This window comes from Simochromis diagramma, unplaced genomic scaffold (genome assembly GCF_900408965.1).
Source record: "Simochromis diagramma unplaced genomic scaffold, fSimDia1.1 OVJJ01000463.1, whole genome shotgun sequence".
Taxonomy (NCBI): domain Eukaryota; kingdom Metazoa; phylum Chordata; class Actinopteri; order Cichliformes; family Cichlidae; genus Simochromis; species Simochromis diagramma.
This window is the reverse complement of record NW_024386941.1, coordinates 6,520,626-6,590,102: the sequence shown is the minus strand read 5'-3', so window position 1 is coordinate 6,590,102 and position 69,477 is coordinate 6,520,626. Positions and strand designations below refer to the sequence as shown.

The 69,477-nt window shown below is 39.3% G+C and overlaps 7 protein-coding genes, 3 long non-coding RNA genes and 1 pseudogene across 11 annotated transcripts in view; 4 read left to right on the top strand and 7 right to left on the bottom strand.

Annotated features, from left to right (window-relative positions):
* LOC120737242 (E3 SUMO-protein ligase ZBED1-like) overlaps positions 1 to 1,904 on the bottom strand; it is a 2,915-nt gene extending 1,011 nt beyond the window's left edge. Inside the window, exons 1-2 of the mRNA XM_040037831.1 lie at positions 350 to 1,904; positions 1 to 245 (exon numbers count right to left, since the gene is read on the bottom strand). The exon at positions 1 to 245 is cut by the window's left edge and continues 1,011 nt beyond it. Coding sequence (XP_039893765.1) covers positions 1 to 245; positions 350 to 1,816 — 1,712 coding nt within the window. The 5' untranslated portion in view covers positions 1,817 to 1,904. The remainder of the gene's footprint in view (positions 246 to 349) is intronic.
* Positions 1,905 to 3,536: 1,632 nt separating this feature from the next.
* Positions 3,537 to 5,285, bottom strand: LOC120737245 (E3 SUMO-protein ligase ZBED1-like). Its single transcript, XM_040037834.1, has 2 exons — positions 3,730 to 5,285; positions 3,537 to 3,625 (listed from the first exon to the last, which is right to left on the bottom strand). The coding sequence occupies exon 1, from the start codon at positions 4,788 to 4,790 to the stop codon at positions 3,825 to 3,827; it is 966 nt and encodes a 321-aa protein (XP_039893768.1). The 5' UTR covers positions 4,791 to 5,285; the 3' UTR covers positions 3,537 to 3,625; positions 3,730 to 3,824.
* Positions 5,286 to 6,034: 749 nt separating this feature from the next.
* LOC120737111 lies at positions 6,035 to 11,423 on the bottom strand (annotated as a pseudogene).
* A 3,883-nt stretch (positions 11,424 to 15,306) lies between these two features.
* On the top strand, positions 15,307 to 16,250 carry LOC120737113. 2 transcript variants are annotated; one of them, XR_005696672.1, is made up of 4 exons: positions 15,307 to 15,334; positions 15,644 to 15,729; positions 15,877 to 15,909; positions 16,005 to 16,249. It is a non-coding gene; the product is annotated as an uncharacterized LOC120737113 (long non-coding RNA). The 2 variants fall into 2 exon arrangements; XR_005696671.1 differs by lacking the exon at positions 15,307 to 15,334 and having other exon boundaries at positions 15,450 to 15,729; positions 16,005 to 16,250.
* Positions 16,251 to 24,539: 8,289 nt separating this feature from the next.
* On the bottom strand, positions 24,540 to 29,832 carry LOC120737110 (dehydrogenase/reductase SDR family member 11-like). Its single transcript, XM_040037610.1, has 7 exons — positions 29,676 to 29,832; positions 28,447 to 28,656; positions 26,926 to 27,020; positions 25,192 to 25,321; positions 24,984 to 25,076; positions 24,820 to 24,885; positions 24,540 to 24,703 (listed from the first exon to the last, which is right to left on the bottom strand). The coding sequence occupies exons 1-7, from the start codon at positions 29,805 to 29,807 to the stop codon at positions 24,674 to 24,676; spliced, it is 756 nt and encodes a 251-aa protein (XP_039893544.1). The 5' UTR covers positions 29,808 to 29,832; the 3' UTR covers positions 24,540 to 24,673.
* A 32-nt stretch (positions 29,833 to 29,864) lies between these two features.
* LOC120737114 lies at positions 29,865 to 39,909 on the top strand. The gene is made up of 3 exons (XR_005696673.1): positions 29,865 to 29,973; positions 30,382 to 30,440; positions 38,823 to 39,909. It is a non-coding gene; the product is annotated as an uncharacterized LOC120737114 (long non-coding RNA).
* Positions 37,938 to 46,151, bottom strand: LOC120737109 (dehydrogenase/reductase SDR family member 11-like). Its single transcript, XM_040037609.1, has 7 exons — positions 45,779 to 46,151; positions 43,339 to 43,548; positions 39,490 to 39,584; positions 38,596 to 38,725; positions 38,384 to 38,476; positions 38,222 to 38,287; positions 37,938 to 38,107 (listed from the first exon to the last, which is right to left on the bottom strand). The coding sequence occupies exons 1-7, from the start codon at positions 45,908 to 45,910 to the stop codon at positions 38,078 to 38,080; spliced, it is 756 nt and encodes a 251-aa protein (XP_039893543.1). The 5' UTR covers positions 45,911 to 46,151; the 3' UTR covers positions 37,938 to 38,077.
* On the top strand, positions 40,473 to 42,215 carry LOC120737115. Its single transcript, XR_005696674.1, has 2 exons — positions 40,473 to 41,116; positions 41,422 to 42,215. It is a non-coding gene; the product is annotated as an uncharacterized LOC120737115 (long non-coding RNA).
* Positions 46,152 to 47,699: 1,548 nt separating the features above from the next.
* Positions 47,700 to 50,923, bottom strand: LOC120737108 (dehydrogenase/reductase SDR family member 11-like). The gene is made up of 7 exons (XM_040037608.1): positions 50,667 to 50,923; positions 49,973 to 50,182; positions 49,615 to 49,709; positions 48,396 to 48,525; positions 48,161 to 48,253; positions 48,010 to 48,075; positions 47,700 to 47,886 (listed from the first exon to the last, which is right to left on the bottom strand). Exons 1-7 carry the CDS (start codon positions 50,796 to 50,798, stop codon positions 47,857 to 47,859), a joined length of 756 nt encoding a protein of 251 aa, XP_039893542.1. The 5' UTR covers positions 50,799 to 50,923; the 3' UTR covers positions 47,700 to 47,856.
* A 3,565-nt stretch (positions 50,924 to 54,488) lies between these two features.
* LOC120737021 (dehydrogenase/reductase SDR family member 11-like) lies at positions 54,489 to 60,999 on the bottom strand. The gene is made up of 6 exons (XM_040037444.1): positions 60,755 to 60,999; positions 60,113 to 60,170; positions 55,136 to 55,261; positions 54,928 to 55,020; positions 54,773 to 54,838; positions 54,489 to 54,657 (listed from the first exon to the last, which is right to left on the bottom strand). The coding sequence occupies exons 1-6, from the start codon at positions 60,997 to 60,999 to the stop codon at positions 54,628 to 54,630; spliced, it is 618 nt and encodes a 205-aa protein (XP_039893378.1). The 3' UTR covers positions 54,489 to 54,627.
* A 3,490-nt stretch (positions 61,000 to 64,489) lies between these two features.
* Positions 64,490 to 69,091, top strand: ca4b (carbonic anhydrase IV b). The gene is made up of 8 exons (XM_040037443.1): positions 64,490 to 64,523; positions 65,252 to 65,296; positions 65,408 to 65,572; positions 65,872 to 66,017; positions 66,142 to 66,234; positions 66,714 to 66,780; positions 67,017 to 67,180; positions 68,202 to 69,091. The coding sequence occupies exons 1-8, from the start codon at positions 64,490 to 64,492 to the stop codon at positions 68,373 to 68,375; spliced, it is 888 nt and encodes a 295-aa protein (XP_039893377.1). The 3' UTR covers positions 68,376 to 69,091.
* Positions 69,092 to 69,477: the final 386 nt, after the last annotated feature.

The following is a 69,477-nucleotide window of genomic DNA, read 5'->3' as shown; positions in this document are numbered from 1 at the left end:
TCCTTCCACCATCTCAGTGGGTTATCATCTGTGGGAATGCAGTCTGCTAACCTGTACAAGTTAATTTCCTCCTCTGCCACTTCGGCTGCAGACCTGGTCCTTGGCTCCTGTGACATGAACAGTTCTCCAAACAACTCCTTCATGGCTGACTTTTTCTCTGGTGGAGATGCTGATGGTGAATCTGAAGAGTTTGCTGCTTGAGTCTCTGCGGAGGTCGCAGTTTCTGTGGTGCCTGCGGCTTGGTCCTGAGTAAATATAAACAACCAAATTGTTAATTGTATTTGTTTAAATAATATTTATAAATCAAGCAGTAGCTAAATAAAATTTCAAAAATAAAAAGAATACCTACTTGTTCAATGCTCAAGACAAGTTCTGTGGTGAGTGCTCCATAGACTCTCAGCTGAGTGACATTATCCAAGTGTCGCAGGGACTTGAATCGAGGATCTAAAGCTGTGCACTTGTGTAGGTAATTCTGAAGGGCAGGATCAGCGTATCTCTTCTCCAGGTCCTCCCTGATGTTTTTTTTTACATCTCTCACTGCTGGGCTGTCATCACCAGACTGCGCCATAGAGTTCAGGATGTTCATTTTAAGTGGCAGGATCATGGATGCTGTTGGAGATGACGCTTCACACATCATGACTGTCACAGTTTTTAGGGTTTTCATGACTGTAACAAGATTTTCAGCCAGTGCATGTTCTTCCTGAGTTAGATTCTGAATGTTCTTCATACTCTTCTTCACAGTATTGTCGGCCATAGCAGCATACACTGCAGCTTGCTGTTCAAGGTATCTTTCCATCATATCATGAGAGGAGTTCCACCTAGTTGGAACATCTTGAATCAGTTTTTTTCCACTAAGCTGCAGCAGTTGCTGTTTTTTCATAAACACATTGCATCCTGTTGTGCTTCTGTGAAAGAAGGAGACAATTCTTCTCATCTTTGCTAGGAGATGGGAAACCTTCTGCACTGCCATTCCTTTCTGAGCAGCTATATTAATTGTATGTGCAAAACATCCGATTTGTGGCCCCAGCCCAGCAGCTGTGACAGCATTAACTATGTTCTTAGCATTGTCAGTAGTTACAGATATTGTCACATTTGGTCGCACTAACTTCCAGTCTTCCACAGCTTCAGAGAGACCTTTGGCTAAGTCGTCAGTGGCGTGACTTTCGACCAGGCGTGTCTGCAAAACACAGTTTTTCATCTGCCATTCCGGATCAATGTAATGTGCGGTGACAGTGAGGTAGCTCTGCGTAGCTCTTGACGTCCAGCCGTCTGAGGTCAGAGCAACAGCGGGTGCTGCTGACACTGCCGTCTCTAATTTAGCTTTTGTCTCCTTGTACAAAGCAGGAACTGCGATATCGGTGAAATGGGTTCGTGAAGGAATACTGTAACGGGGCTCAAGTACTCTCAGCATTTCCCGAAACCCGGTGTTTTCTACAACAGAAAAGGGTCGCATGTCGACAGCAATAAAAGTAGCAATTGCCCTGTCGATTTCTTTTGCCCTCTTAGAATCATGCGCTAACGGCTGTCTAAATGACTCCGACAAAGTTTGTAGCATGTGCGTTTGTTGTTGTTTTTGGCTGCCTTCACTCGTCTTTGCACTAGGGTGATGTCGGCGTAAATGTGCATTCATATTTGTTGTGTTCCCACCGATGTAATTAACCATGGCGTGGCACATCCGACATACTGTTGTAGTTTTGTCCACAACGCGCTTACCATCAGGGTGATACTTCACACGAAAGCCAAAAAAGTTCCAAACGCCAGATTTCAATGACGGTGGAGGAGGTTCGACTTCAGGAGGCACTGAGGCAGTTGCCATGTTGCAATGAGCTTAGCTTCTGTCTCGCTAGCTTGATTGAATGCATGTGGGTGGAGCTCAGTGGATCTGTGCTCGACAGTGCAGCCTAGGCGGAGTAGTCGAACGCAGATTCACTGAGCGCTCAACACAGACAGCATCGTCAGAAGAAAAGTTGATAAAATAAATTAAAAAATGTATATTGTTCGATACATATGCGTACCGAACCGAAAGCACTGTATCGAACGGTTCAATTTCGATACGAATATCGTTGCACCCCTAGTATATATATATATATATATATATATATACGTATATACACACATATATATATGTATGTATATATACGTATATATATATATACATATATACATACATAAATATATGTATATATATACGTATATATATACATATATATATACATACATATATACATGTATATATATACGTATATATACATGTATATATATTAGGGGTGCAACGATACACAAAATTCACGGTTCGGTTCGGTTCGATACTTTGGTGTCACGGTTCGATATTTTTTCGATACAAAAAAATGTTCATGCCTTTTTTAATTTGTAATTTATTAAGATTATAAATATTTATTTTAACTCAAGAATACAGTTTTTAAATGAAATGTTGCTGAAACAACAAAATAATAAAAGAATAAAAGAGTTTGGAAACGAGTTTATTTCAGAGAAAATGTCCTTTTCCAAAATAAAAGCTATGCTATACCCTTCTTCTGGGGTAAATGCTCAGGAGCATATTGAACATATCAGGTCCCCATAAAATGAACCACTCTCTGATGGACCTCACCTCACACTCATCTTCTGGAGTGCTAGCACTTAGCTGCATATACAACAAAAACAACTTAAATAAAAATGTATTGCACAGAAAGGCCTTCCTAAATATATTTTTAAACATTTGAAATGTTCTAAAAACAAGGTATCAACCACATACAGTTCTGCATTGTTTGGGAATCCCTGACGGTATTTTCTATTCTTGGCAGAATATAAAACAAACACACCCAATCCCTGGCATGAAAATTTTTTTTTAGAACCATGTTCTATAGTGTACAGAAAACACATGAAAACTTAAATCTGGTAAAGCTATACTTCACATATTTTCTGTTGTGCAGACTTGGCACCATGTAAAACAAACAAACAAAAAAAAACCCCACCATGTAAAGAATAAAAAATAAATACAAATAAAAGCTATTCTATACCCTTCTTCTGGGGTATATTCTCAGCAGCATATATAACAAATCAGGTACCCATAAAATGAATCACTCTTTAATGGACCTCCCCTAACACTCATCTTCTGGAGTGCTAGCATTTAGCTGCATATACAGCATAAACAACTTAAATAAACGGTCCTGTTAAATACAAACCAAAACATAGTTTACTCAATTTCCATGTTCTTCTTCAGAAAAATTAGGATGTCCACATGTTCTGCTGACAGTACAGATCTGCTTGCTGTGACAATGTCACCTGCTGTGGAAAACACCCTCTCACTTGGGACAGAGGTTCCAGGTACAACCAAGTAACACTGTGCCAACTTGGAAAGATGAGGGTACAAGCTGTGATGTTCCTTCCACCATCTCAGTGGGTTATCATCTGTGGGAATGCAGTCTGCTAACCTGTACAAGTTAATTTCCTCCTCTGCCACTTCGGCTGCAGACCTGGTCCTTGGCTCCTGTGACATGAACAGTTCTCCAAACAACTCCTTCATGGCTGACTTTTTCTCTGGTGGAGATGCTGATGGTGAATCTGAAGAGTTTGCTGCTTGAGTCTCTGCGGAGGTCGCAGTTTCTGTGGTGCCTGCGGCTTGGTCCTGAGTAAATATAAACAACCAAATTGTTAATTGTATTTGTTTAAATAATATTTATAAATCAAGCAGTAGCTAAATAAAATTTCAAAAATAAAAAGAATACCTACTTGTTCAATGCTCAAGACAAGTTCTGTGGTGAGTGCTCCATAGACTCTCAGCTGAGTGACATTATCCAAGTGTCGCAGGGACTTGAATCGAGGATCTAAAGCTGTGCACTTGTGTAGGTAATTCTGAAGGGCAGGATCAGCGTATCTCTTCTCCAGGTCCTCCCTGATGTTTTTTTTACATCTCTCACTGCTGGGCTGTCATCACCAGACTGCGCCATAGAGTTCAGGATGTTCATTTTAAGTGGCAGGATCATGGATGCTGTTGGAGATGACGCTTCACACATCATGACTGTCACAGTTTTTAGGGTTTTCATGACTGTAACAAGATTTTCAGCCAGTGCATGTTCTTCCTGAGTTAGATTCTGAATGTTCTTCATACTCTTCTTCACAGTATTGTCGGCCATAGCAGCATACACTGCAGCTTGCTGTTCAAGGTATCTTTCCATCATATCATGAGAGGAGTTCCACCTAGTTGGAACATCTTGAATCAGTTTTTTTCCACTAAGCTGCAGCAGTTGCTGTTTTTTCATAAACACATTGCATCCTGTTGTGCTTCTGTGAAAGAAGGAGACAATTCTTCTCATCTTTGCTAGGAGATGGGAAACCTTCTGCACTGCCATTCCTTTCTGAGCAGCTATATTAATTGTATGTGCAAAACATCCGATTTGTGGCCCCAGCCCAGCAGCTGTGACAGCATTAACTATGTTCTTAGCATTGTCAGTAGTTACAGATATTGTCACATTTGGTCGCACTAACTTCCAGTCTTCCACAGCTTCAGAGAGACCTTTGGCTAAGTCGTCAGTGGCGTGACTTTCGACCAGGCGTGTCTGCAAAACACAGTTTTTCATCTGCCATTCCGGATCAATGTAATGTGCGGTGACAGTGAGGTAGCTCTGCGTAGCTCTTGACGTCCAGCCGTCTGAGGTCAGAGCAACAGCGGGTGCTGCTGACACTGCCGTCTCTAATTTAGCTTTTGTCTCCTTGTACAAAGCAGGAACTGCGATATCGGTGAAATGGGTTCGTGAAGGAATACTGTAACGGGGCTCAAGTACTCTCAGCATTTCCCGAAACCCGGTTGTTTTCTACAACAGAAAAGGGTCGCATGTCGACAGCAATAAAAGTAGCAATTGCCCTGTCGATTTCTTTTGCCCTCTTAGAATCATGCGCTAACGGCTGTCTAAATGACTCCGACAAAGTTTGTAGCATGTGCGTTTTGTTGTTGTTTTTGGCTGCCTTCACTCGTCTTTGCACTAGGGTGATGTCGGCGTAAATGTGCATTCATATTTGTTGTGTTCCCACCGATGTAATTAACCATGGCGTGGCACATCCGACATACTGTTGTAGTTTTGTCCACAACGCGCTTACCATCAGGGTGATACTTCACACGAAAGCCAAAAAAGTTCCAAACGCCAGATTTCAATGACGGTGGAGGAGGTTCGACTTCAGGAGGCACTGAGGCAGTTGCCATGTTGCAATGAGCTTAGCTTCTGTCTCGCTAGCTTGATTGAATGCATGTGGGTGGAGCTCAGTGGATCTGTGCTCGACAGTGCAGCCTAGGCGGAGTAGTCGAACGCAGATTCACTGAGCGCTCAACACAGACAGCATCGTCAGAAGAAAAGTTGATAAAATAAATTAAAAAATGTATATTGTTCGATACATATGCGTACCGAACCGAAAGCACTGTATCGAACGGTTCAATTTCGATACGAATATCGTTGCACCCCTATATATACGTATACTATAACATACATATATACATATGTGTACTGGATATTCTCCACAGCACATAAATATCCTTTAGTGCAACAAGAACACTGCAATGAAACAAATTTTCCTGAAAGTTTTATTAATTTTAGCGAAAATTATCAGTAAAATGTTATAGAGTGTTTTCATAAGTACATAAAGTCAGTAAAATTTTCCAGTACATATGGTCACATCCTGCAAACTTCTCACTGAAATGGAAAAAATGTTTCACAGACTGTTTTGAAAGGAGGCTACAAATGAAAGATGCAATAGTTTCTCCTCAGGGATGAGAACATACACTCTGTGTATGTCTAACTGACATCCTCATCGAAGGTTCTAACCAGATGAAATGAACACCTGCTCAACAGTAAAAATACTCTTAGAGCTTAAATACTATCCAGCAACTGAGATCTGTTACAATAAGAAGGAAGATGTCATTAATCAAAGTGTTTTCATGGGCATTCCTTGCTGGCCAGTAGGACGCTTGTAAAAAGGTTACCACAGGGGCCTTTGATAAGAAGACAATTAGACAGAAAACAGCTGGATGAATTTCCTTTATTTATCCTTCTGTGAATTGATTACAATCTGACAGTGTTGAGAAGTAAGGAGAGCCAGTCACACTACTTTGATGTAAAGATTGGGATGGGTCTCACGGCCAAGTTGCATGACACCTGCTACAGACCTTCAAGAAAAATCTCCCCAATCTGAAAGAAAAGATAGATGAATGTTATCTTATGACTAAACTGCTGATATTTAAAATGCAAAAGACAAACATTAAAAGGTCACAAAAACGATGAAAATATGAGACAATCTCAAACCTGAACATGAGGAGGGGCACTGAGCACGTATGTGATGGCACTGACGAGGTCTTTTGCTTCCAGAGACTATAAAGAAGTTAAAAGTGCTTAATGACATTTTAGCTGAATAATCACATCAACAATTCTGTAGGAATTGTAGGAAATGAAGGAAGAATAATTTTACCTTATATTTAGTGTATACAGCAGCTGCTTTATCAGAATTATCTCTGTAGAGGTGTGAAACAAATTCTGTCTCCACAAAGCCAGGAGAAATGCTCTGCAAAATGACATAATGAGGATTCTTCAAGAAGTACTCTGTGTGCATCTCATAACAGCTGACATTAGTGTTAAAGGTACTTTGGAGCTGGTTACAGTGTCTTTCAAAGGCTTACTGTGGCCCGGATATGAGTGTTTTCTGCACGCAGCTCCTGCCTCAGGCCCTCAGTCAGCGCAGTTACAGCATACTTGGTGCAGGTGTAGAAATGTACAGTCAGCATTAGGAAACACTTGATGACCGCACACACTGCAACAGAAGGCTATTTACAAGCTGCTAATCAAATCAGCATTTACCAACATATTCTGATTTGATCTCAGGCCTTAGTGTTACAACAACAATGGCAACAGTTACTATATAGTTTAACATCCCTCTCTTTTTGTCTGCTTATCTAATTTGGGGTTCTGGAGCCTCGGGTACAGCCTGGACAGGTTCCAAGTCTGTCACAGGGCTAACACAGAGACACAGACACGATTCAACTAAACTAACCCAACTAACTGCATGTCTTTGGACTATGTGGGAAAGTGAGAACTCCTGCAGACACAGGGGAGAACATGCAAACTACACAGAGAAAGACACTGGCCAGATGCTGGATTTGAACCCAGAAGTTGTGAGATAACAGTGTTAACCAATGCATCACCGTGCTGTTGTGCTGTAACTTAACAGTTTCTATATAATTTATAATCACTTAGTTATAATACTACTACTAATAATAATACATTTTATTTGAAAGCACCTTTCAGAACACTCAAGGACACTGTACATGGTAGAATAAGAAAAGCAACATAAAAGCAAGAAGTTTACACAATCATAACAGCATAAGACATAAAACAAATTTAAAATAGCAGAGTGGAGAGGTTATGTGGGAAAAGCTATTTTGAACAAGTGAGTTTTGAGGTGGGACTTAAAAAGAGAGAAGGAAGAGATATTTCCTAAATCAGGAGGTAGGGAGAGAGAAAGGGAAGAAGAAGATCTCAGACATCTCAGACATCGAGATGGGGCGGTGATCTGAACCAGATAAGAGAGATATGGAGAAGAGAGATAATTAATAGCCTTAAATGTGTACAAGAGTATTTTGAAATTGATATGATATTTGACCGGGAGCCAATGAAGCTGCTGCAGGACAGGAGTGATGTGGTGGATAGATGGGGGTCCTGGTGATAATACGAGCAGCAGAGTTCTGGACGCGTTGGAGCTTGTGGATGGATTTTTGAGTAAGACCAAAAAGAAGTGAATTACAATAATCAATCCGGGAAGTAACAAGGCTATGGACAAGAATGGCAGCGGCATGTGGGGTGAGAAAAGGACGGAGACGATTAATGTTGCGCAATTGAAAATATGCAAACCGAGTGACATTGTTAATGTGTGAATTGAAAGAGAGAGTACTGTCGAGGATGACACCCAAGCTTTTCACAGAGGAAGAAACGAAGACCGGCGAGTTATTGATAGTAACAGAGAAACTGTTGGTTCTGGATAATGTTGATTTAGTGCCTACCAAGAGAAGCTCGGAATTATTACTTATTTATGTATTAATTTGATTTGGTTGGCCTGCATTTTTTCTTTGATGATTTTCACAGTAAACTCAAAATCTTTTAGTTCTGAACTGATAGCTGTCCAATGAAAGTGATATTAAGATGTCCCTTATGGTTTTAGGATACTGTTATTGACATTTTTAATTGGCTTTATTGGCTATAGTGAGGTTCTTAAATGGGGAGATCAAATGTGTGCTGTGAAAAAAGTCCATTGTGCAGAGTTGCCAAAAGAATGACTGAATCATAAGATATTTGTATTATGATTAAATCAATAAACTTAACAAGCATACCCATCACTGTCCATCAGTAAAATAAAACTACACCTGTTTATGTTTATGATGTGCCCATCGTCCACATTTCTCTCTTTCATTGACTGATAAGCTTCACGTGCACAGATACACAGTGCAAGAACGTTCACCTGTAAGAAACCAGCAGTGAAATAAACAGTAAAGAACATTTTTGGAATCATCCATCCATCCATTCACTTCCGCTTATCTTCTTTCAGGGTCACAGGGGGCGCTGGAGCCTATCCCAGCTGTCTTAGGGCAAGAGGCAGGGTACACCCTGGACAGGTCGCCAGTCTGTCGCAGGGCTACACACAGACAGAGACAATCATTCACACTACACATTCGCTCCGCATTTACACCTATGGGCAGTTTTAGTATTTCCAATTAACTAGGGATGCACCGATACTGGTATCGGGTATTGGCCTCGATACCACATTTTCTAAAGTACTTTTACTCGTTAAAAGTCCCCCGATACCGAGGGACCGATACCACGGTCTGAGACCTGTCTATGTTTGAGCGGCATGGTAAGGGGTTAATCACAGGCGTCGAGTGCCCGCCCCCAGGCCCCGGCTGCAGCTCAGAGCGGGGGAGAAAGCGAGGCGAGACATATCAGCTGTGTGGAAGTATTTCAAAGTGAATGAAGACTCGAAAACAAAGGCGGACTTCCAAATTGTGCTCAGCGAAATTGTCCAGAGGAGGCTCTAAAGGTAGCGCATTTAACACAAGCAATTTAATCAAGCACCTAAAATCCCCAACACAACAAACGAGTACAAAGAGTTTACCCACGCTTATTAGCACAGTGGAGCATAGCTGATGCTATAGCAGTGGGACGGAAAATAGTTGGGCATTTTAAACATTCCGCCTAGCCTACTCCCGCCTCGAGGACATTCAGGGACCGCTCAACCAGCCAATAAAGAGACTGCAGCAGGACGTACAGACGCGTACAGACGCGCTGGAACAGCATGCTCCAGTCCCTCATTGAGCAAAAGCGAGTTGCTGGGGCGTGTATGTATCCGAGCACGAACTCCCTGACTATCTCACCGCTCACCAATGGGCTCTTATGGAGACGACTGTTGCCATCCTCGCCCCCTTTGAGGAACTAACTAAAAAAGTGAGCAGCTACGACGCACTAGCCTCTGATGTCATCCCAGCTGTGACTGTGCTAGTGAGACTTCTAAACAGAGAAACAGACGAACAAATTTAAAATTAAATTTTGGTTTTTTATAATTATTTATTCTGTATTATGTTGCACACAAGATGCTTTTCATTTTAAATAAATGTTCTTAATTCCAAACTAGTCCCTTGTTTGTTTGTTTTTTGTTAAATTATAGGACTAAAGCTGTTACCTGCAAATTTAAATCATGTTTTTATTAAGTACTCGGTATCGGTATCATCAAGTACTGAAATGCAAGTACTCGTACTCGTACTCGTTTCCAAAAAAGTGGTATCGGTGCATCCCTACAATTAACCATTCCTTTAAATACTTTAATATGTAGTACACAACAACATATTACTGCATACCAACCATGACAATTTTTTTTCTAAAATAACGCTTACATCCCACATGTTTTTCCAGCCACTGGTTTTGCCATTTAGCAGCGCCTCTGGATGAGCCAAGCCAGCGTTGTTGATGCACACGTCCACGCCTTTGTGCTGCTCCTTGATCGTGGCGAACATGGACAGAATCTCCTGCTCTTTGCTCAAGTCACACTTGAAAGGCACCAAAACACCAGGGTGGCTGGCGCTCTGACACTCTGCTGCCAGTTTCTGAAAACAAAAAGCAAAAGATGATACCTTCATAGTCACCATTGCATTCAGATTCTTGTGGTAAAAATACTCTGGTAAAAGTTGAATTATCGAATTAAACTCCTTTACTAAGATAAAAGAGAAAATTCCAGGCCTTCTGAAATGAATTCAAAGCATAAAAGTAAGAAGATAGGGACATTTCATATTTTGCAAAGGAAACATAACCTTGTACAACTTCAACATAATAGCAAAATTAGACATGGGAATGAAAATATGAATATATGAGTATAGTCAGGGGCTAAAATGGGATTTGCAGATGTGAGAACCCTAAGATAACTGTAGTGGTTATAGGAGTGTGAGGAAATGAAATCAAGAGTCACAATAGGCTCTATTGAGACGATCCAGCAGATTTTTTTCTCTACAGGCTGTGATCAGCTGACCTGTGCTGTGGCTGTTGACCCGAGGTTTACTGCTCTTTGTGGATTTAACACAATTCATCAGTATGTAAGTAAGTAAGTAAAGTAAGTAAGTAAAGTTTATTTATTAAGCGCTTTTCATAGACAGGTAGTCACATAGCGCTGCACACAGATACGATAAATAGCAAAATGCACAATATACAAAATCTACAGTTTAAATGTAAATTAAAAATATAAAAATGTAAAAAGCATTGGTCAACAGAAAGCTTGTTTAAACAGTACAGTTTTTAACTGTTTTTTTTTTTTTTTTTATGTATGTAAGATATCATGTCTGACTTCTGTCTCCTATACTGCCAACATACTGTTTATAATTTTGTTTATTATACTGCATAGTACACAACTTGTATCTGGTATTGTGCAGCTCATTTTAAACCCATGCATATTGACCAATATGTACAGCATAAATGATTTATTGTAAAACAAAAAGTCTGTCGCTTGACAGCCATTATATGATGTCCACTTGACAGAGCTACATAACTGCATATTTGCATAACATTAAAAAGTCCTTTGCATTAGAGTTTTACATTAAGTGTTTCTCTTCTGAAATCGAGTTTGTTATTTCAGAGCAAACCTGTATTTTCCCCACGTCCCTGGCGCAGCCCACCACTTTCATACCGAGCCGGACCAGCTCCACGGCTACAGCCGCCCCGATCCCGACCGAGGCTCCGGTCACCAGAGCCACTCTGCCCCGCCAGCGCTCCATCACAGACAGTCGTAACCAGCTCACGCACCAAAAGTATGAAGAGAGGGACGTGCCAAGATAGATATCCCTGACAGAATTAGTTTCCTCTGCGTCGTGAGCGCGCACCAGGTAGGGAGAACGGATCCAGTTGACTCCGCCTCCATTCCAAACCAAATTACTTGAAAATAGTAAGTAGTTACTATTACTTCTCCAAGAAGGTTATCCAGTTACTTTACTGATTACGTATTTTTAAAAGTAATTATTTCATTTTAAAAACATGATACACAACCTGAATACGTTATAAAGCAATAGACCTTTCAGCCCAATTAGATTTTTTTCTGCATAATCCATCTAAAATTGGATCACTTGAAAAATCCTCTTTAAAAATTGGTTTTATTATTTTATCTTTTAACTTTATGCACATTGAATCAAGCAAAAAGTGACATAATATGGAACAACCTATGACTTGAAGAAATTTGTGTAACATTTAAACCTATTTTGTGCACATTCAGGCATGTAAAAGAAACAATTTTTTGGTGTTATATTGTTTGTCTGTGATTTGGACAACCAAGCCTGTGCTCTCACGCAGGGGAAACAAATTCTGCCGGGGACAACTACCTTGACATGACTGCCACAATAAAACTGAAGTGAGTGAGCTAATTAATTGTAACATTCTGTGTAATATTAAGTATTTGTGACCATTCGGCCTCTGTCAAGGATTTCCTCGCTAAGATTAGAGACAATATGGGAAGAATCAATAATTCCCCAGTCATGCTCTATACAGCAGCAAGAGACATTAACTTTCAGGGGGAAAATGCTTTTTTAGGATGAGTCCTTCCATTTGGACAATGGAAAACTTGTGAAGGTCATCAGCATTTCATAGCTCAACAACCAAGAAGGAAAGAAGGCGTGATTTGGTAATACTTTATACCAGAATTGTGACTCGCAAATTAAGAACTTCTGAGGAAGTTGAATTTTTTAATCATGAAAGGTTTTGTTTTTTTGGGGTTTTTTTGTAAAATAAAAAACTACACCAAACATTGTTATTATATTGGATACAGAAACCCTGTTTTAACAATTAAAACTTTAACGGCCATTTTTGTGCACCAACTGATAGAAATGAACTTTTACACAGAGTCAGGTTTACAGAGTTATAATGGATGATGAATTGCAACTCACCGGTTTTATAGTAACATATAAACATAAAACTGGCTGCCATCCCAGTTTCTTGGTTCTCATCTCAGCATGACACAGCAGAAAAAACTTCATTATTATTAATTTTATTATTATTATTATTGTTATTATTATTTGTGGCAGTAGTATTAGTATTAGAAGCAATATCTAGAAAAGAACACTGTCCCTACTGTGAAACATGGAGGAGGCTCTGTTATGTCTGGGGCTGCTTTGCTGCATCCGGCACACAGTGTATTGAATCTGTGCAGGGTACAATGAAATCTCAAGACTATCATGGCATTCTAGAGAGAAATGTGCTGGCCAGTTTCAGGTCATGGGTCTTGCAACAGGACAATGACCCAAAACACACAGCTAAAACACCCAAGAATGGCTAAAAGAAGGACATTGGACTATTCTAAAGTGGCCTTCTATGAGCCCTATATATATATAAACATATGTGTGTGTGTGTGTGTGTATATATATATATATAAAAAACACCCAGCACGGTTTATCCTTCAAGCTCGGGTCCTCTACCAGAGGCCTGGGAGCTTGAGGACGATCTGATTTCCTCGTGTCAGCGTTGTTCCCACATCATCATAATTAATGTTGTTCCAGGTTCAACATTGCAAGTGACCAATCACCTTCTTGTGACGTCATTCCTTTGCGACTTCGAAATAACCGCCTTCGGAGTATTTCGAAATACAAGTGAAGAAGCGAGAAACTGCCGCCTGTCCGCCGAATTTGAAGTCAATTCGCCTGTCCGCCGAATTTGAAGTCAATTTAGGATACTTTTCTTTAATAAATGGTAAGCATTATACATATGTTCCTCACTTTGGCTTGCTGTTTGTTTGCTAGTGATAGGCTACTTGACGACAGCATTAGCAACCAGTTGTTACGGTAAGCATTATACACATGTTTCCTCACTTGGCTTGCTGTTTGTTTGCTAGCGATAGGCTACTTGACGACAGCATTAGCTAACCAGTGTTCTCTAGACCAGCGTTTCCCCAACTTTTTGGGTGTTTCGTGGCCGGGGGTTGGGTCAGGCAAAAATTGCAGTAGCTTCCCTGATCATTTTACAAACATAAGTGAAGTCAAGTCAAGTCAACTTATTTGTGCAATTCTGCCACATGTACAGGACATACAGAGAATAGAAATTTCGTTACTCTCAAACCCTAGTGATTAAAAAATGCAAATAAAAAGTAAAAGTAAAAATTTAAATAAATACAATACAATTTTACGTATATAAAAAAAAAAAGCTATGCATATACAATATACAATATTCAAGTAAGGAGGCATAGTAGTGCAAATAGGCAAATAGTGCAAATGGAGATTTAGTAGTATGCGGTAAGAGATAGTGTAACAACAAAGTCTTATGAGGTAATGGCAGTCCAATGCTCCACAAAGTGACTGGTAACTGGTGCAGGCCAGTGAGTGAGTCAGAGAGTGTGTGTGTGTGTGACAGAGTTCAGTGAGACTGTGGAGGGGAGAGGGGGCAGAATCGGGAGGGAGTTAAGCTTCCTGGCAGCCTGATGGATGAAGCTGTCCTTCAGTCTGCTGGTTCTGGCCTGGAGACTCCGCAGTCTCCTCCCTGACGGCAGCAGCTTGAAGAAGCTTTGCATTGGGTGCGTGGGATCAGCCGCTATGCAAGGGCTTTTTTAGTAGACGGTGCTGTAAATGTCCTGGAGGGAGGGGAGAGAGACACCAATGATCCTCTCTGCAGCCCTCACTATGCGTTGGAGGGTTCTATGAAGGACGCATTGCAGGCTCCAAACCACAGTGATGCAGCTCGACAGGATGCCTCGATGGTGCCTCTGTAGAAAGTGTACATGATGGGGGCTGGTGCTCCTGCTCTTCTTAGTTGCGGAGAAAGAAAGAGACGCTGCTGTGATTTCTTGGCCAGTGCTGTGGTGTGGTACGTCCAGGAGAGATCCTCTGTGATGTGCACACCCAAGAACTTGGTGCTGCTCACTCTCTCCACAGACGCTCCGTCAATGGTCAGAGAGCATGTGGGTGTGCACTCTCCTGAAGTCCCACACAATCTCCTCGTCTTCTCCACATTCAGAGAGAGATTGTTGTCAGCACACCACGTGGCCAGACGTCTCACCTCACTTCTGTAGTCGGTCTCATCCCTGTTGCTAATGAGACCCCCACCGTTGTGTCGTCCGCAAACTTGATGAAGAGGTTGGAGCTATATGATGGAGTGCAGTCATGGGTCAGCAGAGTGAAGAGGAGGGGGCTCAGCACACATCCCTGCGGGGCCCCCGTGTTTAAAAATGATGGTGCTGGATGTATTCTGCCGACCCGTACTGCTGAGGTCTTCCGGTGAGGAAATCCAACAGCCAGTTGCACAGACACAGCCCGGGGGTTGGGTCAGGCAAAATTGCAGTAGCTTCCCTGATCATTTTACAAACATAAGTGAAGAGAATCTGGACTAAAAGGCCTAGACTTATGGTGTGTGCTGAATCTATGAAATTCAAATTTTTATTTGTCACAACACAGTCATCACAGTACGATATGTAGTGAAATCAAACTATCACCTGGAAACATAATTAACTGGTCCATAGCTGTGAAACTGGACAGGAGTTCTTGATTCTATGGAGATTAACAGTAATCCAGAAATTTACAAATTTGTCCAGGGACATCGTGTGTAAATGTTGTCCCAGGGACATCGTGTAAATGTTGTCCCTGGGACATCGTGTAAATGTTGTCCCAGGGACAAAGTGTAAATGTTGTCCCAGGGACATCGTGTAGATGTTGTCCCTGGGACATCGTGTGATAGCTTGTTAATAATGGAATGAAAATTATTGATTGTTTAACTTGTGAAAAGAAGTGTAACAAATCCACATGTTATGTTCTTACACCCTTACAGAAACTGTGACTCCTTCACAATGTCAGGTAAATGTCAACTCATGTTGAATAATCAACCAATCAAGCCTTTTATTATCACACATGCAATGTTACACGTACAACTGCAATGAAATTTCACCCCCTTCTGACCATACAATATTGCTTAAACATCACATTGGGAAGACAGGTCGGAAACAGTTAGGAAGGTCAGAAAACAATTTAATTAATAGATGAGGGGAGAGGAGGAGAAAAAAGAACTACAACCAGACAAAGCTCCTAGAAGACTGAAATGGATGATGGTTGCAGCATGCAAAAAGAAAATGATATCTGTTGACTACAGCATATGCTTTCTCACAGATTACCTTGTGGAAGTAGCTGGACCAAACTCTATTGGTATTTCAAGTTTGAAATCCCTGTTTGACCAGACAAACATTTCAGATGAGGTACCTCTTGACATAAAAATCCTTTATGTTGTCATAAAACTAATGTTAAATTCTGCTTTAAATACACTTTATTGTACAATTTACTTAATGAATCGTATTCTTTAGTTCTGTTTTTATTTATATGTATTTATTTATTTGTTTTATAAGGTAATAGATGGCCTAATCTATTTGCAGTGTGAGGTATGTTGAAAAGCTTGTTTGATCATAATGACATAGCATGTTTACGTTTTTTGTAAGTATTTGAAAACATAGGTGTATTTATGTTATTTTTATAGAATTTCCCTCACATTTATCCAATACCAAGCCAAATCACTGGAAAATTTTGGATGGGTCCACAAGAGCACAAAGTGCATACTTTTGAAGGTATGACTTGGACTGTGGTAACTATGTTCTTATCACAAAGGGTTTATAAGTTGCCACTATAAACAAACAGCATTTTCCAAAATTGAAGCCTTGTCAGAAGAACCTGAAAAATACCTTTCTGAAACCTTTTCTGTGTAAAGAGTTGCTCAAAAGCAATGCCACAGATTAAAACATTTCTGTCTTGGCCAACTGATAAAGAACACCAAAAATTGAGTGGTGCATGTTGAGTCTGTGGTCTTGATTTGTTTTGTACACACTATAGAAATTAATTAATGTAAACAAAAAATGACACGTTCTATATGTTTGTGTATCTGCAGAATTAATACAAGTCTCACCTGACAAGCTTTCGCAGTTTTGCAGTGTCATTCTTGACAGAAAACATACTTGTCACATTCTTTTATTTCCAGAAAAACATCTTTCAGAAGTTTTTTTTATATACACACACACATATGGTGTGTGTGTATATACACACACATATATATATACATATAAAACCCCCAGCACGCCCCTGCGGGCGGTTATCCTTCAAGCTCGGGTCCTCTACCAGAGGCCTGGGAGCTTGAGGGTCCTGCGCATTCTTAGCTGTTCCCAGGACTGCACGCTTCTGGACAGAGATCTCCGATGTTATTCCCGGGATCTGCTGGAGCCACTCGCCTAGCTTGGGAGTCACCGCACCTAGTGCTCCGATTACCACGGGGACCACCGTTACCTTCACCCTCCACATCCTCTCGAGCTCTTCTCTGAGCCCTTGGTATTTCTCCAGCTTCTCGTGTTCCTTCTTCCTGATATTGCTGTCATTCGGAACCGCTACATCGATCACTACGGCCGTCTTCTTCTGTTTGTCTACCACCACTATGTCCGGTTGGTTAGCCACCACCATTTTGTCCGTCTGTATCTGGAAGTCCCACAGGATCTAGCTCGGTCATTCTCCACCACCCTTGGGGGCATCTCCCATTTGACCTCGGGACTTCCAGGTTATACTCGGCACAGATGTTCCTGTACACTATGCCGGCCACTTGGTTGTGGCGTTCCATGTTGCCTTGTTTCATTGCAGTGTTCTTGTTGCACTAAAGGATATTTATGTGCTGTGGAGAAATCCAGTACAACATATGTATATATGTATGTATATATACGTATATATATACATACATATATACATATGTTGTACTGGATATTCTCCACAGCACATAAATATCCTTTAGTGCAACAAGAACACTGCAATGAAACAAATTTTCCTGAAGTTTTATTAATTAGCGAAAATTATCAGTAAAATGTTATAGAGTGTTTTCATAAGTACATAAAGTCAGTAAAATTTTCCAGTACATTATGGTCACATCCTGCAACTTCTCACTGAAATGGAAAAAATGTTTCACAGACTGTTTTGAAAGGAGGCTACAAATGAAAGATGCAATAGTTTCTCCTCAGGGATGAGAACATACACTCTGTGTATGTCTAAACATCCTCATCGAAGGTTCTAACCAGATGAAAGAACACCTGCTCAACAGTAAAATACTCTTAGAGCTTAAATACTATCCAGCAACTGAGATCTGTTACAATAAGAAGGAAGCTGTCATTAATCAAAGTGTTTTCATGGGCATTCCTTGCTGGCCAGTAGGACGCTTGTAAAAAGGTACCACAGGGGCCTTTGATAAGAAGACAATTAGACAGAAAACAGCTGGATGAATTTCCTTTATTTTATCCTCTGTGAATTGATTACAATCTGCAGTGTTGAGAAGTAAGGAGAGCCAGTCATACTACTTTGATGTAAAGATTGGGATGGGTCTCACGGCCAAGTTGCATGACACCTGCTACAGACCTTCAAGAAAAATCTCCCCAATCTGAAAGAAAAGATAGATGAATGTTATCTTAGACTAAACTGCTGATATTTAAAATGCAAAAGACAAACATTCAAAAGGTCACAAAAACGATGAAAATATGAGACAATCTCAAACCTGAACATGAGGAGGGGCACTGAGCATGTGTGATGGCACTGACGAGGTCTTTTGCTTCCAGACTATCAAGAAGTTAAAAGTGCTTAATGACATTTTAGCTGAATAATCACATCAACAATTCTGTAGGAATTGTAGGAAATGAAGGAAGAATAATTTTACCTTATATTTAGTGTATACAGCAGCTGCTTTATCAGAATTATCTCTGTAGAGGCGTGACACAAATTCTGTCTCCACAACGCCAGGAGAAATGCTCTGCAAAATGACATTATTAATGGGATTCTTCAAGAAGTACTCTGTGTGCATCTCATAACAGCTGACATTAGTGTTAAAGGTACTTTGGAGCTGGTTACAGTGTCTTTCAAAGGCTTACTGTGGCCCGGATATGAGTGTTTTGCACGCAGCTCCTGCCTCAGGCCCTCAGTCAGCGCAGTTACAGCATACTTGGTGCAGGTGTAGAAATGTCCGTCAGCATTAGCAAACACTTGATGACCGCACACACTGCAACAGAAGGCTATTTACAAGCTGCTAATCAAATCAGCATTTACCAACATATTCTGATTTGATCTCAAGCCTTAGTGTTACAACAACAATGGCAACAGTTACTAATAGTTTAACATCCCTCTCTTTTGTCTGCTTATCTAATTTGGGGTTCTGGAGCCTCGGGTACAGCCTGGACAGGTTCCAAGTCTGTCACAGGGCTAACACAGAGACACAGACGATTCAACTAAACTAACCCAACTAACTGCAGTCTTTGGACTATGTGGAAAGTGAGAACTCCTGCAGACACAGGGAGAACATGCAAACTACACAGAGAAAGACACTGGCCAGATGCTGGATTTGAACCCAGAAGTTGTGAGATAACAGTGTTAACCATGCATCACCGTGCTGTTGTGCTGTAACTTAACAGTTTCTATATAATTTATAATCACTTAGTTATAATACTACTACTAATAATAATATTTTATTTGAAAGCACCTTTCAGAACACTCAAGGACACTGTACATGGTAAATAAGAAAAGCAACATAAAAGCAGAAGTTTACACAATCATAACAGCATAAGACATAAAACAAATTTAAAATAGCAGAGTGGAGAGGTTATGTGGGAAAAGCTATTTTGAACAAGTGAGTTTTGAGGTGGGACTTAAAAAGAGAGAAGGAAGAGATATTTCTTAAATCAGGAGGTAGGGAGAGAAAGGGAAGAAGAGAGATCTCAGACATCTCAGACATCGAGATGGGGCGGTGATCTGAACCAGATAAGAGAGATATGGAGAAGAAGATAATTAATAGCCTTAAATGTGTACAAGAGTATTTTGAATTGATATGATTTGACCGGGAGCCAATGAAGCTGCTGCAGGACAGGAGTGATGTGGTGGATAGATGGGGTCCTGGTGATAATACGAGCAGCAGAGTTCTGGACGCGTTGGAGCTTGTGGATGGGATTTTGAGTAAGACCAAAAAGAAGTGAATTACAATAATCAATCCGGGAAGTAACAAGGCTATGGACAAGAATGGCAGCGGCATGTGGGGTGAGAAACGGAGACATTAATGTTGCGCAATTGAAAATATGCAACCGAGTGACATTGTTAATTGTGAATTGAAAGAGAGAGTACTGTCGAGGATGACACCCAAGCTTTTCACAGAGGAAGAACGAAGACCGGCGAGTTTTATAGTAACAGAGAAACTGTTGGTTCTGGATAATGTTGATTTAGTGCCTACCAAGAAGCTCGGAATTATTACTTATTTATGTATTAATTTGATTTGGTTGGCCTGCATTTTTTCTTTGATGATTTTCACAGTAACTCAAAATCTTTTAGTTCTGAACTGATAGCTGTCCAATGAAAGTGATATTAAGATGTCCCTTATGGTTTTAGGATACTGTTATTGACATTTTTAATTGGCTTTATTGGCTATAGTGAGGTTCTTAAATGGGGAGATCAAATGTGTGCTGTGAAAAAAGTCCATTGTGCAGAGTTGCCAAAAGAATGACTGAATCATAAGATATTTGTATTGGATTAATCAATAAACTTAACAAGCATACCCATCACTGTCCATCAGTAAAATAAAACTGCACCTGTTTATGTTTGATGTGCCCATCGTCCACATTTCTCTCTTTCATTGACTGATAAGCTTCACGTGCACAGATACACAGTGCAAGAACGTTCACCTGTAAACCAGCAGTGAAATAACAGTAAAGAACATTTTTGGAATCATCCATCCATCCATTCACTTCCGCTTATCTTCTTTCAGGGTCACAGGGGGCGCTGGAGCCTATCCCAGCTGTCTTAGGGCAAGAGGCAGGGTACACCCGGACAGGTCGCCAGTCTGTCGCAGGGCTAACAACACAGACAGAGACAATCATTCACACTACACATTCGCTCCGCATTTACACCTATGGGCAGTTTTAGTATTTCCAATTAACTAGGGATGCACCGATACTGGTATCGGGTATTGGCCTCGATACCACATTTTCTAAAGTACTTGTACTCGTTAAAAGTCCCCCGATACCGAGGACCGATACCACGGTCTGAGACCTGTCTATGTTTGAGCGGCATGTAAGGGGTTAATCACAGGCGTCGAGTGCCCGCCCCCAGGCCCCGGCTGCAGCTCAGAGCGGGGAGAAAGCGAGGCGAGACATATCAGCTGTGTGGAAGTATTTCAAAGTGAATGAAGACTCGAAACAAAGGCGGACTCCAAATTGTGCTCAGCGAAATTGTCCAGAGGAGGCTCTAAGGTAGCGCATTTAACACAAGCAATTTAATCAAGCACCTAAAATCCCAACACAACACGAGTACAAAGAGTTTACCCACGCTTATAGCACAGTGGAGCATAGCTGATGCTATGCAGTGGGACGGAAAATAGTTGGGCATTTTAAACATTCCGCCTTAGCCTACTCCCGCCTCGAGGACATTCAGGGACAGCTACTCTTCTTCCACCGTCTTGTCGGCCATAGCAGCATTCACGCTAGCTTGCTGTTCAAGGTATCTTTCCATATATCATGAGAGTATTTTCCACCTAGTTGGAACATCTTGAATCAGTTTTTTCCACTCAAGCTGCAGGCAGTTGCTGTTTTTTATAAACACATTTGCCTCCTGTTGTGCTTCTGTGCAAGAAGGAGACAATTCTCTCATCTTTTGCTAGGAGATGGGAAACCTTCTTGCATGCCATTCTTTCTGGCGCATGCTATATTAATTGTATGTGCAACACATCCGATTTTGTGGCCCCAGCCCAGCAGCTGTGACAGCATTAACTGTTCTTAGCATTGCAGTATTTACAGCTATTGTCACATTGCTCGCATAACTTCCAGTCTTCCACCGCTTCAGACGCGACCTTTGGCTAAGTCGTCAGTGGCGTGACTTTCGACCAGGCGTGTCTGCAAAACACAGTTTTTCATCTGCCATTCCGGATCAATGTACTGTGCGGTGACAGTTGAGGTAGCTCTGCGTAGCTCTTGACGTCCAGCCGTCTGAGGTCAGAGCAACAGCGGGTGCTGCTGACACTGCCGTCTCTAATGTAGCTTTTGTCTCCTTGTACAAAGCAGGAACTGCGATATCGGTGAAATGGGTTCGGAAGGAATACTGTAACGGGGCTCAAGTACTCTCAGCATTTCCCGAAAACCCGGTTGTTTTCTACAACAGAAAAGGGTCGCATGTCGACAGCAATAAAAGTTAGCAATTGCCCTGTCGATTTCTTTTGCCCTCTTAGAATCATGCGCTAACGGCTGTCTAAATGACTCCGACAAAGTTTGTAGCATGTGCGTTTGTTGTTGTTTTGGCTGCCTTCACTCGTCTTTGCACTAGGGTGATGTCGGCGTAAATGTGCATTCATATTTTGTTGTGTTCCCACCGATGTAATTAACCATGGCGTGGCACATCCGACATACTGTTGTAGTTTTGTCCACAACGCGCTTACCATCAGGGTGATACTTCACACGAAAGCCAAAAAAGTTCCAAACGCCAGATTTCAATGACGGTGGAGGAGGTTCGACTTCAGGAGGCACTGAGGCAGTTGCCATGTTGCAATGAGCTTAGCTTCTGTCTCGGCTAGCTTGATTGAATGCATGTGGGTGGAGCTCAGTGGATCTGTGCTCGACAGTGCAGCCTAGGCGGAGTAGTCGAACGCAGATTCACTGAGCGCTCAACACAGACCGCATCGTCAGAAGAAAAGTTGATAAAATAAATTAAAAAATGTATATATTGTTCGATACATATGCGTACCGAACCGCAAGCACTGTATCGAACGGTTCAATTTCGATACGAATATCGTTGCAACCCCTAGTATATATATATATATATATATATATATATATATATATATACGTATTACACACATATATATATATGTATGTATATATACGATATATATATAATACATATATAACATACATAAATATATGTATTATATATACGTTATATATAAATATATATATACATACATATATACATGTATATATATACGTATATATACATGTATATATATACTAGGGGTGCAACGATACACAAAATTCACGGTTCGGTTCGGTTCGATACTTTGGTGTCACGGTTCGATATTTTTTCGATACAAAAAAATGTTCATGCCTTTTTAATTTGTAATTTATTAAGATTATAAATATTTATTTTAACTCAAGAATACAGTTTTTAAATGAAATGTTGCTGAAACAACACAAAATAATAAAAGAATAAAGAGTTTGGAAACGAGTTTATTTCAGAGAAATGTCCTTTTCCAAAATAAAAGCTATGCTATACCCTTCTTCTGGGGTAAATGCTCAGGAGCATATTGAACATATCAGGTCCCCATAAAATGAACCACTCTCTGATGGACCTGACCTCACACTCATCTTCTGGAGTGCTAGCACTTAGCTGCATATACAACAAAAACAACTTAAATAAAAATGTATTGCACAGAAAGGCCTTCCTAAATATATTTTTAAACATTTGAAATGTTCTAAAAACAAGGTATCAACCACATACAGTTCTGCATTGTTTGGGAATCCCTGACGGTATTTTCTATTCTTGGCAGAATATAAAACAAACACACCCAATCCCTGGCATGAAAATTTTTTTTTAGAACCATGTTCTATAGTGTACAGAAAACACATGAAAACTTAAATCTGGTAAAGCTATACTTCACATATTTTCTGTTGTGCAGACTTGGCACCATGTAAAACAAACAAACAAAAAAAAACCCCACCATGTAAAGAATAAAAAATAAATACAAATAAAAGCTATTCTATACCCTTCTTCTGGGGTATATTCTCAGCAGCATATATAACAAATCAGGGTACCCATAAAATGAATCACTCTTTAATGGACCTCCCCTAACACTCATCTTCTGGAGTGCTAGCATTTAGCTGCATATACAGCATAACAACCTTAAATAAACGGTCCTGTTAAATACAAACCAAACATAGTTTACTCAATTTCCATGTTCTTCTTCAGAAAAATTAGGATGTCCACATGTTCTGCTGACAGTACAGATCTGCTTGCTGTGACAATGTCACCTGCTGTGGAAAACACCCTCTCACTTGGGACAGAGGTTCCAGGTACAACCAAGTAACACTGTGCCAACTTGGAAAGATGAGGGTACAAGCTGTGATGTTCCTTCCACCATCTCAGTGGGTTATCATCTGTGGGAATGCAGTCTGCTAACCTGTACAAGTTAATTTCCTCCTCTGCCACTTCGGCTGCAGACCTGGTCCTTGGCTCCTGTGACATGAACAGTTCTCCAAACAACTCCTTCATGGCTGACTTTTTCTCTGGTGGAGATGCTGATGGTGAATCTGAAGAGTTTGCTGCTTGAGTCTCTGCGGAGGTCGCAGCATCGTCAGAAGAAAAGTTGATAAAATAAATTAAAAAATGTATATTGTTCGATACATATGCGTACCGAACCGAAAGCACTGTATCGAACGGTTCAATTTCGATACGAATATCGTTGCACCCCTAATATATACGTATATATATACATACATATATACATATGTTGTACTGGATATTCTCCACAGCACATAAATATCCTTTAGTGCAACAAGAACACTGCAATGAAACAAATTTTCCTGAAAGTTTTATTAATTAGCGAAAATTATCAGTAAAATGTTATAGAGTGTTTTCATAAGTACATAAAGTCAGTAAAATTTTCCAGTACATTATGGTCACATCCTGCAACTTCTCACTGAAATGGAAAAAATGTTTCACAGACTGTTTTGAAAGGAGGCTACAAATGAAAGATGCAATAGTTTCTCCTCAGGGATGAGAACATACACTCTGTGTATGTCTAACTGACATCCTCATCGAAGGTTCTAACCAGATGAAATGAACACCTGCTCAACAGTAAAAATACTCTTAGAGCTTAAATACTATCCAGCAACTGAGATCTGTTACAATAAGAAGGAAGCTGTCATTAATCAAAGTGTTTTCATGGGCATTCCTTGCTGGCCAGTAGGACGCTTGTAAAAAGGTACCACAGGGGCCTTTGATAAGAAGACAATTAGAGAGAAACAGCTGGATGAATTTCCTTTATTTTATCCTTCTGTGAATTGATTACAATCTGACAGTGTTGAGAAGTAAGGAGAGCCAGTCACACTACTTTGATGTAAAGATTGGGATGGGTCTCACGGCCAAGTTGCATGACACCTGCTACAGACCTTCAAGAAAAATCTCCCCAATCTGAAAGAAAAGATAGATGAATGTTATCTTATGACTAAACTGCTGATATTTAAAATGCAAAAGACAAACATTCAAAAGGTCACAAAAAACGATGAAAATATGAGACAATCTCAAACCTGAACATGAGGAGGGGCACTGAGCACGTATGTGATGGCACTGACGAGGTCTTTTGCTTCCAGAGACTATTAAAGAAGTTAAAAGTGCTTAATGACATTTTAGCTGAATAATCACATCAACAATTCTGTAGGAATTGTAGGAAATGAAGGAAGAATAATTTTACCTTATATTTAGTGTATACAGCAGCTGCTTTATCAGAATTATCTCTGTAGAGGTGTGAAACAAATTCTGTCTCCACAAAGCCAGGAGAAATGCTCTGCAAAATGACATAATGAGGATTCTTCAAGAAGTACTCTGTGTGCATCTCATAACAGCTGACATTAGTGTTAAAGGTACTTTGGAGCTGGTTACAGTGTCTTTCAAAGGCTTACTGTGGCCCGGATATGAGTGTTTTCTGCACGCAGCTCCTGCCTCAGGCCCTCAGTCAGCGCAGTTACAGCATACTTGGTGCAGGTGTAGAAATGTACAGCAGCATTAGGAAACACTTGATGACCGCACACACTGCAACAGAAGGCTATTTACAAGCTGCTAATCAAATCAGCATTTACCAACATATTCTGATTTGATCTCAGGCCTTAGTGTTACAACAACAATGGCAACAGTTACTATATAGTTTAACATCCCTCTCTTTTTGTCTGCTTATCTAATTTGGGGTTCTGGAGCCTCGGGTACAGCCTGGACAGGTTCCAAGTCTGTCACAGGGCTAACACAGAGACACAGACACGATTCAACTAAACTAACCCAACTAACTGCATGTCTTTGGACTATGTGGGAAAGTGAGAACTCCTGCAGACACAGGGAGAACATGCAAACTACACAGAGAAAGACACTGGCCAGATGCTGGATTTGAACCCAGAAGTTGTGAGATAACAGTGTTAACCAATGCATCACCGTGCTGTTGTGCTGTAACTTAACAGTTTCTATATAATTTATAATCACTTAGTTATAATACTACTACTAATAATAATACATTTTATTTGAAAGCACCTTTCAGAACACTCAAGGACACTGTACATGGTAGAATAAGAAAAGCAACATAAAAGCAAGAAGTTTACACAATCATAACAGCATAAGACATAAAACAAATTTAAAATAGCAGAGTGGAGAGGTTATGTGGGAAAAGCTATTTTGAACAAGTGAGTTTTGAGGTGGGACTTAAAAAGAGAGAAGGAAGAGATATTTCTTAAATCAGGAGGTAGGGAGAGAGAAAGGGAAGAAGAAGATCTCAGACATCTCAGACATCGAGATGGGGCGGTGATCTGAACCAGATAAGAGAGATATGGAGAAGAGAGATAATTAATAGCCTTAAATGTGTACAAGAGTATTTTGAAATTGATATGATATTTGACCGGGAGCCAATGAAGCTGCTGCAGGACAGGAGTGATGTGGTGGATAGATGGGGTCCTGGTGATAATACGAGCAGCAGAGTTCTGGACGCGTTGGAGCTTGTGGATGGATTTTTGAGTAAGACCAAAAAGAAGTGAATTACAATAATCAATCCGGGAAGTAACAAGGCTATGGACAAGAATGGCAGCGGCATGTGGGGTGAGAAAAGGACGGAGACGATTAATGTTGCGCAATTGAAAATATGCAAACCGAGTGACATTGTTAATGTGTGAATTGAAAGAGAGAGTACTGTCGAGGATGACACCCAAGCTTTTCACAGAGGAAGAAACGAAGACCGGCGAGTTATTGATAGTAACAGAGAAACTGTTGGTTCTGGATAATGTTGATTTAGTGCCTACCAAGAGAAGCTCGGAATTATTACTTATTTATGTATTAATTTGATTTGGTTGGCCTGCATTTTTTCTTTGATGATTTTCACAGTAAACTCAAAATCTTTTAGTTCTGAACTGATAGCTGTCCAATGAAAGTGATATTAAGATGTCCCTTATGGTTTTAGGATACTGTTATTGACATTTTTAATTGGCTTTATTGGCTATAGTGAGGTTCTTAAATGGGGAGATCAAATGTGTGCTGTGAAAAAAGTCCATTGTGCAGAGTTGCCAAAAGAATGACTGAATCATAAGATATTTGTATTATGATTAAATCAATAAACTTAACAAGCATACCCATCACTGTCCATCAGTAAAATAAAACTACACCTGTTTATGTTTATGATGTGCCCATCGTCCACATTTCTCTCTTTCATTGACTGATAAGCTTCACGTGCACAGATACACAGTGCAAGAACGTTCACCTGTAAGAAACCAGCAGTGAAATAAACAGTAAAGAACATTTTTGGAATCATCCATCCATCCATTCACTTCCGCTTATCTTCTTTCAGGGTCACAGGGGGCGCTGGAGCCTATCCCAGCTGTCTTAGGGCAAGAGGCAGGGTACACCCTGGACAGGTCGCCAGTCTGTCGCAGGGCTAACACACAGACAGAGACAATCATTCACACTACACATTCGCTCCGCATTTACACCTATGGGCAGTTTTAGTATTTCCAATTAACTAGGGATGCACCGATACTGGTATCGGGTATTGGCCTCGATACCACATTTTCTAAAGTACTTGTACTCGTTAAAAGTCCCCCGATACCGAGGACCGATACCACGGTCTGAGACCTGTCTATGTTTGAGCGGCATGTAAGGGGTTAATCACAGGCGTCGAGTGCCCGCCCCCAGGCCCCGGCTGCAGCTCAGAGCGGGGAGAAAGCGAGGCGAGACATATCAGCTGTGTGGAAGTATTTCAAAGTGAATGAAGACTCGAAAACAAAGGCGGACTCCAAATTGTGCTCAGCGAAATTGTCCAGAGGAGGCTCTAAAGGTAGCGCATTTAACACAAGCAATTTAATCAAGCACCTAAAATCCCAACACAACAACGAGTACAAAGAGTTTACCCACGCTTATTAGCACAGTGGAGCATAGCTGATGCTATAGCAGTGGGACGGAAAATAGTTGGGCATTTTAAACATTCCGCCTTAGCCTACTCCCGCCTCCAGGACATTCAGGGACAGCTCAACCAGCCAATAAAGAGACTGCAGCAGGACGTACAGACGCGTACAGACGCGCTGGAACAGCATGCTCCAGTCCCTCATTGAGCAAAAGCGAGTGCTGGGCGTGTATGTATCCGAGCACGAACTCCCTGACTATCTCACCGCTCACCAATGGGCTCTTATGGAGACGACTGTTGCCATCCTCGCCCCCTTTGAGGAACTAACTAAAAAAGTGAGCAGCTACGACGCACTAGCCTCTGATGTCATCCCAGCTGTGACTGTGCTAGTGAGACTTCTAAACAGAGAAACAGACGAACAAATTTAAAATTAAATTTTGTTTTTTTATAATTATTTATTCTGTAATATGTTGCACACAAGATGCTTTTCATTTTAAATAAATGTTCTTAATTCCAAACTAGTCCCTTGTTTGTTTGTTTTTTGTTAAATTATAGGACTAAAGCTGTTACCTGCAAATTTAAATCATGTTTTTATTAAGTACTCGGTATCGGTATCATCAAGTACTGAAATGCAAGTACTCGTACTCGTACTCGTACTCGTTTCCAAAAAAGTGGTATCGGTGCATCCCTACAATTAACCATTCCTTTAAATACTTTAATATGTAGTACACAACAACATATTACTGCATACCAACCATGACATTTTTTTTTCTAAAATAACGCTTACATCCCACATGTTTTTCCAGCCACTGGTTTTGCCATTTAGCAGCGCCTCTGGATGAGCCAAGCCAGCGTTGTTGATGCACACGTCCACGCCTTTGTGCTGCTCCTTGATCGCGGCGAACATGGACAGAATCTCCTGCTCTTTGCTCAAGTCACACTTGAAAGGCACCAAAACACCAGGGTGGCTGGCACTCTGACACTCTGCTGCCAGTTTCTGAAAACAAAAAGCAAAAGATGATACCTTCATAGTCACCATTGCATTCAGATTCTTGTGGTAAAAATACTCTGGTAAAAGTTGAATTATCGATTAAACTCCTTTACTAAGATAAAAGAGAAAAAATCCAGGCTCTGAAATGAATTCAAAGCATAAAAGTAAGAAGATAGGGACATTTCAATTATTTTGCAAAGGAAACATAACCTTGTACAACTTCAACATAATAGCAAAATTAGACATGGGAATGAAAATAATGAATATATGAGTATAGTCAGGGGCTAAAATGGGATTTGCAGATGTGAGAACCCTAAGATCACTGTAGTGGTTATAGGAGTGTGAGGAAATGAATCAAGAGTCACAATAGGCTCTATTGAGAGATCCAGCAGATTTTTTTTCTCTACAGGCTGTGATCAGCTGACCTGTGCTGTGGCTGTTGACCCGAGGTTTACTGCTCTTTGTGGATTTACACAATTCATCAGTATGTAAGTAAGTAAGTAAAGTAAGTAAGTAAAGTTTATTTATTAAGCGCTTTTCATAGACAGGTAGTCACATAGTGCTGCACACAGATACGATAAATAGCAAAATGCACAATATACAAAATATAGAGTTTAAATGTAAATTAAAAATATAAAAATGTAAAAAGCATTGGTCAACAGAAAGCTTGTTTAAACAGTACAGTTTTTAACTGTTTTTTTTTTTTATGTATGTAAGATATCATGTCTGACTTCTGTCTCCTATACTGCCAACATACTGTTTATAATTTTGTTTATTATACTGCATAGTACACAACTTGTATCTGGTATTGTGCAGCTCATTTTAACCCATGCATATTGACCAATATGTACAGCATAAATGATTTATTGTAAAACAAAAAGTCTGTCGCTTGACAGCCATTATATGATGTCCACTTGACAGAGCTACATAACTGCATATTTGCATAACATTAAAAAGTCCTTTGCATTAGAGTTTTACATTAAGTGTTTCTCTTCTGAAATCGAGTTTGTTATTTCAGAGCAAACCTGTATTTTCCCCACGTCCCTGGCGCAGCCCACCACTTTCATACCGAGCCGGACCAGCTCCACGGCTACAGCCGCCCCGATCCCGACCGAGGCTCCGGTCACCAGAGCCACTCTGCCCCGCCAGCGCTCCATCACAGACAGTCGTAACCAGCTCACGCACCAAAAGTATGAAGAGAGGGACGTGCTAAGATAGATATCCCTGACAGAATTAGTTTCCTCTGCGTCGTGAGCGCGCACCAGGTAGGGAGAACGGATCCAGTTGACTCCGCCTCCATTCCAACCAAATTACTTGAAAATAGTAAGTAGTTACTATTACTTCTCCAAGAAGGTTATCCAGTTACTTTACTGATTACGTATTTTTAAAAGTAATTATTTCATTTTAAAAACATGATACACAACCTGAATACGTTATAAAGCAATAGACCTTTCAGCCCAATTAGATTTTTTTTCTGCATAATCCATCTAAAATTGGATCACTTGAAAAATCCTCTTTTAAAAATTGGTTTTATTATTTTTAATCTTTTAACTTTATGCACATTGAATCAAGCAAAAAGTGACATAATATGGAACAACCTATGACTTGAAGAAATTTGTGTAACATTTAAACCTATTTTGTGCACATTCAGGCATGTAAAAGAAACAATTTTTTGTGTGTTTATATTGTTTGTCTGTGATTTGGACAACCAAGCCTGTGCTCTCAACGCAGGGGAAACAAATTCTGCCGGGGACAACTACCTTGACATGACTGCCACAATAAAAACTGAAGTGAGTGAGCTAATTAATTTGTAACATTTTGTATAATATTAAGTATTTGTGACCATTCGGCCTCTGTTAAGGATTTCCTCGCTAAGATTAGAGACAATATGGGAAGAATCAATAATTCCTCAGTCATGCTCTATACAGCAGCAAAGAGACATTTAACTTTCAGGGGGAAATGCTTTTTTAGGATGAGTCCTTCCATTTTGGACAAATGGAAAACTTGTGAAGGTCATCAGCATTTCATAGCTCAACAACCAAGAAGGAAAGAAGGCGTGATTTGGTAATACTTTATACCAGAATTGTGACTCGCAAATTAAGAACTTCTGAGGAAGTTGAATTTTTAATCATGAAAGGTTTTGTTTTTTGTTTTTTTTTGTAAAATAAAAAACTACACCAAACATTGTTATTATATTGGATACAGAAACCCTGTTTTAATAATTAAAACTTTAAACGGCCATTTTTGTGCACCAACTGATAGAAATGAACTTTTACACAGAGTCGGGTTTACAGAGTTATAATGGATGATGAATTGCAACTCACCGGTTTTATAGTAACATATAAACATAAACTGGCTGCCATCCCAGTTTCTTGGTCTCATCTCAGCATGACACAGCAGAAAAAACTTCATTATTATTAATTTTATTATTATTATTATTGTTATTATTATTTGTGGCAGTAGTATTAGTAGCAGCAGTTGGAGTATTTTAAATAGGATTTCTCTTTAAAGAACACGTGTGGATAAAAGAAATATCAAGTTTGCTTGTAGACCAACACACATGCTTTCTCTTCTCTGATTGCCTCTGAAAGAAATAGATGTTGTCAGTGTCATCACAATATGTGCTCAGCGCCTCTCTGCATGTTCAGATTTCTGATTTTATCTTGTTTCATGCTTTTTACTGTGGCTTATTGAACTTTCCCTTTAATTGCATTTTAAACACAAGCAGTTTACTCATAATAAGATAACACTGTTATAAACATGGACATACTGATGTATGGAATTTAAACCATGGCTGGTTGTTAATGAAGAGCACAAAATGTCCCAAGAAAACATACCAATGAAGTTCATCACTATTTTGCATTTCACAGCTCTGCTTTTACAGTGGGATGCAAAGGTTTGGGCAACCTTGTTAATAGTCATTATTTTCCTGTATAAATCGTTGGTTGTTACAGTAAAAAATGTCAGTTAAATATATCATATAGGAGACACACACAGCGATATTGGAGAAGTGAATTGAAGTTTATTGGATTTACAGAAAGTGTGCAATAATTGTTTAAACAAAATCAGGCAGGTGCATAAATTTGGGCACTGCTGTCATTTTCTTGATTCCAAAACCTTTAGAACTAATTATTGGAACTCAAATTGGCTCAGTGACCCCTGACCTACATACACAGGTGAATCCAATAATGAGAAAGAGCATTTAAGGGGGTCAATTGTAAGTTTCCCTCCCCTTTTAATTTTCTCTGAAGAGTAGCAACATGGGGGTCTCAAAACAACTCTCAAATGACCTGAAGACAAAGATTGTTCACCATCATGGTTTAGGGGAAAGATACAGAAAGCTGTCTCACAGATTTAAGCTGTCTGTTTCCACAGTTAGGAACAAACAGAGCTGCTTGAGGTATGCTAAAGCACATTTGGACAAGTCAGCTTCATTGTGGAATAAGGTGCTGTGGACTGATGAAACTAAAATTGAGTTATTTGGGCATAACAAGGGGTGTTATGCATGGAGGAAAAAGAACACAGCATTCCAAGAAAAACACCTGCTACCTACAGTAAAATATGGTGGTGGTTCCATCATGCTGTGGGGCTGTGTAGCCAGTACAGGGACTGGGAATCTTGTCAAAGTTGAGGGACACATGGATTCCACTCAGTATCAGCAGATTCTGGAGACCAATGTCCAGGAATCAGTGACAAAGCTGAAGCTGCACCGGGGCTGGATCTTTCAACAAGACAACGACCCGAAACACTGCTCAAAATCCACTAAGGCATTCATGCAGAGGAACAAGTACAACGTTCTGGAATGGCCATCTCAGTCCCCAGACCTGAATATTATTGAAAATCTGTGGTGTGAGTTAAAGAGAGCTGTCCATGCTCGGAAGCCATCAAACCTGAATGAACTAGAGATGTTTTGTAAAGAGGAATGGTCCAAAATACCTTCAACCACAATCCAGACTCTCACTGGAACCTACAGGAAGCGTTTAGAGGCTGTAACTTTTGCAAAAGGCGGATCTACTAAATATTGATTTCATTTCTTTCTTTTTTTTTTTTTTTTGTGGTGCCCAAATTTATGCACCTGCCTGATTTTGTTTAAACAATTATTGCACACTTTCTGTAAATCCAGTAAACTTCATTTCACTTCTCAAATGTCACTGTGTGTGTCTCCTATATGATATATTTAACTGACATTTTTTATTGTAACAACCAACGATTTATACAGGAAAATAATGACTATTAACAAGGTTGCCCAAACTTTTGCATCCCACTGTTCTTCCTTTGCAATATTAACCACTAGAGGTCATAGTCAGGGCTGGACTGGGACAAAAAAAATGTATGATTTCTACACATTTTACGTCAGATAAAAACTTTGGTCGTAAGATTCAGAAAGTGTACTTTATTGATCCCCGTGTGGAAATTCCTCTCTGCCTTTAACCCATTCACTCAGTGAAGCAGTGGGCAGCCATTGGGCGCCCGGGGAGTAGTGTGTAGGGATGGTATCTTGCTCAGGGGTACCTCAGGGTAGCTGTTCAGGGGAATCGAACCCCCACTGTGGGGCCACCACTCTACCTACTGAGCTATCCCTGCCCCAGATTCAGATAACTATTTAATAAGAGCTAGATATTTTAAATGAGAATAAGAAAGAAAAGTATTTCTTTGTGCCCCCCTTTCCCTGTTAATGCCCTACCTGGCCCCCTGGCAAAACTTTGCTAGAGCCACACCTGCACAGTTACCAGCTGTAAGCTACTTAGAAAAGGATCCTGGTGTTATGTGCCTCTCAGAAACAGTTCAGCTCTGATGATTCAGTAAGGACATCTCCTAGTTTCATCTTCATGTTTCCCTCTCACCAGGATATCCAAACCGACATCATGACCAGCAGCTTTTACAGCTGTGGCGCCAGCAAACATCAGCTGATACTAGAAAGTAATATTAAATAAATTCTAACAACAGCTGATCAAGCTTAAACTTGCTGCTGTTGTTTAGCGCGACATCCGCCGGTTTCCGCTTTCTGGCGCAAAGTGGGAGATAAACAAGCAAGAGAGAAAAGCCGATCAGCTGATCATTGATCAGTTTCATGATTGAAGTAGCAACAAGAGAGAGAGGGGGAGAGAATGAGAGGAGAAGAGGCAACTGTGCAGCTTAACGACAGAATAACTCCAGCTTTGTGTCTTTTTCTATTGTAGCTGAAGTCTGTGACAAACTGTGTTCCTTTTCAGCTCAACACAAAATTTTCTCTGAATGCGGGACAATTTAATTTTTACGGGACGGTTGGCAACTCTACTAACTAACCTTATGAATAAAATAAAGTTGGTAATGGCCTGCATTTGTATAGCGCTTTTCTAGTCCCTAAGGACACCAAAGCGCTTCACACTACATTCAGTCATTCACCCATTCACACACTGGCGATGGCAAGCTACATCAGTAACATCATAGCACCCACCCAGCTGTATAGAAACTCTGTCATGCTAGCTAGTACGCAGTACGAGTTATTGTCACTGACTGTAAAAAGTCAGCAGAACGAAAATAAACTCCACCTAAACTTGGTTTATATCTGACCCAGACTGACTGCAGGTCATAACTTCTTACTCTAAGTTCAGTTCACCTGACACTTGTCTCTCCTTCTCCTGCCTCCCCTTTCCCTCATCCACATGCTGGCCTCTGTGGAAGCTCCGCCATAGCCGCCACCAAACAACTGAGTTATTTTTACACATCGACCAGCATCTGGCCAATGCACCACCTTTCATTGTTTCTACCGTTACAAAAAAAAAGAAAAAGAAAAGAAAAGAAAAAAATCACCAGCCCATAAAAATGAAAAATCACCATCGGCCTGATGCCAAATGCCCGGTATGCCTGATGGCCAGTCCAGCTATGGTCATAGTACAGTCCTGGCCAATGTTCCCTCTAAGCTGCGCGCGTGCGCAATTGTGCACTGCTGGCACGGTCTCTGCGCACAGAAAATCTGCGTTGTGCACCAAAAAAAAATCTAACCTGAATTGAACTTAAAATAAATACTTTAATTTTGCAGTGTTAGTCAGAAAGTGACTGGCTGATCCCGTATGGGATTAGAACGATGCCACCTTATCCCATAGTCCAGCCAATGATGTGATTCACATTCGTATATATACGCAGCTAATGAACGTCATTGACAGGCTATGACAGTGTCCTTATGTGACGACACCGGTGTTTTAGCTAGCAAAGCGGCGTGGCTGATGTGGAGTGAAGCCACGTTAATGACAACGTGTACAACCATTGGAGATGTGAGCAGGACAGACGGAACAATTGACAGAAAAAGTGTGAACTTTATACCAGTTTTTAAATTGTGTTGATAGGCCAAGTAAAACTGGAGTTATGATAAAAAATATATGCAATGTTTGGTTTTCTTCCTGAATTGACTATGTGCACGAGACAATGCTAACTTCCTGGTTTGAGACCGGATGTGGGGTTGTGCATTTCCGGTAGATTTACTTTGCAGTCAATCGCTACTGCGAAGATATACTCCAAAATCATGTCCAAAACTCGAAAACGGAAAGATCGCGTTAAGTTACAAAGAGCAGAAGGTGGGAACACTCACCGCTGTTGTCATAAAAAAATCTAATGATCAATTTTGACGTTTAAAGCGTTTAGATCGATCAGTTGTTTACATCACTCAACACAAGCAGAACTGCATTACTGCAGCAGAAGACACATCGTCCACATTCAGAAGCACATCTCTGTATAGTGACTGGCCTTATGATTTAAACAGGCAAATGTTCAGCATTCAAACTACAGCTGAAGAATAGTCAAACCAGATGTTTCCCCCGTTATGTCGATATCAGCTAGTCAAGTACACACCTACACAGCATGTTAACAAACCGTGAAAAAAGCCACACAAAAAATGAATGATTGCTGGTAACGGTTTCTATACATTAGTATTTACGAAGGGTATGTTGTGACTTACCTTCAAAATTACAGCGGCCCCTCGCTATAACGCGGTTCACCTTTCACCTTGCTGTTTCACGGATTTTTTTAGTGCAAGTTTGCATGCTTTTTTTTTTACATCACATTTTGTCCTGCGTCCTGATCGCTGCAGACGATCTCCTCCGTGACGTCTCTCCTGTACAGTACAGAATCGCTGCATTGATCGCTAGCAGTGTGACTCTGAAGTGCAGTACTGTATGTCCACGATGTCCACCAAACGTTTTGCACCGTCAAAAAATAAAATTGGCTACTTGATTTCACCTATCGCTGGTTATTTTTAGAACATAACACCCACGATAAACGAGGGACAGCTGAGAAATATAACATTTGAATCCCTTTTCTCTTTTGCTCTGAGGCGCGGGGGAAAAATATCGACAAGTCGATGAACATCATTTACAGATATATTGGGTAAATGCCCAAGACATCTATAGAAATGTAAATCGCCACTTGATTCATTTGCTTAACTTGTTTTGGACCGTAAACCAGGTGCGAATAGGACACCGGAAACAAAGCTCCCCACAGGAGTTTCCGCACCGGAAGTAGCATATGCTAATGTGCACATAGTCAATACTATCGTTGTTTATATTTACTGCGGGAAGAAACAGTAAAAACTGTGTTTTATAAGGAAAACCTCAAAAGCACTCTCCGCCTGTGAGCAAAAACAACACCAAAAAAAAAAAACCCCTACCCTTTTGCTATTGGTCGAAAAATGTACCATGTCGACCAATCAAAAAATGATAAAGCAACATGGCATTTAGTTGTTTAGGAAGGGGGAAGTTTTAGGAGTGACGGCGGTGTTTTGAGACGTGAGAGATTTGCGACGTTTAGCACAAATCTTGTGTAGTTAGTGTGTAGTGTAGTCAATAGTTTTGTTGTGTGTGTCAGAACAATGAGGCGACTGCTGAATGTTACAGGTGTTACAGGAGTGATACATCTCCTGTTGTCAGGCCTGCAGGTATCAGGCTGTTGTTCTCCTTTATCTCATAGTGGACAGAAATTATTTTTTGGAGTGACACAAATAATTTGTGTGGCATCAGATTTGATGCAGAACAGCTGATTGTTCTGTAAATAGTTTGAAATGTTTATTTAAAAAAATAAATTGTCCAACATTTAATTGTTAATTGTCCAACATTGGTCATTATATACTGTATTTTGCAGACAGAGAGTTACAGGACTCTCTCCCAGAACACAGAGCCATACTCATAATTCAAGTCAGAGCTTTATAAAAAAAAAAAAAAGAAAAAAAAGTTTTGTTTTCAAAATTGGAATTCAAGTTATTTTTACTTCCAAAAGTGTTAACATACTACACAGGTCATGAACAAGATTTTTTTTTTAAATTTTCATTGTAAGTGGGCTAAAGCAGTTAATTAATAGTAGTCTAACATAAATGTAAATGCTGTAATTTGATTATTTTAATAAACCTTGGATGGATTTGATGCTGGCATAACCACAGTGCACACGTCTAATGTTGCTCACAGTGGTCCAAGGGACCGCTCAGGGAGTTTGTGTGGTCGCTCAGACACATGAAAAATTAGAGGGAACATTGGTCATGGCCAGAATCTATTGCTCTTTGGTCAAGTCACACTTGAAAGGGACCAAAACACCAAGGTGGCCAGAACTTTGACACTGCTGCCAGTTTTTTAAGTCAAACTTATGTTTTCTTGGTAGTCAAAGTTTTATATTGACATGATAGCTCCTTTAAAAGCTTACTCTCTCAGATACCTGCGTTTGTTTATTTACACCAAATGTATTGTTTATTAGAGCCAAAAATGAACACTAGCAAACAGTTCTCTATTGCATCCTTGACAATGGAGCATTGTGCTTGCGGAGCAGTGTCAAAGTGTCAAGACACTCAGCAATTTGGTGAGTGCTTGCAGACATATTTGCATCATCCACACAAACTCCCGGAGAGTGTAGAAATCTGCTACCATACAAAGGAACCACAGAGAGGTTTTAGTACAGCACCATATACCTCCTTGCCACGAATTTTACCTAGTGACTGCCAACGACTTCCAGCAACCATTCACCAACTGGTTGGAGAACATACATTGGTAAGTGACCTTTGTTCATCAGTCTTTAGGCCCTTATGACTTGTACGTTTGCTCCATGACACCCCCCCCCCCCCAGCTAAGGTTCTAACCTGCTGAAATGAACATCTACTTAACAGTAAAAACACTCTTAGAGATTAAATACTATCCAGCAACTGAGATCTGTTACAATAAGAAGGAAGCTGTCATTAATTAAAGTGTTTTCATGGGCATTCCTTGCTGGCCAGCAGGGTGCTTGTGAAAAGGTACCACAGGGACCTTTGATAAGAAGACAATTAGACAGAAAACAGCTGGATGAGTTTCCTTTATTTTATCCTTCTGTGAACTGATTACAATCTGACAGTGTTGAGAAGTAAGGAGAGCCGGTCACACTACTTTGATGTAAAGATTGGGATGGGTCTCACGGCCAAGTTGCATGACACCTGCTACAGACCTTCAAGCAAAATCTCCCCAATCTGAAAGAAAAGATAGATGAATGTTATCTTATGACTAAACTGTTGATATTTAAAATGGAAAATAGAAAAGTTCAAAAGGTCACAAAAAAGAGGAAAATGAGAGAAATCTCAAACCTGAACATGAGGAGGGGCACTGAGCACGTATGTGACGGCACTGACGAGGTCTTTTGCTTCCAGAGACTATCAAAGAAGTGAAAAGTGCTTAATGAAATTTTAATAGTAATCATATCAACAATACTGTAGCGATTGTAGGAAATAAAGGAATAATAATTTTACCTTATATTCAGTGTATACAGCAGCTGCTTTATCAGAATTGTCTCTGTAGACGCGGTATGCAAATTCTGTCTTCACAACGCCAGGAGAAATGCTCTGCAAAATGACATTATTAATGAGGATTCCTCAAGAAGTACTGTGCGTGCATCTCATAACAGCTGACATTAGTGTTAAAGGTACTTTGGAGCTGGTTACAGTGTCTTTCAAAAGCTTACTGTGGCCCGGATATGAGTGTTTTCTGCACGCAGCTCCTGCCTCAGGCCCTCAGTCAGGGCAGTTACAGCATACTTGGTGGCGGTGTAGAAATGTCCGTCAGGATTAGGAAACACTTGATGGCCACACACACTGCAACAGAAGGATATTTACAAGTGTTACAACAACAATGGCAACAGTTACTATATCGTTTAACATCCACCTGTTTTCTTTTGCTTATCTAATTCAGGGTCCTGGAGCCTCGGGTACAGCACAGACAGGTCCCAAGTCTGTCACAGGACACAGACACAGTTCAACTAAACTAACCCAACTTACTGCATGTCTTTGGACTATGTGGGAAGGTGAGAACTCCTGCAGACACAGGGAGAAGATGCAAACTACACAGAGAAAGACACTGGCCAGATGCTGGATTTGTGAGATAAGTTGTGAGATAACAGTGTTAACCACTGCATCACTATGCTGTTGTGCTGTAATTTAAAAGTTTCTATATAATGCATAACCAGGAAGGTACTTGTGTTTTGAGATTTAAAAAAAAGCAAAACATTTCTCGGTTCTGGCAATTAGATTTGGTTTAATTTTTCTTGATGATTTTCATAGTAAACTCAAAAATCTTTTAGTTCTGAACTGCTAGCTGGCCAATGAAAGCAATATGAAAACATCCCTTTTGGTTCTAATATATTGTTATTGACACAGCTGTCTGGTATTTATTTTTATTGGACCTACCAGTAATAAAAACACTCATTGGCTATAGTAGGGTTCTTAAAGGGGGAGATACAATGTGTGCTGTGAGAAAAGTCCATTGTGCAGAGTTGCCAAAAGAATGACTGAATTATAAGATGTTTGTGTAAACTGCACAAGCATACCCATCACTGTCCATCAGTAAAATAAAACTGCACCTGTTTATGTTTATGATGTGCCCATCGTCCACATTTCTCTCTTTCATTGACTGATAAGCTTCACGTGCACAGATACACAGTGCAAGAACGTTCACCTGTAAGAAACCAGCAGTGAAATAAACGGTAAAACAAATATATGTAATCAATGCATCAAAATGATATTTTTCCTTGTTGCTATTTGCACTCAAGATGAACAAATTCTTTTAATTCAATTCAATTCAATTTTATTTATACAGAACGAAATCGCAACAACAGTCGCCTTAAGGTGCTTTATATTGTAAGGTAGACCCTACAATAATACATACAGAGAAAAAACCCCAACAATACAATGACCCCCTATGATCAAGCAAGGTGGTGACAGTGGGAAGGAAAAACTCCCTTCTAACAGGAAGAAACCTCCACCAGATCCAGGCTCAGGGACCGCGACCGGGTGGGGTGAGAGAAGGAAAACAGGATAAAAGACATGCTGTGGAAGAGAGCAGCTTACACCTGTTGCAGGATAGCTAAGGGAGGATTCAGAGTCACCTGATCCAGCCCTAACTATATGCTTTAGCAAAAAGGAGTTTTAAGCTTAATCTTAAAAGTAGAGATAGTGTCTGTCTCCCATATTCCACAGAAGAAAGGCCTGAAAACTGAAGGCTCCCATTCACCTTTTAAATACTCTAGGAACCACAAGTAAGCCTGTGGTCTGAGAGCGAAGTGCTCTAATGCAAGGATACAATACTATGACATCATTAAGATAAGATGGGGCCTGATTATTTAAGACCTTGTATGTGAGGAGCAGGATTTTTTAATTCAATTCTGGATTTAACAGGGAGCCAATGAAGGGAAGCCAATATAGGAGAAATCTGCTCTCTCTTTTAGTCCCTGTCAGTACTCTTGCTGCAGCATTTTAGATTAACTGAAGGCTTTTCAGGGAGTTTTTAGGACTTCCTGATAATAATGAATTACAGTAATCCAGCCTAAAAGTAATAAATGCATCAACTAGTTTTTCAGCATCACCCTGAGACAGGATATTTCTAATTTTAGAGATACTGTGCAAATGGAAAAAAAGCAGTCCTACATATTTGTTTAAAATGTACATTCAGGGAAATATCCTAGTTAAAAATGACTCCACGGTTCCTCACAGTGTTACTGGAGGCCAAAGTAATGCCATCCAGAGTAAGTATCTAGTTAGATACCATATTTCTAGGAATTTTAGGGCCGAGTACAATAACCTCAGTTTTTTGTGAATTTAGAAACAGAAAATTAGAGGTCATCCAGGTCTTTATGCCTTTAAGACATTTTTCTAACACACATCAGACTAATTGGTGTGTTATCTGGCTTCATGGATAGATAAAGTTGGGTGTCATCTGCATAGCAGTGAAAATTCATCCTATGCCTTCTGATGATACTGCCTAAGGGAAGCATGTAAACTGGTCCTGGCACAGAAACTACAGAACAATTGGAGGCTATTTGATTGATATGATACATACCACTTCAGTGCAGTACCTGTAATACCTACAGCATGTTCTAATCGCTCTAATAGAATATTATGGTCAACATTATCGAACGCTGAGGTCTAGCAGGATAAGCTAGACTGACTACTGTCAGGGGCCAAGAAGATCATTTGTAAAATTCACTAAAAGTGAGTTAGCAAATGGCTGCAATCACAGCATTGTAAAATTGGTTCAGCGATGGTCTTTGTTCAGCGGTTGTTGATCTTTGGTCATGCCAGTTTGGATAGTAATAATCCAGGAGCTAACCTCACAGCCCATTTTTTTCATTCAGTGGGCTGGTTTCAGTCATTGTGCAAAGGTACTGTTTATGAGGTTGGGGAAACCTGCAGTCATCTGAAACTGAAGATGTCACTTGGATGAGTGACGAAACGTTTCTCCCACTGAGATGCTACGTCCAGATGATCAGAATCAATTTTTTGGGACTTATCTAAAGGCGTTTCTGTATTTTGATGAGCTCTGAAACCTGATTGCAACTCTTCAAATAAGCCATTTGTCTGCATATGATCTATTAGCTGTTTGACAATTTTTGAAATGAAAGGTTAGAAATTGGCCTATAAACATCTAAAACCGCAGGGTCAAGAGATGGCTTTTTAAGTAACGGCTTTTTAAGTTTAACTACTGCCAGCTTGAAGGCCTGAAGGCAACAGTCTTTCAGCAGTCTTGTAAGAATGGGGTCTATAAGACACGTTGATGGTTTGGAGGAAGTAATTACTTATGTTAACTCAGAAAGGTCAAATGGAAAAAAAGACTAAATAAATACAAATGGTACTCAAAGTATGTGTAGATAATGTTAGATCTGTGAGATCACTATGAGTAATTTTTTCTCTAATTGTTAAAATTTGATTTGTGAATAAATTCATTAAGTCATTCCTAGTTGACGTTAAAGGAATACTTTGCTCAACGGTGCTTTTCGTCAATTTTTTCACCTTTTGAGGGAAGCCAATTGAATCTAATAAAATATTAAATACCACGTTGATTGAGACTGTCATTTTTAACATCTACATGGATATCACCCATAATAATTATTTTATTTGAACAGAGCACTAAATCAGTTAAAAACTCAGAAAAATCAGACAGAAACTCTGTGTAAGGCCCAGGTGGACGATAGATGATAACAAATACGACTGTTTTTTGAGTTTTACAGCTGAGGTGGACAAGGCTAAGCATCAGGCTTTCAAATGAGTTAAAAGTATGTCTTGGTCTTTGGTTAATTAATAAGCTGGTGTGGAAAATTGCAGGCACACCTTCCCCCAGCCTGTGCCTCGAGGATTTTGATGGTAAATGAGACTCAGGAGTGTTGATTCATTTAAACTAACATAATCATCCTGCTGTAACCAGGTTTCTGTAATGCAGAGTAAATCGATTTGTTGATCAATTATTAATTCATGTACTAACAGAGACTCGGAAGAGAGAGACCTAATGTTTATGTTTTACTCTTTGGTGCTCATGAGGATACTGTATTGTTCTTTCTTTGTGACTTTTTTAACATTTAAGCCGATTTTTGTTGATTTTTACTATTTTACTGAATTTGCATTTACCCTTAGCCAACATGTCTTAAAACAGAATCGCCAATTCCTAGAGTCTGATCTCCTGCGAGTGTGTCGTTGAGTGGGGAAAAGCAGTTAGCCACATGAACAGGTTGGTAGTGTACCGGGGGCTATGATACCTCCTCTCCGTCATCCAGCCATCCTGTTTCCCCAGCTACTCGACAGTCTGCCGGGGGACACCTAATGGGGCCTGCGCTACCTTCTACCTTCGGCTGCACTGACTACAGGAGGCTGGCTAGCTAGAGAGTTTTCAAGGGTGCAAAACCGAGTCTCGAATTCAATATCATTAAAATAAAAAATTTAAAAACTAAGCTAAGCTGGTGAATCCCTAAAGACACAGTGAGTGAATACAGTGACTATAATTTAGCGAGTAAATACAGTTTTTATTACAACACATATGCTACACAAAAACATCACTGTGTGTTGCAACAGGAAGTGATACTCTACGCAGAGAGAGCGAACACCAAGTGACAGCCTTTAGCCAGTTTTGCATAATATTTTATCTTTCTCATCTATTGTGATTGTGTATTTATTTTAACAAGATGGGGATTTTCATAGTTTGACATTTTAACACACTATTTATCCAACTTTTTGTATAAATAAAAGACATCTATCTCATTCTAAAAAATAACGATGACTCAATTTATCATTTCATTAGAATACAGTATTCTGCTGGGAAACCACTCCTGTGAATGCTTTCATATGTAGCACACAACAACATATTACATATTACATATGTTATCAATATTATATTGCATACCAACCAGGAATATTTTCTTTCTAAAATAACTCTGAGTTCTTACATCCCACATGTTTTTCCAGCCACTGGTTTTGCCATTTAGCAGCGCCTCTGGATGAGCCAAGCCAGCGTTATTGATGCACACGTCCACGCCTTTGTGCTGCTCTTTGATCGTGGCGAACATGGACAGAATCTCCTCCTCTTTGGTCAAGTCACACTTGAAAGGCACCAAAACACCAGGGTGACCGGCGCTCTGACACTCTGCTGCCAGTTTCTGAAAACAAAAAGGAAAAGACGATACCTTGATAATCACCTTTGCATTCAGATTCTTGTGGTAAAAATACTCTGGTAAAAGTTGAATTATGGATTAAACTTCTTTACTAAGATAAAAGATACATTTTCCAGACTCTGAAATGAATTCAAAGCAAAAAAGTAAGAAGATAAGGAGTTTTCAATTATTTTGCAAAGGAAACCCAACCTCATACAACTTTAACATAATAGCAAAATTAGTCATGGAAATGAAAACTTAATTTAAACATAAACTCTAATGAACACCTGAATGATAGTGAGAACACAAGCATAGACAAACAAATGAACTTATAGCTCTATTTGCTGCAGCCTACATTGTAGATGGATGAGTCTGCCTCTACATCTAAACAGAATATACATATACTAATTTAATAATATGAATACAATACATCATTATATAATTATTATTAATATACTATATGAGTATAGTCAGGGGCTAAAATGGGATTTGCAGATTTGAGAACCCTAAGATCACTGTGGTGGTTATAGCAGTGTGTGGAAAGGAATCAGGAGTCACAATAGGCTCTATTGAGAGCTCCAGCAGATTTGTCTACAGGCTGTGATCAGCTGACCTGTGCTGTGGCTGTTGACCCGAGGTATACTGCTCTTTGTGGATTTACACAACTCATCAGTATGTAAGTTATCATGTCTGACTTCCGTCTCCTATACTGCCAAGTGCCAACATACTGTTTATACCATTTTTTTTTTTATTTTACTGCATAGTACACAGCTTGGATCTGGTATTGTGCAGCTTATTTTAAACCATGCATATAGACCAATATATACAGCATAAATGATTTACTGTAAAACAAACAGTGTAACGGCGGATATGTAAAGCTAGCTCAACAACACGTAATATAACTATTCTGTAAAATAGTCAGATGTCAGATGTCTATTCATATTATATACTATATATACTATATGTCCCCCCCCCCCCCCCATTTTTGCACATGTCGAGGAGCGTGTCAGGCTACATTTCACTGTGTGTTATACTCAGTGTTGGGAAGGTTACTTTTAAAATGTATTCTATTACAGAATACAGAATACATGCCCCAAAATGTATTCTGTAACGTATTCCGTTACGTTACTCAATGACAGTAACGTATTCTGAATACTTTGGATTACTTAATATATTATCATGCTTTTTACAACAACGTGAATGTACTATTGCTGTGTGATTTATTACTATTACTGAAGGTCCGCGACTCCGAACTGTAGTAAAGGGACCTCTGACTAATACGGCGGGGTCCCTGTCAGCTCGTAGCCGAAAAATAGCTTTACTTTGTTGTGTGGGTCAACTTTTCTTGCGAGAGACAGAGAGAGGCGTTGAAAGACTGCTCCAACGGAACTTATTGTTTTCGGAGGAAAACACGAACACGGTGTACAGTCGAGTCTTAATAGCTTACTTACAACTGGGCTCGTCAGGCACTCTTCTTGGCTGCAGTGGTTATTATTATATTTACATGCTTCCAGCTCCCGTTTTTCCTCGATGACAACTCGTACCTTTCCACTCCCCTTTTTCTCCCTCCTCGCGCTCACAGACCCATAACGTGTACGGCAGTCCATTCTCCCTGCAGCACGGACTACACTGCCCATGATGCTACATTCTTTAGAGCTATGCTTGTAGCATTCTGCCTGTTAGCTTAGCACAACAACAACGAAAAGCCGCTCTCTCACCCAGGAAACACACAGTCGCAGAGAGAGAGAGAGCGTCGCCCTGTAACCATGGCAACCGTAACCCTGCCGCCTGAAACAACAGAACGTAGCTGTCAAACAAAACCCAAACAGTCCTGACCCGCGACAAAATGAAACAGGAAAGTACCACAGTGTAATCCATTTATTTCAACAAAGTAACTGTATTCTGAATACCACCTTTTTAAACGGTAACTGTAACGGAATACAGTTACTCATATTTTGTATTTTAAATACGTAACGGCGGTACATGTATTCCGTTACTCCCCAACACTGGTTATACTTGTATAACTATGCATGTGACAAATAAAGAACCTTGAACCTTGAACGTTTGTGCTTTTATTTTGGTAACTTCCTGTGTGACCGAAAGTGAATGTTGTAACGGTAACTAGCTTGATGTACAAAAAAGACGCAAGAAAACGGTAAACTACTGCTAACGGAGAAAACTGCATACCGGCATAACATAACTCTTCCGAAATCGAGTTTGTTATTTCAGAGCAAACCTGTATTTTCCCCACGTCCCTGGCGCAGCCCACCACTTTCATACCGAGCCGGACCAGCTCCACGGCTACAGCCGCCCCGATCCCGACCGAGGCTCCGGTCACCAGAGCCACTCTGCCCCGCCAGCGCTCCATCAAAGACAGCCCTAACCAGCTCACGCACCAAAAGTTTGAAGAGAGGGACGTGCCAAGATAGATATCCCTGACAGAATTAGTTTCCTCTGCGTCGGGAGCGCGCACCAGGTAGGGAGAACGGATCCCGTTGACTCCGCCTCCATTCCAACCAACTAGACGTAGAAACAGTGACGAACTATCAAAAACCTAAAGACTAGTGTACATTACCGTTCAGTTTGTGGGTTACAACTGAAAATGATACGTTTATTGTTCTCATGTGTTATCAGCAGTGTTGGTCAAGTTACTTGAAAATAGTAAGTAGTTACTAATTACTGATTACTTATTTTTAAAAGTAATTAGTTACTTTGTTACTTAGTTAGAATTAGGTTAGGGTAGAAACAAATTTCCATAAACGATCCATATAAAATAAAAAAAAAAACTACACTAAGCATTGTTACATTATTATACTGATAAAAATGAACTTTGACACAGAGTCATGTGTACAGAGTTATAATGGATGATGAATTGCAATTCGGTTATAGAGTAACATAAACTGGCTGCTCGCCTAGTTTCTTGGTGTCATCTCAGCATGACACAGCAGAAAAAACCTCATTATCATTAACTTTATTTATTATTATTTGTGGCAGTAGTATTAGTTGCAGCAGTTGGAGTATTTTAAATTGGATTTCTCTTTTAGGAACAGTTGTGGAGAAATGACAGACATGCTTTCTCTTCTCTGATAGCTTCTAGAAAAAACAGATGTTGCCAGTGCCATCATAATATGTGCTCAGCGCCTCTCTGCATTTTCAGAGTCGTGATTTTCTCTTATTTCATGCTTTTTACTGTGACTCATTGAACTTTCCTTTTAATTGCATTTTAAACACAAACACTTTACTCATATTAAGATAACACTGATATAAACATGGCAATACTGATGTATGGAATTTAAACCATGGCTGGTTCTTCGTGAAGAGCACAAACAGTCCCAAGAAAACATACCTCTGAAGATCATCACTATTTTGCATTTCAAAGCTCTGCTTTTACTTCCATTACAATATTAACTACTACAGGTCATAGTACAGTCGTGGCCAGAATCTACTGCTCTTTGGTCAAGTCACACTTGAAAGGGACCAAAACACCAGGGTGGCCAGCACTTTGACACTCTGCTGCCAGTTTTTGAAACCAAACTTATATGATTTCTTGGTAGGCTAAGTTTTGTATTGACAACTCCTTTAAAAGTGTACTCTCTCAGATACCTGCATTTAATTATTTACAACAAATGTATTATTTATTACAACCAAAATTAACACTAGCAAACAGTTCTCTATTGCATCCTTGACAATGGAGCATTGTGCTTGCTGAGCGGTGTCAAATTGTCAAGACACTCAGCGATTTGGTGAGTGTTTTCAGAATTTTTTGCATCATCCACACAAACTGTTGGAGAGTGCAGAAATCTGCTACCGTACAAAAGAACCACAACAGAGTTTTTAGTACAGCACCATATACCTCCTTGCCCCGAATTTTACCTAGTGACTGCCAAAAACTTCCAGCAACCATTCACCAACTGGTTGGAGAACATAGATTAATGAACAAAGGCCACTTACCAGTCTCTAGGGCATAGCTAATAAGAACAGTTTATTGTTAATTCTGTTGAGTTCCATTTCAGTTTAGGTCAGTGTGCATCTGAATTGAACAAAAACATTCTCAAGTCTTTCTTCATTCGCATTAGAAAAATTTATTTTGGTAATTTTCTCACAGTCATTTTGACAGTTCTGTTTGATGAAAAATTCAACTTTGACTTGGCTTTTTATCATTTTAGGATCACGTAGGAGTATGCTCAGTAATGGTTGGTGGTTTTTATTTATTTTTTCTTAGCAGAGGATAAATGGAGAGCAGTGTTGAGCAGTCAGGAGGTTCACACCACTTTGTTGTGGAGGCTGGATTGTGTGCCTGCACTGTGTTACCAGCTACACAGCTTCAAAGTTAATGTCGCCAACCTGAAAGGAAAGTTATAGAAATATTATCTTATTTTGAGTAATCTGGTGATATTTACAATATTAATGAGCTAAATTCAATAAGTGAACATGTAAAAAGTTGAAAATAAGAGAAAACCTACAAACCTGAACATGAGGCGGGGCGCTGAGCACGTATGTGACAGCACTGGCAATGTCTTTGGGTTCCAAAGGCTGTCAGAGAAGTGAAAAATGCTTAATAACTTTTATCAGAGTAATCATATTAACAATCTATAAACTGTGAGATTAATAATTATACCTTAAATTCACTGTACATAGCAGCTACTTTTTCAGGTTCATTGCTGTGGAGCCGTGATACAAATTCTGTGTCCACTAAACCAGGAGAGAGGCTCTGTAAAAAACAAAAGAAAAACAAAGGTAAAAGAAGTGTGATTGTGTGTCGACTTCGGAAAGTATTGTAAATGTGTCTCATAGCAGCTGAAATTGGTTTTAAGGGCACTTTTTGGGTTTATCAGTGTTCTTTAAAACCTTACCGTGGCCCGGATATGAGTTTTTTCTGCACGCAGCTCCTGCCTCAGGCCCTCAGTCAGCGCGGTTACAGCGAACTTGGTCGCCATGTAGAAATGTAAATCGGGAATGGGATAGACATGATGTCCGGCCACACTACAACAGAAGAACATTTCACTAGGTCAGCATTTACCAACATATTTTTTATCTGATTTCAGGATCACATCTGTGTTTTATCCTTGGAGGAGGAGTCCTCTTTACCAAAGAAATGAAACGAGTGAGCGCCACTGGCATCTTAATAAAATGTCACCCTCTTCCTCCTCATCTCAAACTCATCTACTGAACTGAATTCCAGTATTGAATATACAAAATTGTGCACAAATATGCCTGTTTATTCCCAATATCGGGAATAAAGGCAAATCTTTTCATTCTCACTATTGAAAACTCGACAGTTTCCATTCACTTCAGGTTAAGAGTCTTGGCATCATCCTAGACAGCTTACTATCCTATAAATCTCACATTAATGATCTCACTTGTTCTGCCTATTTCCATCTACGCAACACGGACCGATTGTATCCTTCTCTTTCCACCCAGTCTGTATCCTTTCTTGATCATAGTATAGTTACATCCCACACTGTCTATTGTAATTCTCTCTTGCATGGTTTCCCCCAAAAATCCCTCCATAAGCTTCAACTGGTTCAAAACTGCGCTGCCTGCATACCAGCACATCATCCATATCCTTCAGGAATGTCACTGGCTCCCTATGAAATTCTGAATGGCATACAAGTTTCTTCTGATTACCTTCAAGACCCTTCATAACCTTGTTCCTCCTTACCTTTCTGACCTGTCAAGCACTACCTCTTCTGCCCGCTCACTTCGATCTTCTTCTTCTATCCAGCTTGCCTTCTTTCCCCCTCAGCACCATGGGAAGCAGAGCTTTTAGCTGCTCTGCTCCCAGCCTGTGGAACTTTCTACCTCCAGATATAAGAAACATTAGTTCTCTCCCCCAGTTGAAATCTCAACTTAAAACCTCTCTGTTCAAGTCTGCATGTTCACTGTGAACTTATTGTTTGTATATTTTATCTTCTTTTGATTGTTCTTTGTTTGCCATTAGTGTTACCAACAGAAGCTCATAATCTCAATCTGAATCTGAGCATGATTATATTCAAAGATATTTGAAAGATGTTTAAATCATCAGACTTCACAGGCATGGCCGTCGTTGATCATCAGTAAATAAAACTGCACCTGTTTATGTTTATGATGTGCCCATCATCCACATTTCTCTCTTTCATTGACTGATAAGCTTCACGTGCACACATGCTCAGTGCAAGAACGTTTACCTGCAAGAAACCATGCAGAAAAATAAAAAGTAAAAATTATTATAATTATTATTATTATTTTAATGGGCTAAATTGTTTTTGGTGTTTTGCTGCTGTAACAGAATGATTCCCCAACTTTTAGAGCTACATAAAAGTGATAATTTTATTTCATTCAATATTCTGCAAAGAAAACATTCCAGTGAATGTATTTCCACATACCGCACACAAAATATTATTGAAGTCTAAGTCAAGATAATTGTTTTCTAAAATATCTGAGCTCTTACGTCCATCATGTTCTTCCATCCGCTGCTTTTGCCATTTAGCAACGGCTCTGGCTGTGCCAGACCAGCATTGTTGATGCACACGTCCACGCCTTTGTGCTGATTTTTGATCGCTGCAAACATGGACAGAATCTCCTCCTCTTTGCTCAAGTCACACTTGAAAGGAACCAAAACACCAGGATGGCTGGCGCTCTTACACTCTGCTGCCAGTTTCTGAAACCAAAAGGAAATGGCAGATGATAAGCTTTAAGATTAGAAAGGTAAGAATTAAGATTAAAATCTGCGTTTTTATTAATTTCTTATTTTCTAGTGAAAACTGTAGAGACGAGAAAAAAAAATAAAACTGAAATTCAGATGTTTGTCATCAGTTCAGTTGTGTCCAGCCTTCTTTTTCTGCAATGGAGTAAATTGAAATTGAAAGTGTTGTGCCACATCTATCAATGAATCTATTGATCATCTATCAATAATCAAGTTTTACACACAGTCTGTATTGCCGTGCGACAATGACTGACCTGTTGTAAAACAGGTTTAATTACAGTTAAATAAAATGACTTATGTAAGCCTGACACAGCTGGAAGATCTTGTGTAAAATATACTTTGCACTCTCGCAGAAAGTCTGAGTTTTCATTCCAGCCTGACACAATTAAAAATGATTTGCATATCAAAAATTATATGAGTCTTTCACTTCAGAACAAACCTGTATTTTTCCAACATCTCTGGCGCAGCCCACCACTTTCATACCGAGTCGGACCAGCTCTACGGCTACAGCCGCCCCAATGCCGACCGAGGCTCCGGTCACCAGAGCCACTCTGCCCCGCCAGCGCTCCATCACAGGTTGGACACCTGCTACACGCAAGAAAGAAAAACAAGTATGAAGAGAGGGACGCTGGGTCTCCAGGATAGTCACCCTTGAGCTCAAACTGTCCTTTAAAGCGAGCTATCTCTCTCTCTATATACAGAAAGATGTTGCAAGTCTTGGTGCAGCCTTCACGCCAATGAATGGAAAGCAGTGATTGATTAAACACTTGTTATTCTGCCAAGCTAAATCAAACAAAAGCTCTTATCTCAAGCTTCCATATCATATTTGTTTTAGTACTCCCTGCACAGTTCTTTGTACCTTGCACTGCCACAATAACATCTACAGAGTAAGTTAGACCTGTTGCTTCACTTTAATTTGCAATAAATGGATAATAATGTGTTTGTGACCATCATCGGTGTTTCCTCTCTAACACCAGAGACTGAGAAAGTGTCACTAAAAGAATCCTGAATCAAAATCTATGCTGCAACAAAGAATGTGGTAGAAGTTTAAATTTAAGGGGAAAGAGCTTTGAATATTGTTTAGTTTTTTATTCAAGTTTCTAAGCTTTGTTTTGTTTTTATGTAAACAAAAAATAAATAACTACATCCAACAAGACTTGCATTGTAAAGTTGAACACATAAATGCTGTTTTAACATAACACCGTAGTTTTAAACTGGAATAAACCTGGTCATTTATAAACCAGTTGTGAACAGTGAACTTTTTCACAGAGTCATATTTACAAAAATGGATGATAAATTGTAAATAATTGGTTTATTCATTTCTTTGCAGCAAGACAAACTAATTGCCCACCCAGTCTCTCTCTCATGTCAGCATGACACAGCAGAAAAAAACTCCATCATCATGATAGCATTAGCAGTAGTAGAAGTAGCAGCAGTATTTAATCTGTCATTTAAATATATTGTCTTTGAGAACGAGATCTCTTTTTGAATACACAAAGACATGTACAGTTTAAGAGTAGACTGATAAACAGACACACATTATTCAAACACACATTATATATGCTCTTAAATTCAGAAAAACTTCATTTTACTTTTTAATATGTTTATGGCAAATCAGTCTCTGTTTAATTTGGTCATCCATGCGCATCTCCTGCTTAAATCAGCACAGAATGAGAGAGAGATGAGGCACTGAAGGAACTCTGAATTGATATCTATTCAACAGCAAAGATGGTGGTAGAAGTTTATCTTTTATTTTGGAGCATAGTCAACCATTGTTTCCTCTTCAATCAGATTTCACTGGTGATTCTATACATGCAGCTCCTATGACCAGTACAATTAACTTTAATTTAGATACTACTTCAAAATAATTGCCCAAATAAGTAACCAGAAGTGTTGCAAGGATGGATGCCAAGTTGTGAGAGTAACTTCTTCATGACCTTTGGCGTCATACATAACTGTAGCAGTTATTTGCTCTACCTGTGGGTTCATCTCATTATACAAAACAGCCCACCAACAGAAGTTGCTATGCACACTACATAAACTTGATACTGTGTTCTCCATAAAGACTGCCTAGTAGGTAAATTTTCCACAATAACTCAAATGCTAGTCCCTGAAAACTTCACAGGCTGACAACAGCTCTTCATCTTTGGTCTGTTTGTGTCAGCATAACTGCCCCTTCACCTAGTACATAAAGGGGGAAAGGTTAATAACTAATAAACAGTAGGCGTGTTAGTCATTTCATCTGGTATTGCTCCCTGCAGCTGAGTTTGTAACTACACCGCTCTGTGATAAGATCTGGTAAGTTAATCTCATTTGGTGTTAATTAACAACAGGTGCACTAGAGCGGCAATGGTGAAACAACCCGTGAATTATGGGGTTTCTGTTCATGGAAACCTTTTGTGGTCGCAAATTTTGAAGCCATCATGATAATCTTTTCCCACCAACGATGTGGAGATCCAACCCTTTTAGATCCAATTAAAATCAAGACACTCAAAAAGATACTCTGGAAAAGAGTAGAATTCTTGGAACAGAGTTTAATACACTGAATCATATGAACAGCAGGAAAAATACATACAGACATTTAGCAAGAGAATTACAAAGCAGAAAACAAGCAAAGCAAAACCCCGGGGTGTACAGCCTTAAGCACAGACAGTAGAGCAACACAGAGCCGGACAGAGAGAAACAGCAGAGGGGGAAAAGTGCTGCGGTGTCCTCTGGTCCCCTAGGGACCAGTATCCCTGCCCCCTGCTGCTGGGCAACTTTCCCACGTGCCCAAACACAGCTGCAGGGGTCGGGTACAGGCCAGTGTACGGGCAGGGCTCTGGCTGAGGGCCCTGCCCAAAGGGACACCCTTAGATTAACCCTTTGCCTTCTGACAATAGGTCACAACATGGTAAAAGGTCACACATTTTCCTAATTATTAAATCTTCACAATCTTATAATATATAATCTTCTTAAAACACTTCAGTGTAGTTGTGTGTGAGAACTGTGTGTGTGTGTGTGTGTGTGTGAGATGGTAGCAGGAGGCTATACCTGGAAATACAGAGGTAGTCCAACTCCTCCGGGATGGTACATCCAAATGCACCATTGCCAGAAAGTTTGTTTTGCTCACAGCACAGTTTCAAGAACATGAAAGAAATTCCAAAGGTTAGGCAGTTACTCTAGGAGACATGGACAAGCCCGCAGGTCCGTAAAACATTAGCTGGACAAGTATCTGCTCCTTTGTGCAAGGAGGAACATAAAGAGCATAAATTGATACTTCAGGGACAATATATTTCTGTCCATGTGATGCCACCAGGTTGCAACTCAGGCTGTCCAGGAGCTCAGTAATGCAGGGGTCCAGACCTGGGAGTTCCCCCAGGATACCTCCCAGTTACCCAGTTGCTCCATGATTTCCACCCCCCTTGACAGCTTATGTTATATTTGCTAAGTACTGTAAGCAGTGTCTGAAAGAAATGACACAGTTTTTCTGATATGTATTCAACCAAAGACAGGGTGGAATTTCCTTGGCTATCTAGTTAGTTATAGTAATTCTTCTGGGTGTTTTGTCTATGCAGATATAAAAAAAAATGTATTATACTTACCTTAATTACAATATAATTAAGTAATTTTATTGAAATTTTTGTAATTTTTTCAGATATTTTGCTTTTACCTTAAATATATTCTTTGTTTTTATTCTTATATAAATATTTGTGTACTGGATATTCTCCACAGGACATTTTTATTTAAATGTCCTATTACAAACAGCACATTAAATATCCTTTACCACAACAAGAGCACTGCAATGAAAGAAATTTCCCTGAAAATCCTTTTATTTTATTCCTTAGTGAAAATTATCAGTAAAATGTTATACAGTGTTTTCATGAGTACATAAAGTCAGTAAAATTTACATTAAGGTACATTAAGGTGACATGCTGCAACTTCTCACTGAGATGGAAAAAACACAGATATGGTAAATGTTTCACAGACTGTTTTGAAAGGAGGCTACAAATGAAAGATGCAACAGTTTCTCCTCAGGGATGAGAACATACACTCTGTCTACGTCTGACTGACATCGCCATCGACGGTTCTAACCAGATGAAATGAACACCTGCTCAACAGTAAAAATACTTAAATACTATCCAACAACTGAGATCTGTTACAATAAGAAGGAAGCTGTCATTAATCAAAGTGTTTTTATGGGCATTCCTGGAGTTGGCCAGTAGGATGCTTGTAAAAAGGTACCACAGGGGCCTTTGATAAGAAGACAATTAGACAGAAAACAGCTGGATGAATTTCCTTTATTTTATCCTTCTGTGAATTGATTACAATCTGACAGTGTTGAGAAGTAAGGAGAGCCAGTCACACTACTTTGATGTAAAGATTGGGATGGGTCTCACGGCCAAGTTGCATGACACCTGCTACAGACCTTCAAGAAAAATCTCCCCAATCTGAAAGAAAAGATAGATGAATGTTATCTTATGACTAAACTGCTGATATTTAAAATGCAAAAGACAAACATTCAAAAGGTCACAAAAACGATGAAAATATGAGAAAATCTCAAACCTGAACACGAGGAGGGGCACTGAGCACGTATGTGATGGCACTGACGAGGTCTTTTGCTTCCAGAGACTATCAAAGAAGTTGAAAGTGCTTAATGACATTTTAGCTAAATAATCACATCAACAATTCTGTAGGAATTGTAGGAATAATAATTTTACCTTATATTTAGTGTATACAGCAGCTGCTTTATCAGAATTATCTCTGTAGAGGCGTGACACAAATTCTGTCTCCACAAAGCCAGGAGAAATGCTCTGCAAAATGACATAATGAGGATTCTTCAAGAAGTACTCTGTGTGCATCTCATAACAGCTGACATTAGTGTTAAAGGTACTTTGGAGCTGGTTACAGTGTCTTTCAAAGGCTTACTGTGGCCCGGATATGAGTGTTTTCTGCACGCAGCTCCTGCCTCAGGCCCTCAGTCAGCGCAGTTACAGCATACTTGCTGCAGGTGTAGAAATGTACATCAGCATTAGGAAACACTTGATGACCACACTGGCTGTAACAGACAGAGATTTACAAGCTGCTAATCAAATCAGCATTTACCATCCATCTGTTTTCTTCTGCTTATCTAATGCGGGGTTCTGGAGCCTCGGGTACAGCAGAGACAGGTCCCAAGTCTGTCACAGGGCTAACACAGAGACACAGACACAGTTCAACTAAACTAACCCAACTAACTGCATTTCTTTGGACTATGTGAGAAGGTGAGAACTCTTGGACACAAGGAGAAGATGCAAACTACACAGAGAAAGATGCTGGATTTGAACCCAGAAGTTGTGAGGCAACAGCGTTAACCACTGCACAACCATGCTGTTGTGCTGTAATTTGGCAGTTTCTATATAATTTCAAGTAGTTATTTGTGTATTAATTTCATTTGGTTATCCTGCATTTTACCTTTGATGATTTTCATAGTACACTGAAAAATCTTTTGGTTCTGAGCTGCTAGTTGCCAATGAAAGCACTATGAAGATTTTACTTATGGCTTTATGATATTGTTATTGACATTTTTCACAGCTGTCTGGCATTTATTTTTATTCGATTAACCAGTAATAAAAGCAATCATTGGCCATAGTGAGGTTTAAATCAATTATTTTTATTTATTTAGCCCCAAATCACAACAACGGCGCTTTATATAGTAAGGCAGAGCCTAGAGAGTTGGCAAAAGAAGCTCATAATCTCAATATGATCATGACTGAGGTATTTGTGTGATGATTAAATCAATAAACTTCACAAGCATACCCATCACTGTCCTTAAGTAAAATAAAACTGCACCTGTTTATGTTTATGATGTGCCCATCATCCACGTTTCTCTATTTCATTGACTGATAAGCTTCTGCACACATGCTCAGTGCAAGAACATTCAGCTGTAAGTGACCAAAGCAGCGAAATAAATGGTAAAGAAAATATCTGGAATTTTGTTTTTCTAAAATAACTCTGAGTCCTTACATCCAACATGTTTTTCCAGGCATTGGTTTTGCCGTTTAGCAGCAGCTCTGGGTGAGCCAAGCCAGCATTGTTGATGCACACGTCCACGCCTTTGTGCTGCTCTTTGATCGCTGCGAACATGGACAGAATCTCCTCCTCTTTGGCCAAGTCACACTTGAAAGGCACCAAAACACCACGGTAGCCGGCGCTCTGACACTCTGCTGCCAGTTTCTGAAGAAAAAAAACAGGATATATATATAGATATATATATATACACACATATATATCATAGCAGTATGAGTAAATTAATCATAATAAGCTCCCAGATTTCTTTGTGTACAAGTTGTGATCAGCTGACCTGTGCTGTGGCTGTTGACCTGAGGTTTACTGCTCTTTGTGGATTTGGACAACTCCATTCATCAAGATGTAACCCATGCATATAGACCAATATATACCACATAAACTATGTTTTTCTTTATTTGTTTCTTTATTTTTTGCTTCTCTCAACTCTTCTTCTTTGAAGCGTACATCAATAGGATTGCCTTATGCAATTTGTTGTTACTCCATCCACTTCGGCTGAAATCGGTTTGGTGCATAGATGGAAATAATAACTCCCCTCAAATGTCTTTATCGTAAACTAATGCACCTGTTTTAAGAATTAAAGTATTTATAATTTATTCACAGTAAAACAAAGGGTCTGTCTGCTCGACAGCCCCAATATGATGTTTGCCTGACAGAGCTTCATATTAAAAATTCCTTTTCATTAGAGTTTTACATTAAATAATCTCTGTTGAAATCCAGTTTATTATTTCAGAACAAACCTGGAGTTTTCCGAAGTCCCTGGCGCAGCCCACCACTTTCATGCCGAGCCGGACCAGCTCTACGGCTATAGCCGCCCCGATCCCGACCGAGGCTCCGGTCACCAGAGCTACTCTGCCCCGCCAGCGCTCCATCACAGACACCGGTAACCTGCTACACGGACGAAAGCACCAAAAGTATGACGAGAGTGATGAGGAGTCTCAGTGACAGTGAGTGCCAACTGTCTTGTGCCCGTTAACCATCCATCTATAGATATATATATTGGAACGTCTTAAGTCTTAAGTATTCTTTATCAAACAAAAGTTATTATCTCAAACTAACATATCATAGTTGTGTCAGCACGCTCTCCTTCTATGCACCATACACCGTGACTGCGACAATAAAGACTGAAGTGAGTGAATTTGCAGAAATGGAAAACTTGTGAAGGTCATAAGCATTTCAAATTACACAGCTCAACAACAAAGAAGGAAAGAAGGCATTATTTGGTATTACTTTATACCAGAATTGTGATTCCAATAAATCCAAACTTCTGAGGAGGTTGAATTTTGGACCATGAAGGTTGTTTGTTGTTTGTTGTAGTTTTTATTTTTGACGTTGGACAAGCTTCCATAAATAACCCATATAAAATAAAAAACACTACACCAAAAATTGTTACATTTTACACAGAGTCAGGTTTACAGTGTTATAATGGAAGATGAATTGTAACTAACCGGTTTTATTAATGTATTTACAGTAAGATAAACTGGCTGCCCGCCCAGTTTCTTGGTCTCATGTCAGCATGACACAGCAGAAAAAACCTCCTTATCATTATTATTATTATTTGTGGCAGTAGTAGTTGGTTTATTTTAAATATGATTTCTCTTTGAGGAAGACTTGTGGAGAAAAGACATGTCGAGTTTGTCTGTAGACTGGTAGACTGACACACATCATACAAAGATGGCTAAGCTCTTTCTCTTCTCAGATGCCTCTCTGCATGTTCAGATTTGTGATTTTCTCTTATTTCATGTTTTTTACTGTGACTTATTGAACTTTCATTTTAAATTTAATTTAATTTAACGGGAGGTCGAGACCCACTACAGCCAGGAGGAACACCGCTTTCCCAGCACATCGTGCCTCGACCTCCCGGTCGGCTTCGAGCCGGCATCCGAAGAATGTGGCTAAAAGTTTTGCGAGATCCCGAGTTTGTTTTGCGAGATCTCGAGTTTGTTTTGCGAGATCTCGCAAAACTTTTGCGAGATCCCGAGATAGTTTTGCGAGATCTCGCAAAAGTCTGTCTTACTTTTTTTTTTTCCCATGTCCCCTGCGGGGCTCCGTAGTTAACCACTAGAGGTCGTAGTACAGTCATGTAAAAAAGACAAAGGCAAAATATGAAACAAAAATATCTAACCAGCTACACAATGTAAATTTACTTTTCACACACCTACTACAGTTTGCAATTTAAAACTCCAACTCCAAAATGTAACTGTAGCTCTTGTTAATAGTTTGCACAAAAAAACTATGAAAATGATTTCTGATGGAGGATATTCCATATATCCGTTATCTGCCGAAATATCACTGTCTGCTGCATATCACACAAATCAAGACAGTACTTTTTAGGTTTGACTGAAAGGTTTCTTTAACATACCAGTAGCCTCTTCTCAGTGATGTGAAAATGCACACTGTGTGTGTCTAACCAACATCCTTATCTAAGGTTTTAACCAGTTAACATCGATTTAGCTGTAAAAAAAAAACAACAACAACAACAACAAAACAAACCTTTTACTGGTTTAAAACTATCCAACAAGTAAGATTTAATATAATAAGTAGGAAGTTGTCATTAATTAAAGTGTTTTCCTGGGTAATCCTGGTTGGTCAATAGCACTTCTGAGCAGATAGCAGGTGAGGCTTTGAGAAGAAGAGTTAACAGCTGGATGAGTTTCTTTCTTTTCAGTCTGCTGTGAATTGACTACAATTTGGCAGAGTTGAGTAGTGAGGCAAATCAATCACACCACTTTAATGTAAAGCTATTATGGGTTCCTGCACTGTAGTTGCCAGGGTAACAAACTCTGCTTCACCTGCGACACACCTTCAAACAGAATGTCTCCAACCTGAAAGAAAAATTAGATGAATGTAATTCATTATGAGTAAACATAATAGACATAAAATTTGTCACAATAAAAAAGGTTAACAGTAAGAGAAAATGACCAACCTGAACATGAAGGGGGCACTGAGCACGTATATGACAGCACTGGCAATATCTATTGGTTTCATAGGCTGTCTGAGAAGTAAAAAGTATTTGTATAAAATAAAAATATTTTGTATGTGAATAATCATCTTAACAGTACCTTACATGTAGGAATAATACTTTTACCTTATGCTCCTTTATCAGGATATTCCCTGTAGAGCTGTGTTCAAATTCTGTCTCTACAAAGTCTGCATGCAGCTCCTGCCCCAGGCCCTCAGTCAGAGCAGTTACAGCGTACTTGGTGGCATTGTAGAAAATCATATCAGCAGCAGAAAAAAACTTTATGACCACTTAAGCTGCCACAGAAGAAGATCAGCATTTATCAGCATATTCTGATCAGATCTCAGAACTTAATACGAAAGCCTAATTGACTGAAATTGATTATTTAATATTGCAGTCATATAGTATCTGGCTGAATGATTCAAGAAAATCTGTATCAGGTCTAAAGTCTCAAAAATGTGTATATAATTTATCATCAATTATTTAAGTCTTAAACATGAAGTATGGAACATGAATATTTGGTGCACTGTAATGTCAATTCTCCACAGCCTGTAACGCCACAAAAAACAGGCAGCCACATGGACATCTACAAGGACCCTCACGCTGTCTGACGAAATTCACGTGACTGTGACTGCAGCGGACCTTAGTGGACTCCCGGATGCAAGAAAGTATAATCCCTGCTTAACCCGATTCAACCTTCCAGTTAAGAGGCATGGCCTCAGTCTTTGAAATGTCTTTGTACAGTGTTTGCAAAAGCTATCTTCATAATCGTTATCTAAATTGTGATAAAGATTCTATAAAAAGATATTTACCCGATGATTATATCTACAGGCTTCACAATCATGTCTGTTACTGTCCATTGGTAATTAAAACTGCACCTGTTTATGTTTATGATGTGCCCATCGTCCACATTTCTCCCTTTCATTGACTGATACGCTTCATGTTCACAGATACTTAATGTAAGAATGCTCACCTGCAAGAGTAGAAAAAAAGAAAACACTGTCTATAATCAACACCCTCTACACTGGCACATGTACTTGTAGCTTCATGTGTCCATGGGAACAATGAAGAGGAAACCATTTTTAGCCACTTTTGTGTAACAGTTTATCTTTCTCATCTATTGTGTTCGTGATGTCTTATTTATTTTAATGAGCTAGGTTGTTGTTCATGTTTTGGCTGTTTTAACACATTCATTTGCAAACCTTCTGAAATAACAACAACTAAGGATCACTAAACTAAAGTGATCATCTGTTTTCAATGCAATGTTCTGCTGGGAAGAAATCCCAGAAACTCCTCCTCGTTGGTCAAGTCACACTTGAAAATACCTTTAGACCATTTAGACAAATTTCTAAATAACCTTTTATAGCAGAAATTTCATTAAAAAAAATACCACAATTGCTCCATGCACTAGACAGTAATATTATCTTTGAGAGGTTCCAGTCAGGGCTGCATTAGTCTCAAATGCAATTCACATTTGACACATAAAGTAAAAACTTTTTGTGAGCTCTATAAAGACTTGCCTTCCAGAGGGAACCAGTGTGAAAAGGTGGTGGTTAGGATGAGAAGAGTACTTGATGATGTTTGTGGCCCAAACATCATCTGAATGTTGGCAGTCCTCTGTGATGATATTATGACTCTCTCCTTGTGCAGCCTCAGTGCAGCTGGCATACCAAACCAGAATGCCATAGCAGAGTATTTCCACTGAGCTACAGTAGAAGGACACCAGCAGCTTTTCGGACAGGATGGCTTTCCTCAGTGTCCTCATGGAGCAGAGCAGCCTCTGTGCTTTTTCATTAGAGAGGTTGTGATCAGAATCCACATGAGATACAACCAAGCAATTTCAGCTGTGTGCAGGAATTTCTGCTGCAGCTTTGATGCAGTATTTGACAAATTTGAGTGAAACTCTTATTTTTCAAATAGGAGGTTCTGTTTCTCTAAAGAACTTCTAACTCAATCATCAGTTTATTTTTCTTTATGCTTTCTCCCTATTGAGTATATAATTCAGAGACACAGTGTATCTATTCATTATTTTTGTTGATGGCACTCAGATATAGCTACCTACCTATTTGGTATTTCATCTGACACTGAATATACACAGTTGTCTTAATGAGTCTCTTTGGGAAGTTCAGCACTGGATGTCAAATATGGTTCTCTGGCTCATCTCTAAAAATTCTTGTCAATAGACCCCAGCTCCTGGATATGCATATTCTGCCCTCTGCAAGGCAAGGCAAGGCAAATTTATTTGTATAGCACAATTCAACAACAAGGTGATTCAAAGTGCTTTACAGAGACATTAGAAACAAAAACAAATAAAAAGCATGATTTAAAATTGATTAAAACAAGCAAACAAACAAACTAACTAAACCACACACATTTCACACCTGTTCGCGCGATCTGAACCCTATCGTAAGGGGAGCTACCAGTCCTTCTGTGGACGAGCTACTTTCATTTTCCTATTTTAAACTTCCCCAGAGATTTGACAAGACCTCTAGACCCACAGTCTCTGAACCCTATCGTAAGGGGAGCTATCCTGTGCGAGCTCTCTATTTAATCCCTGCTTACTCTTAGACCCAGTCAGACCAGCTGGGGAGTACCGAGCTCTAAACCCACAAACAAACAAACAAAAAAAACAGTATATAAAATCAAAACAGATAAAATCAGAAATAGATAAGATCAGTAGTTAGTGTAAGTTTTGAAATTAAGCTTAAAAGTGGGGGATTGGTGCTTTATTCCCAAATGCAGCTGAGAATATGTGCGTCTTCAACCTGGATTTAAATAAACTGAGTGTTTCAGCTGATCTGAGGCTTTCTGGGAGTTTGTTCCAGATATATGGAGCATAAAAGCTGAATGCAGCTTCTCCGTGTCTGGTTCTGACTCTGGGAACTGATAAAAGACCGGATCCAGATGACCTGAGGGATCTGGAAGGTTCATACTGGGTCAGGAGGTCACTGATGTATTTTGGTCCTAAACCATTCAGAGCTTTATAGACCAGCATCAGAACTTTAAAGTCTATCCTCTGACAGACAGGCAGCCAGTGTAAAGACCTCAGAGCTGGACTGATGTGGTCCACTTTTTTGGTCTTAGTGAGGACTCGAGCAGCAGAGTTCTGAATGAGCTGTAGTTGTCTGACTGATTTTTTAGGTAGACCTGTAAAGATGCTGTTACAGTAATCAAGCCTACTAAAAATGAATGCATGGACTAGTTTTTCCAGGTCCTGTTGAGACATCAGATCTTTTATCCTTGAAATATTCTTGAGGTGATAGTAAGCTGATTTTGTTATTGTCTTAATGTGTTTTTCTAAGTTTAGGTCTGCCTCCATCACTACACCCAAATTTCTCGCCTGGTTTGTGGTTTTTAGATGTATAGATTGAAGTTCTCTGGTGACCTGTAATCGTTTTTCTTTGGCGCCAAAGACTTTTACTTCAGTTTTGTTTTTGTTTAGTTGGAGAAAATTGTGGCACAACCAGTCATTAATTTCCTCAATGCATTTACCAAGAGCCTGTACAGGGCCTCGGTCTCCTGGTGACATTGTGATATATATTTGTGTGTCATCTGCATAGCTGTGGTAGTTTATTTTGTTGTTCTTTATAATCTGTGCCAGTGGGAGCATGTAAATGTTAAACAGAGGGGGTCCCAAGATGGAACCTCATTTCCTTTTGTGTTACACCAGCTGCTAGTATCACCTCCTTTATAGCCTGGCTGCGTTCAACAGTGTGTTTTTGCCTCAAGTGGTGAAAAAGGTTTGTTTTTTCCTCCTTTACCTCCTTTTCCTTCTACTCTTTTATATCACTTAAAAAACACGAGTGACCATTTCTGTCTTATGCCTTTCCACTCTTCTCTGTTTGTGATCATATTTGGCCAACAGAGATTTTCATTCTCAAACTTTAATTGCTCAGCCAGTGAAAGCCATATGTTATGGTCCTAGCAGGGCCTCCTGAAACTAATCTTGTGTGGGTGTGGTGTTTTCTCCCGCCTCCTCCTCTCTTGCTCCACCCCTCTGTCTCTCTCTCACTCTTCTCTCTCCCCAGGACACAGCTGCTGTTTGTTGGCCTTGTTTACCACCTGGGCCCAGTCAGCAATCACCTCTCTGAGGCATGAACTGGATGAGGGGAAGCAGATTTCTCTGGTGTTTTCTGTTTGTGTTTTAGGTGTTGAAAGAGGTCCTATTGTGTGATTGTCCTGCCTGTGGTGTGGAGTTGTAGGAGCAGTGGGGAGAGTAGCTGGTTCATGTGAGTAGTGTGGGCTTGTGGGCCTCAACAGCAGCAGTGGAACTTGCTGCTGCTAGTGACAGGGAGGGCTTGTGGGCCCCTGGAAGTACCTCCTCGTGGTGTGGACTTGTTGTGTTCTTTGTTGTTGCAACCTTTTTCTTTTTCTAGTGTTACTGGAAAAACAGCGTTGCTGGCTCTTTATGTTAAGATTAAAAAGTATTTTATTTACTAAACACCTGTCTGTTTTCCTTTCATTCCATTCTGGACCCATTTGTTACCAGTCCCCACACACACCCCTAGACCTTCATTGTGGGGACATAACACCATATAAATTGTGTTTGTTTGTTTTTTCCCCCAACATTTGTAATTTGTTATATTTATACTCTGAGACAGAGCACATTACAGTCACTAAAACATTAGCACCATAGAAATCACATCATTTCTGCAGATCAGCTACAAATTCATTCCTATAATATAAAGCATGGAATCCAAACTATGATTGGGTGATATTGAGGAACTCAAAAAAACATTAAACCATCATCATCAGCAATTTGTATACAAGGTAGATTTGGTACATGGACTCCTGCTGCCAAATTATGAACCTACCGTCTGCAGACTTATCTTTTTACTTTCTTTCTGGTTTGCCCACTTTAGCTTGATATTGCTGTTCTTGGTGAGCAGGAACCCAATGAATTCTTCTGCTCTGGCCCATCATTGATTTGTTGGAGGATTTGTCCATTCTCAGCACAGCAGAGCTCTAAAGAGTGATTCAACATGGTACATGAAATAGAGTTTTTTAATTGGCTAATTATTGCAAAACCTGGAATGAACTCAAATGAACTAAATTTTGTGTGCAAACTGCTGAATGAACAATGAACTGCTCATCCAGTCTCTCACTGTCTCATGTGACCCTGATATAGTAGAAAAGAGTGATAAAAACAATCCTAACTCATAAATAGTATCACAAATCTAATCCCAAAAATGACACTTCTCGTGGTTAATAAATCTACTTTGCAGTTTTTCTTAAAGGTAACGACACCCGCAAACATGTCACTTGCATTTTTTCACATCACCACTAGAGGTCCCTTAACTTCAAAAATGTAACTGTAGCTTGCAGTTTGGACAAATCACCTGTGGGCTCATTTCTGGAGGAAGGCACCTTCAGCATTAGGGTCCATTCATTATCTCAAGAATATGAACGCCGAGATATCTCTTGCTGTGTGTCACTGTCCTCACTAATTAGGTGTCATAAATCTAAAGCGTGCATTATAAAACGGGGGGTGATAGGTGGGGCTTCCAGTTGTATGATAGTCTGATTGAACTTTGATTCTGGCATCATCTTTGAAAACAGTCAGTGCTGGAAGAATCTACACTATAATTGGATTCACAATGCTGCTCAGATCTGTTTTATTTCTCTTCACATTTTTTGTGAGTCTCGTCTCAGGGGCAGGTGTGAGTTTTATATTTCTTTGTTTTTTTAATTTGTGTATAAGTTGCATGACATTGGATACTGCACGCAAAAAATGATAGATTTTATTTGCCTTCAGTAAACAATGTTGACTACAATACAACTGAAATATATAAAATCAAAAGTGTATTTATTGAAATAATTAATCATTAATATAAATGTGCTTGTGACCAATAGGGTCAATTTAATTCAACCAGATATCTAAAATTGTATTAAAAGTTTAGATAGATTAGATAAAGTCACATGCGATTGTGATTGCAAATGCTCAAAAATTAATACCTCATAACCTACAGATGAATAATTCTTTTCTCTTTTTAAATATTCCAAACCTGATCTTTTAGATTTTTGCTACTATTCCCAACTTCAATGCAACCACACCTGCACAGGTAAACTTTAAAAAATATATTTAAAAAAAATAATAATAATAAAACAAGCCAAATGAATGGTTAAACAAAGGAGGCATGTTAGTGGAGCTGTTTCTATTCTTCTCCTCACAGGTCCAGAGCTGTGGGGACTGGTTTCACAAACCTGCAATGGCAGATCTCAGTCTCCAGTTAATATTGTCACAAGGAAAGTGCTACCAGATGAACGCCTGACTCCTTTTCACTTCACCGGTTATAAAGAGACTTTTTATGGGAGCCTCATAAACAATGGCCACAGTGGTATGTCTTAATTATAATTGCAAGTTTATTTGAGGAAGACAGTTTGACACTATGATTTCAATTCTGGCTGTAAAAATGCAATTACCCCATCTGTAGATAACATGGATAAAAGTATAGGGAGGAGGAGGTGGTGAAATAGACAATAATAGCAACCAAGCGTCTCATGTAACAAAAATACCTTTTAAAATATGTCATGTGTCATGTGTGTCATGTGTGGTCATTTGTAACTGAAATAATGGGAGCATCCATGGAAGATTGTCTAATGGTTTTTATTTTTATTTTTTAATTCTGAATTTCAGTTCAGCTAAATTTGCCTTCCAGTATACAAATCAAAGGAGGAAATCTGGTTGATGAATACAAGGCAATTCAGTTTCACCTGCACTGGGGCAAAGATGGAGGACTTGGTTCTGAGCACACAATTGATGGAGAAAAGTTTCCAATGGAGGTACAGTATGTCATAAATCAGTAGAAATATTTTGTGATTGACACTATATGTATTTAAGTAATTTTATGTATTGGATTCAAATAGATCCTAATTATTCTAATGCAGTGCTTTATTTTATCTGTAGATGCATATCGTCCATATAAAAGAAGAATATGACTCGTTAGCTGAGGCTTCAAAAGACAGTACGGGTGTGGCTGTTTTGGGATTTTTCTTTCAGGTACTTGGTAAACATCATTTCAAAAAAATGTCCAGCATCCAGTCCAAACCAGTAGTTTAGTTAGTAGCCACAAAAAAACCAACATTTGCAAAAGGCACATTTTAAAACAGCATACAGGTATAATGTTCCTATAATAAGGAAAAATAGACTAACCATTAAAAAAATTGCAGATTAAAAACAACAAAAAGAATAACAGCAAGAGTTAAAGCTTTTCTAATTATACTGCTCCCAAATGCAAATAATCTGCTGTATTTGATTATTTATTACATAAATGTGGACCCATCAGAAAACATTCCAGAGGACTGCCTTTGCCATCAGACTGAACAACCCTCCAGCTGCTGAATGATCACATGTCCTGTATAATTTGAGCTTTAGTGTGTCTTTAAACCAAATTAGCTCCTGTATGTTGTACTAACTTTGTTTTCTTAATTATAAATTGCTTTTGGTATGACGGTTAACATTTTATTCTTTCGTTTTAGGAATCTGAGTCTGCAAATGAGAAGTATGATCATCTTATCAGTGCACTGAAATACATATCTCAACCTAGTAAGTTATATCTTCTGAAAAATGATAATAATCTTCTTTTCACCCTCCATATAGAGTCCTAAATATGTAGCTGATTACACTAGGCTAAAGGGCATCTATTATTAGATAACACAATGTTATATAACATCCACAACAACACAATAAAACTTTTTTGAAGATTTTTTGAGGATTAGTGATGATTGAAGTCTTTTCTGACTTTCTGACTTTATGTTCTTGTTAACATTTCATCAAACCAGAAACGAATGTAACGATGGTGGGTGTCTCCCTGGACATGTTCATTCCTTCTGAAATTAACAGGACCAAGTACTTTCGCTACAAGGGTTCCCTCACCACACCTGACTGTGCTGAAGCTGTGGTCTGGACCCTGTTTGAAAGCACTATTCCTCTCAGCAGGAATCAGGTACCATTCCCTACATCGTACTGAATCTATAAAGAAGAGGATTGTAATGAGTTTATCCTTGAAATTTAATTTAGTGTAAAACTAAGGCAACTTTTAACTCATTCACTGCCAGCCATTGGCAGTGAATGAGTTAAACCCATTGACTCATTCACTGCCATTGACGGCTATAGACGTCAATGGCAGTGAATGAGTTAATAACTTTTTCTTGGAAACTTTTTATAACCCCCAAATGATAATTGTAAATAGTTTCTGAATAAATTTATTTAAACTGGCTACATTTGACACTAATAAAGGTATAACCAGAATCAAAGACAAATATTAGACCAATATTAAACGTTATGGCAACCCAAGGTATTTGCTACAATAACTATAGCCACTAGATGGTAGTAGTTGGTCATTGTAAATTTGTTACAAAGGAAACTTAATGTTAAAAATAACAAGAATAATTTCACACATACCTTATGGGTAAAAAAAAAAAAAAGCAGTGTATTTAAGTGCTAATGAGGCATATACTTTACCCAAGAAAGCATAGGGACATGAAATGAGATCAGAGAAAAAGAATACAGGGCTTATATGTAATACGTAAGCCTATGCTAATGTGGCTCTTTGAGTTGTTTGCTAACAAATTACAGTTGTTTCCACTGCTCCCAAATTACCCAAAAATGTATTTCAAAATGGATAAACCTTGAAATTATGCTGTCTATATGAAAAATGTGTTAATTTTAATTTATATTACTGAAACATTATTGAAATATTACACATTCAACAACCCATTTAATGTAAAACAAGTGTTTATTTCTGTACTGATCTCAAACAGTTATATGAAAAAACTGCAGTTATAGTAGAACAAGTATAGTAAAGCAGCAAGTTAACTTTAGTGAGACACACCCTGTTGCCTAGTTATCATTGATAATAGCTGTATTTATTAGCAAAGCGTTCTATCATAGTATGCCCCTTGCATACTACTTTTAATAAAAGTACATGTTTAACTGCCTGTTTAATTGTTTTTTTTTTGTTACAGCTCACTGCTTTCAACCAACTTCTGTTTTATGATGGACAGAAAATGGTCAACAACTACAGACCAGTACAGCCTTTGAATGGAAGAGAGGTGTATTACTCCAGTGGCCAACTTGCTTTGGTCAGCTGTGTGTTGTTCACCAAGTCAGTGCTGCTATCCAGTGCAAGCTTTATTTAATTTAATCAATTTTTATGCACAAATACCCTTGTTTGTGACATCTGTTGATTTTCAAATAGAAGATGAAAAAAATAATGTAGTGTATATTTAAAAGTAAAGGGTGTAAATTCAATAGATGCTTCAAAACAACATGTATCAAACACTACATGCTTATTTGAATCAGAATATGTAAGATATGTAAGATTTTATCTACAACAAAATATGTTATTGACAAATAAGTAAATTAGTTACTTTTGGTTGTAAATGTTTCACAATGATGATCTCACTACAATTTACACACATTTTTGGGGGACATAGACTAAATGTTTAAGGATAGTTAGATTGCTTTCTTTGCACTGAATGGGACAACATATGACTTCATTGTGCTTACAGCAGAATAGCAATAAAGAATTCTGATTCTGATTCACATATATTCACTTGTGCTGATATAATATTTCTGATAAATATCATGATGCATTCTATTACATGCTTTCCTACTGTTCTGGAAACATCTAAACTCTGACTTAAAAGTGTCATATTTATTTAAAATACAGACACGTGTTAACACTATAATGTGTACTATTAAGGTATGTTTTACCTATCAATTCTTTGTCATTTGTAATGTCATTAATGATCAAATAAAGTCGCGATTAAAGATTTCATGGCATATTCCTGTATGTTTTTTCCTGGATCATACACTTTTAATCCAAATCAGTCATGCTTTCCAATATACAAAGGACTGCTCACCAAACGATAACTTCTTAATAAACCAATTTAACCACACACGACAAATAAACCCTTTTGAATGAGAGCGGCCCTTGTGTCAGAACAGAAATACATTTCAACGTGCTGCTTCACAAGAGCAACGAACAGCAGCAGTCGCCAAATTCAAAAAGTAAGATTAAACAGTCTGTTTGCTTAATTATGGTCTTTGTTAGATAAAGACTGAGCCAAGAGAGCTGAGCAATGTGGCTACGTGCCACACATCCACATGAATGATTAGCTTTTGAAGAGGTGAAAAAGATCAATATTTTACCAAAACTCTCAAAAATTAATTAGAATTTGTATAAATCATCATCAATTTTTCTTTTCAAATGTCCTTTTCCACTAATTAGTGATCTCA

What these genes read in the sequence shown, in the direction of transcription:
- LOC120737245 (XM_040037834.1), bottom strand. Translation starts at nt 4,790, where the DNA reads ATGCTGAGAGTACTTGAGCCCCGTTACAGTATTCCTTCACGAACCCAT.
- LOC120737109 (XM_040037609.1), bottom strand. Translation starts at nt 45,910, where the DNA reads ATGGAGCGCTGGCGGGGCAGAGTGGCTCTGGTGACCGGAGCCTCGGTC. An exon ending in GCTGGAAAAACATGTGGGAT is followed by an intron (nt 39,585 to 43,338) that starts GTAAGAACTCAG and finishes GGTTTCTTACAG; the next exon opens with GTGAACGTTCTTGCACTGTG. An exon ending in CACATCATAAACATAAACAG is followed by an intron (nt 38,726 to 39,489) that starts GTGCAGTTTTAT and finishes CTTCTGTTGCAG; the next exon opens with TGTGTGTGGCCATCAAGTGT.
- ca4b (XM_040037443.1), top strand. Translation starts at nt 64,490, where the DNA reads ATGTCACTTGCATTTTTTCACATCACCACTAGAG. An exon ending in TTTTGGGATTTTTCTTTCAG is followed by an intron (nt 66,235 to 66,713) that starts GTACTTGGTAAA and finishes CTTTCGTTTTAG; the next exon opens with GAATCTGAGTCTGCAAATGA. An exon ending in TTCCTCTCAGCAGGAATCAG is followed by an intron (nt 67,181 to 68,201) that starts GTACCATTCCCT and finishes TTTTTGTTACAG; the next exon opens with CTCACTGCTTTCAACCAACT.
- LOC120737108 (XM_040037608.1), bottom strand. Translation starts at nt 50,798, where the DNA reads ATGGAGCGCTGGCGGGGCAGAGTGGCTCTGGTGACCGGAGCCTCGGTC. An exon ending in GATGGAAGAACATGATGGAC is followed by an intron (nt 49,710 to 49,972) that starts GTAAGAGCTCAG and finishes GGTTTCTTGCAG; the next exon opens with GTAAACGTTCTTGCACTGAG. An exon ending in AAACTCATATCCGGGCCACG is followed by an intron (nt 48,254 to 48,395) that starts GTAAGGTTTTAA and finishes TGTTTTTTACAG; the next exon opens with AGCCTCTCTCCTGGTTTAGT.
- LOC120737021 (XM_040037444.1), bottom strand. Translation starts at nt 60,999, where the DNA reads ATGAGGACACTGAGGAAAGCCATCCTGTCCGAAAAGCTGCTGGTGTCC. An exon ending in ACACTGGTTCCCTCTGGAAG is followed by an intron (nt 60,171 to 60,754) that starts GCAAGTCTTTAT and finishes GTGAACATGAAG; the next exon opens with CGTATCAGTCAATGAAAGGG. An exon ending in ACACTCATATCCGGGCCACA is followed by an intron (nt 55,021 to 55,135) that starts GTAAGCCTTTGA and finishes GTCATTTTGCAG; the next exon opens with AGCATTTCTCCTGGCTTTGT.
- LOC120737110 (XM_040037610.1), bottom strand. Translation starts at nt 29,807, where the DNA reads ATGGAGCGCTGGCGGGGCAGAGTGGCTCTGGTGACCGGAGCCTCGGTC. An exon ending in GCTGGAAAAACATGTGGGAT is followed by an intron (nt 27,021 to 28,446) that starts GTAAGCGTTATT and finishes GGTTTCTTACAG; the next exon opens with GTGAACGTTCTTGCACTGTG. An exon ending in GTGCCCCTCCTCATGTTCAG is followed by an intron (nt 24,704 to 24,819) that starts GTTTGAGATTGT and finishes CTTTTCTTTCAG; the next exon opens with ATTGGGGAGATTTTTCTTGA.